General features: G+C 43.1%; 1 protein-coding gene and 1 long non-coding RNA gene across 5 annotated transcripts in view; one reads left to right on the top strand and one right to left on the bottom strand.

Moving 5' to 3' along the window:
* Window positions 1-30,154: 30,154 nt before the first annotated feature.
* LOC131202404 (uncharacterized) lies at window positions 30,155-62,679 on the top strand. 2 transcript variants are annotated; one of them, XR_009156143.1, is made up of 3 exons: window positions 30,155-30,453; window positions 45,974-46,082; window positions 62,306-62,679. It is a non-coding gene; the product is annotated as an uncharacterized LOC131202404 (long non-coding RNA). The 2 variants fall into 2 exon arrangements; XR_009156144.1 differs by lacking the exon at window positions 30,155-30,453 and adding an exon at window positions 30,765-30,779.
* A 5,614-nt stretch (window positions 62,680-68,293) lies between these two features.
* The window catches only part of WNT7B (Wnt family member 7B), a 170,679-nt gene continuing 166,883 nt past the window's right edge, over window positions 68,294-72,089 (bottom strand). For all 3 annotated transcript variants that reach the window (XM_058191351.1, XM_058191352.1, XM_058191349.1), the window contains exon 4: window positions 68,294-72,089. This exon is cut by the window's right edge and continues 1,048 nt beyond it. The gene's annotated coding sequence lies outside the window, so the exon portion shown is untranslated.

Genomic DNA, 72,089 nt, shown 5'->3' with positions numbered 1-72,089 from the left:
TAACCTTCTTATTCCCCTCCTCCTTCTCTACTCTTTCCTACCTACTTTCTTCCCTCCTTCTACTCCTCTCTCCTTTTCTTCCTGAAATGGCAGTCGAGCATCCCCAATATCATTTAAAATTTTTAATTTCATATCTTCAAAAATTACTGTACATTAATAATCAATCCATGTATCATTTCACCCCCCTTCCCCCCCTCCTCCCCCTTCCCCCCCCCAGACTTCCCAGAGCAAATACCGGGTATTATGAGTGTTGGTTACCACCTTTAAAGCGCTCCATGGCTTAGGACCGGGTTATTTACGGGACCGCCTGCTGCCACCTATAGCCTCCCATCGACCTGTGCGCTCCCATAGGGAGGGCCTCCTCAGGGTGCCGTCAGTCAAACAATGTCGACTGGCGACCCCCAGGGGGAGGGCCTTCTCTGTGGGGGCATCTGCCCTCTGGAATGAGCTTCCTCCAGGATTACGACAACTTCCTGACCTCCGGACCTTTCGTCGCGAGTTGAAAACGTTTTTATTCTACCGCGCAGGGCTGGCTTGAAATAATTAGTAATTTTAATTGGGGTTTGTCATCGTTTTATTCTTGTTTTTAAGCTTTAATTTGGCCAAATTGAATTAGTTTTTTAATATATTTTTTAAATTTTATAATATATGTATGATTATGTTTTATCTGGCTGGAAACCGCCCTGAGTCCTTCGGGAGAAGGGCGGTATAGAAATCAAGTTAATTAATAAATAAATATTAAATAAATAAATAAACACTGTGGATGGCTGACACCTTGAGGGTTTTTTTCCCCTGTCCCATATCATATTATTCCCTTTTGTAAGGGCTAAGCAACCTTGTGTAAAGTTGAAAAAGTGAGAGAAGTCAGGAATATAGTTCAGTAGAACAGGGGTCTCTAACTTGATTTCCCTGAGGGCCGCATCAGGGTTGTGTTTGACCTCAGGGGTTTGGGTGGGTGTGGCCAGGGTGGGCGTGGCCAGCTTGACATAACTCGTGTTGGGGGTTGTCTGGTGGCCCGAGTGTTCTGCCAATGAAAACGGGCTCCCGAGCTCCGTTTCCAGCCGTGACAGCCTCCTGCTGCCCACTCTCAGCAAAAATGGAGCTTGGATGTGTGTGTGCAGCTCCCCCGAGCTGCATTTTCTCTGGCAGAGGGCAGCAGGAGTCCATTGTGGCTGAAAACGGAGCCTGGGAGGGCCACGTGTGGCCTTCCCAAGCTCTGTTTTCACTGATAGAGGCACTACGGGCCAGTCCTTTGCTGTTTATGGAGTAGCCCCACAGGCCAGATATGGGCCTCCCCGGCCATGAGTTTGACACAGAGGTGAAATCTAAAAATTTTCCCTACCGGTTCTGTGGGCGTGGCTTAATTGGTGGGCATGGCTTGGTGGTCAGGTAACTGGATGGGCGTGGCCAATAACAATAAATAATAAAAATAATAACAAAGTACACAAAACAATAAGAGGTACCAAAAACCAACTTTCACACTTTACGTACAAACAACACAACACAACTGACTCACACACAATGTAAAAGCAGCTGCACCTCACCCAAAATGGCCCCTGCAACAAGCAGAAACCTCACACAGCCACAAAAAGCTCAAAAACCAACTTTCACACTTTACGCACAAACAACACAACACAACCGACTCACAATGTAAAAACAGCTGCATCTCACCCAAAATGGCCCCTGCAACAAGCAGGAACCTCACACAGCCACAAAAAGCTCAAAAACCAACTTTCACACTTTACACACACACAACACTACACAACACAACACAACTGACTCTCTCTCACACACACAATTGATTGCAGCAGCCAAAGCAAGGCGAGCCTGAAAGAAGCAGCAAGTTGCCAAATAGGCAAGTGGGGACCGGGGTGATTGGTGGGCATGGGTGGGGAGGGGCACAGATTTTTGCTCTCCGAACTACTCACCCCCATCGCTACCGGATTGCCTGATCCGGTCCGAACCGGGAGCATTTCACCCCTGGTTTGACACCCTTGCAGTAGAATATCCTTTACAAGTTTATAAGGAGAAAATTTTGACCTGTTCAGATACCCTTTAAAGAGTTTCAAAGTCAATAAAAATACAGTGGAAGGAAAAAAATGTTCTTGAATATTTGTGTGCTGCTTCATTCTCTGATACAAGCGAGACTTTGCTTTCCCAAATCCAGAGCTTAGTACTGCAACTTTTATTTACAACAGCCGTGGGTGACTGGTGGAAGCGTGCCCAGAAGGAAAGACGCAAGAGGAAGATTTTTACAGATCACAGCTTGCGGTTGCTAGTGTTCCCCTGCCACAAAACCCAACATCTCTTTGCAAGAACTCATTGTGGTGTATTATCTTTGGACAGCTGCCTCATTGTAGTAAGGGTGAAGCAGCTTCAGAAGCAGATCCTGAGTAGAACCAGGTGAAAACTGTCTTTGGTTTCCTGGCTTTCTTGGCAGCCAGCGAGGCGTAGGCACCTGAGGATCGAGGGACCAAATCTGACTTTTGTGTTGGCATTGGAAAGCGAGACATCAAAATGTCAGGATCTCTTCTGGAAATCCATTTTGAATCTTGACCACTCCACTCCTGCAAAGTGGAGAAACTGTAAAAACTGATAAGAGTTTGCTGTCCCCAGTATTTATCTCCACACCGATTCTATTCAGTGGTGGGATTCAATTTTTTTTACTCCCGGTTCTGTGGGCGTGGCTTGGTGGGCATGGCAGGGGAAGGATACTGTAAGATCACCATTCCCTCCCTCTCCAGGGGAAAGATACTGCAAAATCCCCATTCCCTCCTGATCAGCTGGGACTCGGGAGGCAGAGAATAGATGGGGGCAGGGACCAGCCAGAATTTTTACTACCGGTTCTCCGAACTACTCAAAATTTCTGCTACCGGTTCTTCAGAACCTGCTGAAACCCACCTCTGGTCCTATTTAAGAAATAACCAATGAGGGGGGTGGGGAAGCAAGAGTCGGTCACCTGCCTAGAGATTAATCATCAGCAGATGATTCAAGATGAAATATTCCTTTGTGCAATATGCTAATAGCTCCTGAAATCTGCTGTCTTCAAAAGGGCTGGCCAGACTGTTGGGCACAGGGATGTGTTCTGACCCAGCTCCCCAAACATGACAAACTCTCTGTATTTAAATCAATGATTTCTTTATTAGGAGCACCAGCAGCCCTGGCAAAAAAGTTTCTCTGTCAACGCAGGCTAACAAGTCTGTCTGGCTAGGAAATTAGTTGTCTGCCACATCTATTCATCTCCGCCCCACTGCCCTTTATCCCCAAAGCTAGGGTGGGGCTTCGCTAGCATCGGTGGCTCTTCCGTCCCAAGGACCAGCCCATAGATTTCCACTGCTCTCCTCTCCTCTGCCTTCTGCTCATCTACACATCAGGCACTGGACCCAGCTTTTCCTCCTCTTCCTTATCAGCCACCTCCAGACCTGGGGGCTGTTGCTTCTCCATCTGAGGACTGACAGATGGCCCAGGCTCCCCCTTCCTCCCTCCCTCCCTCCCTCCCTCCCTCTCTCTCTCTCTGCCAGCTCCATTCCCTTTTCCCCCTCGGAGCTCTCAGGTTGCCATGTTGTTGACCCTGACTTCCTCACCTCCTTCTCCTCTGATTCGGCTGCTGAAGGGGCCAGCAGCCGACAGGCCACCACAGGATGACTGGTGCAGATGCTGGAGGGTAACTCAGCTTCTTCCATTACTCCCAATCAATGCTAAAGAGTGTAAATTTACATTCTCTCTCTTGATTGTAAAACAGGAGGGGGTATCTTTTTCAGGGAGTGTTGCCACAGAAAACCGAAATCTTAGGATACACCTCTTTAGAGATATACATGTATGAAAACCATCCATTCAAATACATTTATTCCTTTGTTTTCCAAGACTTCTAAAAACTGAAGCTGGCACTTCATAACTCAGATGAGAAGAAATCAATTGCCTCAATATAAACTATCAAAGTTGACAAATAATAATAATAATAATAATAATCTAGGATATGCTTGTCCTTCTCCTGCTGTAACCATCTTAGCTGAAATAGCCTGAGCCCTGAAACTTGGTCTCTCTGCTTTGAGTACTTCTGGTAGTAAATGGCCATTTTTAATTTTAAATCCCAGCTGCTTTGAATGGGATCTGTGGGTTGTTTTTTTTTTTTTATTGTGGTTTTAGTATACATCCTGATTTTATATATCATCGGCAGCTGCAGTTTTATTTTTTCTGCCCATTTTATTGTGTAACTTGACTGATTATTTGGCTTCTAATATATTTGTAATGGCCAACGTAGTTATTATTTTTAACTAGAAAAAGCAGGGTACATTTTATAGATAAATATAATAGCATGCAGGCCAATATGTCCCAAAAGTACTTTTTCAAGAGGCAACTGAACTTCCGTTCTTTCTGTTTAAGACGTTTAGCTTTTCATCCAAGAAGCTTATTCAGCTCTGACTGGATGGTGGGGAATGGAAGGATTTATATTCCTTGAAGACAGCTGGTCATTTGCATCCTTTTAGAGAGTCGTTGAGGCCACTTAGGTTTATCTGTGTCCTCGGGTCACCTGAGTGGTGCATATGGGTCTGGAGCCTTCATGAGACAACCATGACTGGATGACTGAGGATCTCTATAGACATGGAGAGCAATATTTAGAGGTTGGAGAATATATGCAGCTGAGGATTGAATTGTTGAGGGTTTGATGTTTTCTGATTTGGGGTGTTTTCTTCCAGATGTTTTGTTCCCAGATTAAGGAATCTTCTAAGTTCAGAAGAGGATGGGGTGTGCTGGCTGTTTATACTATTCATTCATTCATTCATTCATTCATTCATTCATTCATTCATTCATTCACATTGCTTTAGTATTTTTACAAATAACTGAAGATGGTGAACGTATCCAACACATCTTCCTCCTCTTATTTTGCCCACAACAACCACCCTGGAAGGTAGGTTGGGATGAGAGAGAGGAACTGGCCCAAGATCACCGGCTTTCATAGCTAAGGTGGGATTTGAATTCAGTTTCCGGCCTCCAGAGGGCCTCTGGGGAGGTGGGAAAGGCTGTTTTCACCCTCCCCAGACTGATAGAGAGGCTATGGAGCCAGGTGAGAGAGAAAAACGGGCCTACCGGGCCATCACATGCCAGGAGTGGGGGTCTTGGGCATCGCGTGTGCATTCACGGGGGCAAGGCACATAGAATTATGGGTGTGGGCACACACGTGCACGACCCCCCCTCTGCCCCCTGCCTCCTGGCACACAATGGCAAAAAGGTTACCCATCACTGTGCTATAGTATACATCCCATCATCAATGCTTCCAGTCCCAGTTCTTCCATGCTCAAGTTTATGGAGTCCAAATTATGTCTCTACCTTGCTAAGCTTGAGATACTCCTATCCATAAATAATGTTTTAAGAGTAAAGCTTTCAAAGCATGATTAGTTGCCTGGAATGTTGGCTGGCTGTTGGGAGAAAAAAAAAACCCACATTTATTTGTTTATTTGCTTACTTGCTTACCTACAATGGTATGATGTTCACTTCCAAGTAGCTCTGAGAGCTTACATAAAGCAACTTACAACTTACATCATACTCAGCTTCCCAGTGGTGATAGGTTAACGGCAATGGTGTCATTGTCGTTAACCAATCGAATTCAAATAATTTAACAACCGGCTTGCCCAGGGTCAGGTTGGCTGTCGCGGGAGGCATGGCCCAACCTGACCCTGGGCAAACCAGTTGCTAAATTACTCCTCCCTTCCGCTATCAAAGTGGATCTTGGGCACTGCGTTGCGCTGCAATGGAGAAACGGGCAACAGAGCGGCTGGTATGAGGGAAGGAGGAGGAGCAGGGAGAAGAAAGAGGCAAAGCAACCTTCTCCTTCCCTCATGCCAGCTGCTCCGTTGCCCTTTTCTCTATTGCAGCGCAACGCAGCACCCAGGATCCACTTTGATAGCTGGGGGGGTGGGATTTAACAACCGGTTCACTCGAATTGGTGCGAACCAGCTGAATCCCACCACTGGTTAATGGCAACATCCACCAGGTAGGTTGGTCCTACTGTGTCCTTATATTTTCCTGGAGATCTATATCTTCAAGGATATTCAGAATCCCAACCAAGATGATGTGCGGTAGTGGCGAATATCTGTAGCTAAGGTGTAGAATGAGGGTGGAGGTTTGTTCTCTGAGCTTGTGGGTTGGTTTCTGAATGTTTAATTACCAGGCTGAGTAGCATCTTCAATGGAGTTTAGGAGGTGTCAGCTTATTAGGGCTTTGTGTGGTCCATGGAGATGGTACTAAACAGCCACAAAAAGAATAGAAGACTAGCTTGAGTCCCAAAAGTTTAGTTGAAAAAACACCATCACCAAATTGAGTTTTTGTTTTGGCCACATCCACTGCCTTCCCCCCCCCCCCCCCCGCTAAGTGTTTGTAAGCCAAACATTTTCCACCTGGAAAAAATCTGTTTCTTGTGTTTGGTTTAGCAATCCCACAATGTTGTGGTGTACACCATAGTTAAAGAAACTAGGCTTGGCTTGCAAAATGTGCAAACCAGGTTGCAGAGGTGACGTCATCCTGTTATATATATAATAATAATAATAACAACAGAGTTGGAAGGGACCTTGGAGGCCTTCTAGTCCAACCCCTGCCCAGGCAGGAAACCCTACATCATCTCAGATAGATGGTTATCCAACATTTTCTTAAAAATTTCCAGTGTTGGAGCATTCACAACTTCTGCAGGCAAGTCGTTCCACTTGTTAATTGTTCTAACTGTCAGGAAATTTCTCCTTAGTTCTCCTTAGATATCTATCTATCTATCTATCACCGAGCCGTTCAGTGACAGCAGTTAAGGCAGGAAGAAGGTTGGATAGAGTTAAGTCTTTTCCAGAAATGAGATCTGCTTGCTGAATTCAAAACTGGTAAATATTTACTGCATCCCTGATTGTAAGTCATAGTTTTATAAGAGCAAATTGCATTCTTTAACTGATCAGGGGGAAACGTCCTTAAGTGCATCTGTGAAGGAGATGTCAGAAGAGTTAAGATAATGGCTGTGACTGTCCGATTGAAGCCCTGCCCTCTTTGTGTATAATACATACATGCCCCAGATCTGCACATGCATTCATAACAGTTTAGCTGGACAAAATGACACTGCATCTTCTTTTTCAGCTGTTATAGTACAAACACATAAGAAAGGTGCGTGTAAGTTTATTTTTATGCCTGTGGAAAAGCTATCAGTAACTGCATTCAGATAGTCGTTGACTTACATCCATAATTACAGAATTATAATTATACATAAATACAGAAGAAGGGCCTTCTCTGTGGTGGCTCCCTCTCTCTGGAACATCATTCCTCCAGAGATTAGAATGGCCTCCACTCTCACACTCTTTCGGAAGGCGCTGAAGACCTGGTTCTGCCAGTGGGCCTGGGGAACCCAGAGCGGGATGGAGCCCATTAAATGGCTCGCGTGATCTGCTGTCACCAGGGTGGAGGGTTATTTTATTATTTTATTATATTAATTTATTCTCTGTTTTATTAGATTTATTGTTTTTATAAAGGTAAAGGTTCCCCTCGCACATATGTGCTAGTCATTCCCAACTCTAGGGGGCAGTGCTCATCTTCGTTTCAAAGCCGAAGAGCCAGCGCTGTCCGAAGACGTCTCCGTGGTCATGTGACCGGCATGACTAAATGCCAAAGGCGCACAGAATGCTGTTACCTTCCCACCAAAGGTGGCCCTTATTTTTCTACTTGCATTTTTTACATGCTTTCGAAACTGCTAGGTTGGCAGAAGCTGGGACAAGTAACAGGAGCTCACCCCATTACGCCGCACTAGAGATTCGAACCACTGAACTGCCAAAATTTTGATCGACAAGCTCAACGTCTTAGCCACTGAGCCACCGCATTCCTATTTTTTTATATATATATACAAGGTTTTTACACAAGATTTTATATAATTGTAAGCCGCCTTGAGTTGCCATGTGCGAAGAGGTGGCAATATAAATTTCCAAATAAATAAATAATTGAGCCTGGAATTTTGTTGCAAGTCATTGCAGTCATAAGTTGAAGCATCATGTGACTCATCCTGATTGTTTATTACATTTTGGTGGCAGTCATTTTTTTTTAATTTGAATTTATATCCCGCCCTTCTCCGAAGACTCAGGGCGGCTTACATTGTGTTAAGCAATAGTCTTCATCCATTTTGTATATTATATACAAAGTCAACTTTTATTGCCCCCAACAACCTGGGTCCTCATTTTACCTACCTTATAAAGGATGGAAGGCTGAGTCAACCTTGGGCCTGGTGGGACTTGAACTTGCAGTAATTGCAAGCAGCTGTGTTAATAGAATAGAATAGAATAGAATAGAATTTTATTGGCCAAGTGTGATTGGACACACAAGGAATTTGTCTTGGTGCATATGCTCTCAGTGTACATAAAAGAAAAGATACGTTCATCAAGGTACGACATTTACAACACAATTGATGGTCAATATATCAATATAAATCATAAGGATTGCCAGCAACAAGTTATAGTCATACAGTCATAAATGGAAAGAGATTGGTGATGGGAACGATGAGAAGATTAATAGTGCAGATTCAGTAAATAGTCTGACAGTGTTGATGGAATTATTTGTTTAGCAGAGTGATGGCCTTCGGGAAAAAACTGTTCTTGTGTCTAGTTGTTCTGATGTGCAGTGCTCTATAGCGTCGTTTTGAGGGTAGGGGTTGAAACAGTTTATGTCCAGGATGCGAGGGATCTGCAAATATTTTCACGGCCCTCTTCTTGATTCGTGCAGTATACAGGTCCTCAATGGAAGGCAGGTTGGTAGCAATTGTTTTTTCTGCAGTTCTAATTATCCTCTGAAGTCTGTGTTTTTCTTGTTGGGTTGCAGAACCGAACCAGACAGTTATAGAGGTGCAAATGACAGACTCAATAATTCCTCTGTAGAATTGGATCAGCAGCTCCTTGGGCAGTTTGAGCTTACTGAGTTGGCGCAGAAAGAACATTCTTTGTTGTTCTTTTTTAATGATGTTTTTGATATTAGCTGTCCATTTGAGATCTTGCGATATGATAGAACCTAGAAATTTGAAGGTTTCTACTGCTTTAGTCTGTTGAGCCACCAATGAAGTCATTGGGGAATCCATTTTCCCCAATGGGTGGGTTTTTTTTTTTGTCAGAAACAAGAAGTAAACACCAGAAACCAACAAAAAAGGAGCAAATTGCAATATATGACTGCAGGACACAGCAAACAGTTTAAGAAGCGAGGTGGTTGTCAAGAGCCCAAAATGTGATCCCTGACTTCAGTGTGCATGTGTCTGTGTGTCGGGTGTGGTCACTGTAGCTTTAAAAATTTTCATTAAGTAGCTTTGGGAAGTTCGTTGTAACTTTGCTTGTTAAGCGAGCAATCGTAAGTAGAGGACTATCTGTACTAAGTTTCGCCTTTCAATTTATGCACTCCAAAGTTCACCCAGACAAAAGCCATCTCTTAACTTACAATGTAAAATTTGTCCTTTGATGAACGCAGCAAGTTTCCAAGGCAAAAAAGAAAAAAGAAAAGAAAAGAAAAACCAAGGATTGACAGTTTTGTGGCATTCATCAGCAAATCTCTCAGATTGCTTTAGGAATTATGTTGAAAGAAATCCACTTAGAATCACCTAGGGTTATTTTATACCAATGCTTCCCAAACTTTCTATTTCATTAAATTTCACTTGATTAAGAGCCTTGGTAGCACAGGCTACCAAGTACTGCAGGACTAACTTACTGCTTCCTCCAGGAGTTCGATTCTGACCGGCTCAAGGTTGACTCAGACTACCATCCTTTTGAGAATGGTAAAATGAGGACCCAGATTGTTGGGGCAATATGCTGACTCTGTAAACCACTTAGAAAGGGCTGTAAAAGCACTGTGGAGCGGTATATAAGTATATAAGTTCAAGTGCTATTGCTATTACCCAAAATCGCTTATCAGAAACCCTTATCAAAATTCAAGGACCAGTTGCAAGTCCCTTCCTTTAGTATTATCTTAACTCTGATTGCTGAATGGTCATAACCTGAGGATCATTGAATGATTACAGAATAGAATAGAATAGAATAGAATAGAATAGAATAGAATAGAATAGAATAGAATAGAATAGAATAGAATAGAATAGGATTTTTTATTGGCCTAGTGTGATTGGACACACAAGCTGCGCACACAATATTTCACAAGAAGAGTCCTCCACTCCTCTGCTCGCAATAAAATACCTCATGCCACCAGACTCCAAATTTTGGTCTTAGACAACTTAGAACTTTGCCATCTTCAGTCTGACCTAAGCATAGTACATAAAATTATCTACCACAATGTCCTACATGTCAACGACTACTTCAGCTTCAACCACAACATTACACGAGCAAATAATAGATACAAACTCAAGGTAAACCGCTCCAAACTTGATTGCAGAAAATATGACTTCAGTTAACAGAGTGGTCAATGCCTGGAATGCACTACGTGACTCTGTGGTTTTTTCCCCAAACCCCCAAAACTTTAAGCTTAAACTGTCTACTGTTGACCTCACCCCATTCTTAGCAGGTCTGTAAGGGGCATGCATAAGAGCACCAGTGTGCCTACCGTTCCTGTCCTAATATTCCATTTTTACTTACTCTTTTCATGTATTCAAATTATGTTTATACTTTTACCTGTTATTTTTTTTACCTGTTTTTTTACCTGTTATATATATATATTATATATATATAAAACCTGTTATAATAAATAAATAAATAAACGTGCGCATCTTAGAAAATGTGGCTAAATAGAACAGCATAGCACTGGAGCGGGTGGCCAGGTTGCCACTACTTGTTCGCCCGAACCTGTCCGAACCAGCTTTGATTGTGACTCATTTGTGCAAAACTCATTTCTGATGGAGCCCACTCTTGGAGGCCACGAAGAACATAATCGAGTGGATGAGTTTGGCTTTGCTTTTTGACTCCTTGTGACTTTCTTGGGAGCCACCCCAGCTTCGTCTCCCCTTGATCCTATGATCCCGGACGACCTTTCCAGAGCACTGGCACGCTGGGACCAGAAGCAGAAATAAAACATTCCTTCTGCTTGTTTATTAAATGGGACGGTTGGAAGAAAAGGTCAGGGGTGTGGCTGGAGGCTCTGAAAAAACATTGGGAAAAATGGAGCACTCTTGCCTGAAATAGCCTCTGATTTTCAAGGTTGCCGGTCCTGGCCAATAAAAATACAAATCAGATCCAAAGCCAACAGGAAGATGTTGCATCTAAGACAGACAGGGGAAAACAGGGCGTAGAAGATGGAGGGGGGCAGGGGGGGAGAGACTGAGGGGAATAACAGCCAATGATGTCATCAGATGATCAGACAAGAGAAATGCCAGAGGACTGCGGGTGCTTCAGAAAGGGCCTGCGAGAAGACGTCTTTTAAATATTTCCATTCTTTTTTACAATTCAGTTTTCAAAAGCTTTGCAGCAGAGAAAAGGAAGAAACAAACGACTTGGCCTCAGTTATGCTTACAAGGTTGGGTTTCAAAAGGGCCGCTTGGATTGTGGAAAGGTAATTCAATTTCCCAGCCACTCTCTTAATTCTGTTTTTAAATACATTAATTTGATTTGAATTCAATTCCCATGCAGTCCTCTTGAGCTGGCTGAGAAATAGAAGAGACATCAAGCACAGCGGAGAATCTGTAAATGCTTGCAATTAATCGCCTCTCTCCAGATTATCTGAATGTAAATTTGATTAACGTTGCTTGACTAAATAATTAGAGGAGATACGATATTCAGAGTGTAAAGCTAGATCAGAGGAAACCCCTTCAATGTCCTATTGTAGAGCAACTGAATTCTGGACTCTGTACATTGCATGTTTAAAAATCTAAATTAGAAAAAGGAGAATTTTAGGCTACCTTAAACTGGGTTTTTATTTTCTGGGATTTCATCTTTTTATTTTATAAATTAAAGGAATCCCATTGATTCAAATTATATTTTCAGTTTTATTTAATGAAGGTCTAGCACAGGTTCAGATTATCTCTAGGCTTCCTAAAACTGAACACACCAAATTTCTATTAAATCATATTTATTTATTTATTTATTTAAATTTTTATACCGCCTATTCAACAACACCGCCCTTCTCCCGAAGGACTCAGGGCGGTGTACAGCCAGGATAAAAAACAGTAAATATACAAAGTTAAAAATATCAATTTAAAATACCTATTCAATAGTGGCCGAATTAAAACCGTCAGATTGACCAACCTAAAATACCCCATATAAAATTACAAAAGATTAAAAAATTTAAAATTTAAAATTTAAAAATTTAAAAAATCAGTCCAGTCCCGCTTGAACAAATAAATGAGTTTTTAATTCCCGGCAGAAGGTCCAAAGGTCAGATATTAAACGTAAACCGGGGGGAAGGTCGTTCCAGAGAGTAGGTGCTCCAACAGAGAAGGCCCTACCCCTGGGGGCCGCCAGCCGGCATTGCTTGGCGGACGGCACCCTGAGGAGACCCTCTCTGTGAGAGCGTACGGGTCGATGGGAGGCATACGGTAACAGCAGGCGGTCCCGTAAGTACCCGGGCCCTAAGCCATGGAGCGCTTTAAATATATTTAATATATATTTATATTAATTTATAGATGGATAGATGGATGGATGGATGGATGGATGGATGGATGGATGGATGGATGGATGGATAGATAGAGATAGAGATAGAGCGAGAGATGGATGGATAGATAGATGGATAGATAGATAGATGGATAGGGATAGGAATAGATATTTCATTTTGTTTTACCATGATATACATATTGCCTGAAGGAAACACTATATTCCACTTTGTGACATTTCACAAAAATCCTCATACATAAATCCTTTATTTTATTTATTGGAGCAGCCAAACTGTCATAAAAATTGGAAGTGCAAACTTTTGAACTCTTCAAAGCTTTTCATGACAAGATGATCTATAATTTGAGATGTGAAGGAACAGCCAGAAAAAAAAAACATCCAATGAGAACAATTATCTATCTTTTCAAAGGCTGTTTTCCCCCTTAATGATTTTGAGTATTTTCTGGAGTGAGCCAGTCACAATTGTGGCAAACTAACAGCAAGAAAGGCATGATCAGTTTGGTCTAATGGTTAAGACACCAGACTAGAAGCCAGAAGATCGTGAGTTCTAGTTCCGCCTTAGGCATGACAGCTGGGTGATCCTGGGCCAACCCCTCTCTCTCAGTCCAACCCACCTCACAAGGTTGTTGTCAGTGGTGGGATTCAAATAATTTAACAACCGGTTCTCTGCCCTAATGACTGGCTGGGTGGGCGTGGGCGTGGTGGGCGTGGACAAGGGGTGTGACAGGCAGGATTTGGCCTCCTGCACCCCCTTGGGAGCAAAAACGGGCCATGGGGGGCACACTGCGTTTTGAGCCCAATAGGCCTCTTTGTAGCTTTCTGGGAGCCAAAACGGGGAGTAGGGGGGCGCACCGTTTTGGGCCTAGTAGGCCTCCCTGCACTTACCTAGGAGACAAAATGCAGCGTGTGGGGACTCCTGGAAGGGATGGGGTGGGGTGGGGTGTGGCCAACTAGCAATTTAGCTACCAGTTTTCCCGAACTGGCCCAAACTGGCTGAATTCCACCACTGGTTGTTGTCAGGAAAATAGGAGGAACAAATAATAGGTATAGGTAATAGGTTCACTACCTTGAGTTATTTATAAAAATAATAAAGGTTGGATATAATTAATAAAATTAAATAAATCCCTTTACCAATTTACCAGTCTAGGATATGAGCCATGGTGGCACAGTAGTTAGAATGCAGTACTGCAGGCTACTTTTGCTAACTGCCGGCTGCCAGCAGTTCGGCAGTTCGATTCTGACTGGCTCAAGGTTGACTCAGACTTCCATCCTTTTGAAGTGGGTAAAATGAGGACCCAGATTGTTGGGGGCAAGAGGCTGACTCTGTAAACCGCTTAGAGAGGTCTGTAAAACACTGTGAAGCGGTATATAAGTCTAAGTGCTATTGTTATTGCTATCCTGAAAACACAGCTATAGCAAAACAAGTTGGGAATGATTGACCTTTGTGTCTTCAGAACATTTTCTTTTTATACAGAATATTGTATGGAAAGCTGGACTATAATGCTACTTGCATTTTTTTTCTTTATTACAGCCACTTTGTGATTGCAATTCGCACAGTCTACTTTGGAATGTCTAAATACAGACCCCCAATAAATGACTTGGAGGGTTTTGGTTATTGTTACCAATATTATTAAAACAGTAATATTTTACTATTACCAGACCTCTGGGAACTAAAATATTCTGAGTTCTTCTCTTGTTTTAATGTGAAAATTTTAAGGATTATGGTATTCATCATCAGAAGTTGACTTTATAGCATTTAAAGGAATAATTTAAAAGGTGACCAAATTATTTGCACAGCTTTTAAATACACTATGATGCGATTACAAATTTGCCAAGAACCCAGCCATCTGTCAGACGTGTTTATGGCAATCAAACATTTGAGTTGGACTTTTGAATTATGGAGAAGTCAGCCAGAGTGTCTAAAAACCTGGATCCTTTGAGCAGCAGCCAAAGCTTGGTTTGAAAAATTACACATGATATATACAAAAATCAGATCCTCAGTACAATAAAAGCAGAAAAACCAACAAAAAATAGAGTACTTTCCATTTTACTTTGAAAAATATATAAAAAATCAACTTTAAGAACATGACATTAAAATTTAATATTTAAAGTTTTATCAGGATGGATAGAAATGTATCCACTACTGCTTTCAGTACATGAATTTAGACTGTCTATAGCAGTGTTTCTCAATTTTGGCAGCTTTAAGATGGGTGGACTTCAACTCCCAGAATTCCCCAGCTGACTAGGGAATTCTAGGAATTAAAGTTCACCATCTTAAAGCTGCCAAGGTTGAGAAACCCTGGATATAAGAAGATATATCTGAATCAGAGGGTGGAAATTTTGTGTAGTTCAGAGAACCGGTAAATACCACCCCTGACTGGCCCCACCCCCATCTATTCTCTGCCTCCCGAGTCCCAGCTGATCAGGAGAGAATGGAGATTTTACAGTATCCTTCTCCTGGAGTGGGGTGGGAATGGAGATTTTACAGTATCCTTCCCCTGCCACGCCCACCAAGCCACACCCACCAAGCCATACCACGCCCACAAGCCACACCCTCAAAACCGGTAGTAAAATTTTTTGAAACCCACCACTGATCTGAATGTGGCGATGTATTAGAACTTTCTTTTTTGTAAACAGTTTAAAAAGAGGGCACACAATTTTCAATCATCCCAGCTGAACCCATCCTTTTCATCTGTTGCAAACACCTCTGAAACCACTTCTTAAAATGTGTGTAGACAAGGTCGATATAGGAAGAACATACCCTAAGCATATTTACCACGAACCTGAACTGAGCTCATGGCAACTTCTAGACCTCTTGAGACAACTGAAAGCATTAAAGCAGACACCTCCTTTGGAATGCTTGCTAGCATACTAGTCAACCCATGGGAATTCTTGAACTTGGAAATGGCAGCTTGGGTCTTTCAAAAGAGGCGGCTGCTTTAATGGGTCAAGGACAGGTGTCTCATCCTTCTTTCCAATATGTTTTGCTCAACCCTAGTATATAGACTATTCTGAATTGCTTTTGGAAAAGCTAAGTAGGGTAGGACAAGCTTGCATAGGTGGGAATCCCTGGGTGTTGTGGTCCGCCTGCAGCCTGTGGAGCTGGCAGCAGAGTTGGACAGTGAGGAGGCTGGGGAGGACAATGGGTCCTAGAGTCAGGGGAAGGCCCAGATGAAGGCTCTGCGTTGGAGGCAGAGATGGGGCCAGGGCCATCTGGGAGCAATGTGCGGATTCTGGAGCCTCCATAGGTGGACAGCAGAGAGGCAGAGGAATAGGAGGAGCCTGTTTCTAGTGCACACATGCAAAGAGCTTCCAGAAGGCAAGAGCAGCAAAAAGGACGACTCGGGAGTAAGGCCAGGAGATGATTGGCCTCTCCCATAAGGCTTAAAAGAGCAGCAACGTCTCTTGGGTTCTTTGTAGGAAAGCAATGTTGCTACAATTGTTTCTTGCCTCCTGTTTCTGAACTTTGTGGGGTTCTTGCCAAGAAAAGCCTTTGGCAGGGTGCCAAAGAAGACAAAGGTTTGTGATAAGGTCAAAGGACTTTTTATGAAGAACTTTGTTTTGGACTTAATTTAGACTAAGCTGAGAATGATGTAATTATCAGCTGTTCTAATAAAATATGTTTGTTTAGGACTGATTGTGTCTGGTAATAACAACTTGGGCCTAGGTCACAACACTGGGCTCTAGGAAACTCTCATGACTTTTTCATTCCATTCTCACAACAGTTTAGCCAAGTGTCAATGGGAAACCCATCAATAATGCCAATTTAATCCTGAAAGTTTAGGGCAATTCTTTTGGTGGTGGAGAAAATCTTCATAATGGTTTCACAGAGAATTATCTCCCCTTTGACCATCTCCAGTTTGACCATCTCCTAGCTCAATTACATGATTTTAAAAGCAGTGGTTTCACCCTGCTGTATGCAGTCCTCTAGTCTAAGAGTCTCCAACCTTGGCAACGCTAAGCTTGGTGGACTTCAACTCCCAGAACTCCCAGCAAAGCTGGCTGGGGAATTCTGGGAGTCTAAGTCTGCCAGGTTTAACGTTGCCGAAGTTGGAGACCCCTGCTTTAGTCTCTCTCCCTTGCAAGTCTGTCCTCTTATTCCTCCTCTTAATTGCGCCCCTTTCTAGACCGGGATGCCTTATGCACGGTCACTCATGCCCTCGTCACTTCTCGCCTGGACTACTGTAACGCTCTCTACATGGGGCTCCCCTTGAGGTGCACCCGGAGACTTCAGTTAGTTCAGAATGCAGCCGCGCGGGTGATAGAGTGGCTCCCATATAACACCGATCCTGCGCAGGCTGCACTGGCTACCTGTGGTTTTCCGAGTGCACTTCAAGGTGTTGGTTACCACCTTTAAAGTGCTCCATGGCATAGGACCGGGATATCTTCGGGACCGCCTTCTGTTACCACATGCCTCCCACCGACCGGTACGCTCTCATAGAGAGGGCCTCCTCAGGGTGCCGTCAGCCAGACAGTGCAGGCTGGCGACCCCCAGGGGGAGAGCCTTCTCTGTGGGGGCACCTACCCTCTGGAATGAGCTTCCCCCAGGACTTCGACAACTTCCAGACCTCCGGACTTTTCGCCGCGAGCTTAAAACATATCTATTCTTTCGAGCAGGACTGGCTTAATAGGGTTTTAAATATGGATTTTATTGGGGTTTATTTTATATTTCGTATTGTATTTTAAATTTAGGCTATTGGAATAAGTTTTTTAAAATATTGTTTTTATTGAATGTATTGTCTTTATTTTATCTGCCTTGTTCACCGCCCTGAGTCCTCCGGGAGAAGGGCGGTATACAAATTAAATTATTATTATTATTATTATTATTTTATTTCCCGGCCTGTAAGTGGACTTTTCATCTTATCCCACGGCTGCTACGTTTGTTCAGGAGTCTTTAGTGAGGGTCTTTGTTGAAAGCCTTTGAAAGCCCAAGTACACAATATCTTCCGGATCACTTCCATCGCGCATGCTTGTTGACGCTTTCAAAGAACTCAACCACATTAATGAGGCATAAAGGACCAAGTTGTGAAACCTGAAGCAGTAACTTTGCGGTTGAGACAAATTGGGTATGCAATCAGCATTTCAGGTTTTCTAGCCTCTCAAAAGTGGTCACAAGTGAGTTTGGATAGCTCTCTATTTATTCTACTTTATCTATGTAATGTACTTTTGAATTGCCCTTATCACTCAAGGAGTGCTTGAGACATTCTGGCCTCAAAAGTGCACACATCCCTCAGAGGTCTGTGTTTGTAGACACCTTTTAAGAATAAGATTACTAAGCAATGGTTGGAATTACTAAAGGAACATTAACTGATTTAATGAGCTTTTAGCAGTTTCACTGTCTGTAACCTGGTATTAAAGAAAAGTAGCAGGCACAACATAGTTCAGAGGGCCATCTGTCTTTAGATGGATCCCAAAATATTTATGGTTAAATTGTTAATAGAATCTCTGTCAGAAAAGGTATTTCCATGTCTAACAGATTGTATAAGGAGACCTGATACCATTTCAGATAAATGGCTTTCCAGACTCTTCTTAAAAACCTCCTGTGATGGAGCACCTACAATTTCTGAAAACGAACTGTTCCAACTGATTAATTGTTCAATATATGCTGGTTATCCTTTATTTATTTATTTTATTTTTATTTTTTTTATTTGCATTTATATCCCGCCCTTCTCCGAAGACTCAGGGCGGCTTACACTATGTTAGCAATAGTCTTCATCCATTTGTATATTATATACAAAGTCAACTTATTGCCCCCAACAATCTGGGTCCTCATTTTACCTACCTTATAAAGGATGGAAGGCTGAGTCAACCTTGGGCCTGGTGGGACTAGAACCTGCAGTAATTGCAGGCAGCTGTGTTAATAACAGACTGTCTTACCAGTCTGAGCCACAGAGGCCCTTATTTATTCACAGATATAACTTACTTACCCTTAATACCCTCAAAAGGCAGTTTAGGATTCCAGGAATTGTACTTATGTTCTTTTCCAGCTTAGAATCAAAAGAACCATCTAACACTGGATTGCATTTTTCCCCCCTTCCAGATGATTGACTACAAGTTAATTACTGTACCCTTTACCATTTGAGAAATCAGAACGTAAATTTGCTAGGAGCTGATTTGGTATAATTTCTTCTTGCCTAGATGCTCTATGAAGCCTTTGACCTCTGATGCTGGAGAAGACTCCTGCGAGTCCCTTGGACTGCAAGGAGAACAAACAAGTCAGTCCTAGAGGAGATTAACCCTGACTGCTCTTTAGAAGGCCAGATCCTGAAGATGAAACTCAAATACTTTGGCTACCTAATGAGAAGGAAGGACTCATTGGAGAAGAGCCTAATGTTGGGAAAGATTGAGGGCAAAAGAAGAAGGAGACGGCAGAGAATGAGGTGTCTGGATGGAGTCACTGAAGCAGTAGGCCTGAGCTTAAATGGACTCCAGAGGATGGTAGAGGACAGGAAGGCCTGGAGGAACGTTGTCCATGGGGTCAGAATGGGTCAGACATGACTTCACAACTAACAACAACAACAAGATGCTCTAAAAAGTCATGGTTGCAAAAATAGTGGGCCTAATCTCCAGTTAGGAATAACAACTGAGTTCTATGTAACACCAGCAGAAATTCATTGGTGTACAAGAGAAATTGAGGGACCTACATGCTGGAACAGGTTTCCATCTGTGGCTACTTCAACAGAGACCACAAACATCTTTTAATCCACCGATGACATATCCTGTTCATACCTGAAATACTGTTGAACACAGCACTAAGAGCATCCATTACAAAAAAAAAAAAAAAAGAACATCCAGTAGGTATAATTCCAGGAAATAATTGTGAATGGACAGAAAACCTGTTGAGTTTCTGCCTGATCAATCATGATGTTTGCTGGAATCCCAGTGCCAATAGGAAGATGTAGGCCTAAACAGGGATGGCACCAGGATTAATCACGGTCTCGTGAATTAAACTTGTTTGGTGGACTATTATATTTGGCAGATTGTTCTATTCTCTGCCTTGAGTTATTTGTCAGAAATAATAATGGCAGGATATGAGTAAACCATTCATTCATTCATTCATTCATTCATTCATTCCAAAAGTTGGCATACTATTCTATGCAACTCATCACAGTTATTTTTATTTCACCTTTGAGGTCAGTTAAAATGCTGAGTTATTATTTATTAAATTTTTATGCCACCCAAATCTCTGGCAAGCGGTTCTGGTATTGTAACTGGCATTGTGCAGAGTTTGGCCATTTCTCTAAAACAGGGGGTCTCCAAACTTGGCAAGTTGAAGACTTGTGGACTTCAACTCCCAGAATGCATCAGCCAGCACATGCAAATGACCAGCTTCCCATCCAGTCAGAGCTGAAGAAGCTTCTTGGATAAGAAGCGAAACATCTTTAAAAAAAACCCAAGAGAAGTTGCCTCTTGAACAGGCAACCATAACCTGGATGACTGAGAATCTCCATAGACTTCTAGTCTCAAAGTGGTTTCAGCCTCTACTTTCGCTTGCCTTGACTGTCATTTTACTTTCTTTGTTTTGGAGTACAGGTACTCCTTGGATCACAATCGGGGCCAGAATTTCTATGGCTGAGCCAGGTCGTTGGCAAGTGACTGATTTTATGACCTTTTTTTTTCCTTTGCCACAGCTCTTAAGTGAATCACCGTAGTTATTAAGTGAACCATGAGGTTGTTAAGCAAATCCAGTTTCCCCCACTGACTTGGCTTGTCGGAAGCTGTCTGGGAAGATCACAAACAGCATGGTTGCAACTTGAGAATTATCTGTATAGTCACTCTCTCTGAAAGGTCTACAAAAATCTCTACGAAAGGCATAAAAAGGTCAAAAGGGCTTCGTGCAATTGAAGCCTTACTCCCTTTTTACAGAATAGAATAGAATATTATAGAATAGAATTTTATTGGCCAAGTGTGATTGGACACACAAGGAATTTGTCTTGGTGCATATGCTCTCAGTGTACATAAAAGAAAAGATACCTTCATCAAGGTACAACATTTACAACACAAATGATGGTCAATATATCAATATAAATCATAAGGATTGCCAGCAACAAAGTTACAGTCATACAGTCATAAGTGGAAAGAGATTGGTGATGGGAACTATGAAACGATTAATAGTAGTGCAGATTCAGTAAATAGTCTGACAGTGTTGATGGAATTATTTGTTTAGCAGAGTGATGTGTATAGAATAGAATAGAATAGAATAGAATAGAATAGAATAGAATAGAATAGAATAACAGAGTTGGAAGGGACCTTGGAGGTCTTCTGGTCCAACCCCCTGCCCAACCAGGAGACCCTATACCACTTCAGACAAATGGTTGTCCAATCTCTTCTTAAAAACTTCCAGTGTTGGAGCATTCACAACTTCTGGAAGCAAATTGTTCCACTTATTGATTGTTCTCACTGTCAGGAAATTTCTCCTTAGTTCTAAGTTGCTTCTCTCCTTGATTAGTTTCCACCCGTTGCTTCTTGTCCTGCCCTCAGGTGCTTTGGAGAATAGTTTGACTCCATCTTCTTTGTGGCAGCCCCTGAGATATTGGAACACTGCTATCATGTCTCCCCTAGTCCTTCTTTTCATTAAACTAGACATACACAGTTCCTGCAACCGTTCTTCATATGTTTTAGCCTCCAGTCCCCTAATCATCTTTGTTGCTCTTCTTCTTTCTCCTTCTCTTATTCCTTTCTCGTATATTGTGACAAGGGTTACATTTAAGTTATGATACAAACCACAGACCAGAAGCCTGGATGTTTTTCCACAACTAGGTTTGCTTTACTGAATGCGGTATATGCAATTTACAATTTATGTGTATAATTTGCGCTATCATGTCTCCCCTAGTCCTTCTTTTCATTAAACTAGACATACCCAGTTCCTGCAACCATTCTTCATATGTTTTAGCCTCCAGTCCCCTAATCATCTTTGTTGCTCTTCTCTGCACTCTTTCTAGAGTCTCCACATCTTTTTTTACATGATGGTGACCAAAACTGGATGCAGTATTCCAAGGATGGCCTTACCGAGGCATTAACGCTTCATGTGATCTTGATTCTGTCCCTCTGTTTATGCAGCCTAGAACTGCGTTGGCTTTTTTGGCAGCTGCAGCACACAGCTGGCTCATCCTTTAAATGATTGCCCACTAGGATTCCAAGATCCCTCTCACATGAGTTGTGAATTGATGAGTTGTTGCTCATAAAAAAAAAAAAAGAGCTGCGGATTCAATTGCATAATTAGAGCTGATCTCTTGGCTTTTTTGACCTCGTTGGGCTTCCCCAAAGTCCACTATTTTCTCTTTATCCTTCTCTGCAAAACCTTCATGCTTCACTTTTCCAAAAAAACAAGGCCCTACTTCCCGTTACACTTCCTCTGGAGTTTGTCCGATTAAGCCGCGAGGGTCTTGGATTACGTCTCTTTTCAAAGAACAAGCTCTTGCTTAATCAAATCCAATTACCAAACTGCGTTTCTCCAGCCAACTTGTGCCTTCTGCCCAACTTCCTCTTTCCTATTATTTAATCTGTCGGATCAGAAACCGTAGTTTAATAATAGTTTGTTCCTACTGGACTACTAACCCTTAGAAAGAAGGAATGAGAGTGCCAGGAAAATGCTTCGGCCTCGTATGCTGAACATTCAATTAGGCAGTAAAACATGATAAAGTGGCAGCCACTGTAATTTCCAGCAGCGGGGAAATGTTTGTTATGTTATGTTTTCCTAGCCACAAAGTTTGGTGGGAAGGGTTGACAGTCTGGCTGGATGCCAAGAGCAACTATTTGCCAAATGGAAAGCATCCAGGTTTTCGCCCCTCTGCCTTGAGAGAAAGGAGCAGCCGCAGCTAAAATTATTGATTGATTCCAAACAAGTCAAAGTTGGCCTGGTACCCAGCTCTTGTGTTGCCTTAACTGTTGTGCAATTCTGAAGATTATGGCAGGATTAACAGATATTGTCAACACACAAAGGTGGTTTTTTACAGTGAGTATCCATCTAGATGCTACAATAATACTTGATCCATTAGATCTGAGTTTAATCCACTGCTCTATGCAAGAATCTGAACGAAATCGTCCTAGACAGGTGGCTGTATAGAGGGAAAAATCTCCTTTCTCTTGGAAAGACCTCCATTGTCTGATGTTTATGGAGCCTTTTCACGTAATAATAACTTAATACAAATTAAACAGAACCAAAAATAAAGGAAAAGAGAAAAGGAGAAAAGAAAGCTAGAAGTGCAAAAAGAAGGATAGAAGGAAAAGAGAAGGAAGAAGGATATAAAGGAAGATGGGAAGAAGTAGTTCCTAATCTCTTTTGCAGCAGTAATTATATTTTAACCTCTCTCTTCGTGACTCCCTTCCTTCTATAATCTATCCTATAGCTAATCATGAAATAGGTTTTTTAATGCCACTTAGAGTCACTTCTTGTGAGATGTGTAGCCGTATATATATGATGATAGATAGATAGATAGATAGATAGATAGATAGATAGATAGATAGATAGATAGATAGATAGATAGATAGATAGATATAGCGGCAGGATGCTGCCGGTTTAACAACTGGTTCAGTGATCGCACACTTCGCGCGTGCAATTTTACAAATACTAACCTTCTGTGTTACCACTTGGGAGTGACACAGCTTAGGCGTGACAATCTGCTCTGCTGCGCCAATCAGCTGAGAAGATAAATGTAAGTATAGCGCAGGGCTGGGTAGGTGGGGCAACCTGATCATAGAAGCGAACAGGTTGTCTCCCAGTTGATCGTCAGAGCTACCAGTTCGTCCGAACCGGTCTGAACCACTAGAATCCCACTCCTGGATAGATAGATAGTAAATAAATAGCAAGTTCTGTTCCATCAAAAAAAGTCCACCAAAAATATTGATACTGTCTCTTATTGAACAATTCAGTTGAGCTATTTCAACAAGTTCTGCCATCATATTGGAAAAAAAGAACCTAAACACTAAGTACAAGCTTGATGGACATTATCTTACAGATGACCCCCACCCTGTTAAAGACCTTGGAGTTTTCATATCAAATGATCTAAGTGCCAAAGCCCACTGTAACTACATTGCAAAAAAGGTCTTAAGAGTTGTAAACCTAATCTTGCATAGCTTCTTCTCCAAAAACACTACACTACTAACCAGAGCATATAAAACATTTGCTAGATCAATTCTTGAATACAGCTCGACTGTTTGGAACACATACCACATTTCTGACATCAATACATGTCCAGAAATATTTTATAAGAAGAGTTCTCCACTCCTCTGAATACAACAAAATACTATATGCCACCAGACTTGAAATCCTGGATTTAGAAAATTTAGAACTACGCCGCCTTCAACATGACCTGTGCTTAACTCATAAAATCATCTATTACAATGTCCTTCCTGTCAAAGACTACTTCAGCTTCAATTGCAACAATACGCGAGCAAACAATAGATTTAAGCTTAATGTGAACCGCTCCAATCTTGATTGCAGAAAATATGACTTCTGTAACAGAGTTGTTAATGCTTGGAATATACTACCTGACTCTGTGGTCTCTTCCCAAAAGCTTCAACCAAAAACTGTGTACTATTGACCTCACCTCATTCCTAAGAGATCTGTAAGGGGCGTCCATAAGAGCACAAGCATGCCTACCGTTCCTGTCCTATTGTTTCCTTTCGTTATATCCAATTAATATAGTTATTACATACTCATACTTATATATATGCTTATATATTGTATAGTTATTTCATGCTTATGCTTATATATACTGTGTGACAAAATAAATAAATAAATAAAATAAAATCTTCACCAACCAGTCTTCCGTTGTAGTTATTGGGGACATGTTAATGAGATCGCCGAGAGTTGAGCTCAGCTGGAAGATTTCACTTTCTCCTTTTCCTATAACTTACGTTTGTTATTCTGTGACTTAGACTTTGGAACAATGGTGGGAATGTGAGCTATGTTTGCCTGGACAATGATTTAGGAATCCTTTGGATCTCATGCAAACTCTCAGAGCCCAGCTTCAACGTTTCATGCAAGCTTGAGAAGAGATGCAGTTGCTTTAAAAGTCACATTGCCTTTAATGAACCAACCCTTCTCGATCATTCAACCTACAATAATTTGGTTAGTGACAGTTCACAGTTATAATGTCTGTCTGGTTCGGTTCTGCAACCCAACAAGAAAAACACAGACTTCAGAGGATAATTGCTACCAACCTGCCTTCCATTGAGGACCTGTATACTGCACGAATCAAGAAGAGGGCCGTGAAAATATTTGCAGATCACTCGCATCCTGGACATAAACTGTTTCAACTCCTACCCTCAAAACGACGCTATAGAGCACTGCACACCAGAACAACTAGACACAAGAACAGTTTTTTCCCGAAGGCCATCACTCTGCTAAACAAATAATTCCCTCAACACTGTCAGACTATTTACTGAATCTGCACTACTATTAATCATTTCATAGTTCCCATCGCCAATCTCTTTCCACTTATGACTGTATGACTATAACTTGTTGCTGGCAATCCTTATGATTTATATTGATATATTGACCATCAATTGTGTTGTAAATGTTGTACCTTGATGAACCTATCTTTTCTTTTATGTACACTGAGAGCATATGCACCAAGACAAATTCCTTGTGTGTCCAATCACGCTTGGCCAATAAAAAATTCTATTCTATTCTATTCTATTCTATTCTATTCTATTCTATTCTATTCTATTCTATTCTATTCTATAACAGCACTGAAAGCAGTGACTTATGACTGTTTTTCATGCTTACCACCGTTACAGCATCTCCATCGTCATGTGAGCAAAATTCAGACACTTGACAACTGGCATGTATTTATGACAGTTGCAGTGTTCCAGGGTCATGGGATCACCTTTTGCGACGTCAAGCAAAGTCAATGGGGAAGTCAGATATGAGCCGCTGTGGCACAGTGGTCAGAATGCAGTACTGCAGGCTACTTCAGCTGACAGAATTGGGCAGTTCGATTCTCACCGGCTCAAGATTGACGCAGCCTTCCATCCTTCCGAGGTCGGTAAAATGAAAAGCTAGATTGTTGGGGGGCAATAGGCTGACTCCGTAAACCATTTAAAGAGGGCTGTAAAGCACTGTGAAAGCACAGTAAAGCATGGTATATAAGTTTAAGGCTATTGCTATTGCTGTTGCTATCCACTTAGCAATCGTGGTACTAACTTAACAATCGCATTGAATCATTTAACAACAAGAAGGGTCATAAAACGGGCCAAAACTCACTTAATGGCTGTCTTGTTTAGCAACAGAAATTTTGAGCTCAATTGTGGTCATAAGTCTAGAACTACCTGTACATATAATGCTGTCACCTGTGTGCCTTTTTATGGAGGGAATAAGAAATCACAGGACTTGAAACATCTTTAGCTTCTTACCTGCTTTCCTGGTAGCCATTTTTTTTTGTTTATACATATCTTGCCTTTTTTCCCCCCCGAACTATACTCTGTGGACTTTCCTGTCTTCTTAGAATCTTTAGCTAAAGCCATAACTCTGGGGAGGCACCTGTGCATTGCAAGACATCTTGTGTGCTAGAAGCCTGGAAACTTCTGTGCCTGTTATGGTAAAATAGCAATTAAAATTGTAAATCTGTGATGTCAGTGCTTCAGAGTCAAATATAGGCTAGAAAGAGGAGTCCATACATTTCTCTGCAAAGATGTCTATTGAGGCTCTTTCTCTCTTTTTATATATATTTTTTATTTTATAAACAAACAAACATACAATACATAATCAATCATAACATAACATAACATAACATAACATAACATAACATAACATAACATAACATAACATAACATAACATAACATAACATAACATAACATAACATAACATAACATAACATAACATAACATAACATCAGAGTTGGAAGGGACCTTGGAGGCCTTCTAGTCCAACCCCCTGCCCAGGCAGGAAACCCTACACCATCTCAGTCAGATGGTTATCCAACATTTTCTTAAAAATTTCCAGTGTTGGAGCATTCACAACTTCTGAAGGCAAGTCGTTCCACTTATTAATTGTTCTAACTGTCAGGAAATTTCTCCTTAGTTCTAAGTTGCTTCTTTCTTTGATCAGTTTCCACCCATTGCTTCTTGTTCTACCCTCAGGTGCTTTGGTGAACAGTCTGACTCCCTCTTCTTTGTGGCAGCCCCTAAGATATTGGAACACAGCTATCATGTCTCCCCTAGTCCTTCTTTTTGTTAAACTAGACATACCCAGTTCCTGCAACCGTTCTTCATATGTTTTATCCTCCAGTCCCCTAATCATCTTTGTTGCTCTTCTCTGCATTCTTTCTAGAGTCTCAACATCTTTTTTACATCGTGGCAACCAAAACTGGATGCAATATTCCAAGTGTGGCCTTACCATGTATCAACTTGGTCAGGGGTCTCCAACCTTGGCAACTTTAAGACTTGTGGACTTCAACTCCTTTCCTTTTTTTGTATCCAATTAACATAGTTATTACATACTCATGCTTATATATATATATTTTACATTTATATCCCGCCCTTCTCCGAAGACTCAGGGCGGCTTACAGTGTGTAAGGCAATAGTCTCATTCTATTTGTATATTTACAAAGTCAACTTATTGCCCCCCCAACAATTTGGGTCCTCATTTTACCTACCTTATAAAGGATGGAAGGCTGAGTCAACCTTGGACCTGGTGGGACTAGAACCTGCAGTAATTGCAGGCAGCTGTGTTTTAATAACAGGCTTCTTACAGCCTGAGCCAATGCTTATATATTGTATAGTTATTTCATGCTTATACTTATATATACTATGTGACAACAATAAATAAATTTTAAAAAATGCACTTGCCTGAAATGCAATTTTGGCGCGCGGGCGAGCAAAACGAGCTCGTGTGTGGCGATCGCGTGCAAAGCGCGTGCGCAAGGCGAACCGGTGGTAAAACCGGTTAGAACCCACCACTGTACCACCTGCTGGCTGCTGCTCTATATCTGATCGGGGCAAATCTTGTTGTCAAGAGCTGGGACTTGCAGGAATATTTCCTGAGCGAAGAGCTGATGGACTCGCAAGCCAGTCTGGGCCTCTTCGTCAGAAGGGAGAGCCGAGACTCCCATGTCAATTCGCGGTGCAGAAGGTCCCAAACTCTTTAGGGTGGAATAATCAGTTTGGTACAAAACCAGAAACCATGTGAATCATACTTGGTTTGGCGAATGCGCTTCTAAAGTCAGAAAACAACGAGATTCTTCATCCAGAGGGATTTGTAGACGTCTTTCGGCTGACCTTGGGAAGTGTTTCAGCATGCATCGGGGTGATTTATAGAGCTGTGGTGAACGTTATGTGGTTTCCACATTGTGCTGCTGTCTTCAACCAAGTAAATATCAACACTTTCTATCTGAAGTTTTAGCTTCGTCTGGACAGGGTGTTTTTTTTTCTGAAGGAGATCAGCCTTCATGAAAGACCAGAGCAGACTCAAAGATCAATGGCCATGGTGGTTTTTTGGGGTTTTGGTTTTTTTTGCCAGATCTCTTTCGAAAGGAAGGGACTTCATTTAGTGGTGGAATTCAATTTTTTAAACAACTGGTTCTGTGGGTGTGGCTTATTTTGGGGCGTGGCTTGGTGGTCATGATTGGGTGGGTGTGGCCATGTGCGTAGGGACTACTCAGAGGGATTAACCCTGTAAAGTGGGAAAAAAACAAAAGGAAATTTTTTCTAACAACCAGTTGTCCGAACTGCTTAACTACTTAACAACCGGTTCTATCGAACCGGTGTGAACCGGTAGAATCCCACCACTGACTACATTCATGTTTTTGGAGTGATTGGACAGTTAATCTAAATATTAGGGCATCGATGGAGAAGAGGCACAATTCAGTAGGAACTTGTAATACTTACCTTTTGCTGCATGGAACTGGATTGAAGAGGGTGATTCAGAAATCTGTAATTTTCAATACAGTCCCGTGCTTCTTTCTTGGCCATTGCGCTCAGCTGTTCTGGGTTATATGTGCAGGGTAAAAAAAAAATAAAGGTTCTTAGTTTTAGACTGTAGATTGTGGACTAGAGATGAAAAGCAGCATATTCAGAAGGGTCCTCTAGAGAGCTAAAAGTCCAAAAATGGAAGCCAGGAGCATGCCAACAAAGCCCCGCTCTTCATTTTTGTGATTTGATGTGTGACGTGTGGAAAAAGGAGATGTGCTTTGATCATGGCCGCCATCTTGGCTTCTTTGAGCTCTTTCTGAAATTGGTTCTGAATGCTGTGCTGGTGGTTTTGGTGGAGCGTTTCTAATATGGGGAGGTACAAAACAGAGCTCCAGGCTGTGAAAATATCTACAGACCCCTCACATCCTGGACATAAACTGTTTCAACTCCTACCCTCAAAACGACACTACAGAGCACTGCACACCAGAACAACTAGACGCAAGGACAGTTTTTTCCCAAACACCATCACTCTGCTAAACAAATAATTCCCTCAACACTGTCAAACTATTCACTAAGGCTGCATCACTATTACTCTTCTTATCGTTCCTATCACCCATCTCCTCCCACTTATGACTGCATGACAGTAACTTTGTTGCTTGTATCCTTATGGTTTATATTGTTTCCTAGTATGATTTGATTGCTTATTTGTACCCTATGACTATCATTAAGTGTTGTACCTTAATGAATGTATCTTGTCTTTTTATGTACACTGAGAGCATAGGCACCAAAGACAAATTCCTTGTGTGTCCAATCACACTTGGCCAATAAAGAATGCTATCTTCTATCTATAAAGGCCCAAAGCAGGGGTGAAATCCTCCCAGTTCGAACTGGATCTGTCAATCCGGTAGCGATGGCGGCAGGTGGTTCAAAGAACCGGTAGCAAAATCCCTGTCCCCGCCCCACATGCCCACCCAATGCCCTGTCGCCCAATTCCCACTTGCCGCTTCTTTTAAAAAATGCTTTTAAAAGGTAAAACAAGAGGTTCTGATGATCACAGCTGAGCCGTGCGATCGTCAGAGCCTTTTTTTTACTTTTAAAAGCATTTTTTACAACCTATTTGGCCGAATAGGTTTGTCGTGTCCCACTCCTCCGCTGACGGCCGGGTCAGGGAAATCCGAATCAGGCGTGCCTCTGCAGCTCTGCCAAAGTCCTAGCAAAGTTCTCAAGGCAGGTGGGAGACCAGAAAGTCATTTCAGCAAGATATGTTTAGACTTTGCCTGATTCAGAGAATGCCAGAAAGCAGATCCTTTATATAGGCCATGGGGTGTGGCTCCATGACTCAGCACTTATCCAGGCCTGCCCCTCCCTTCCTTCTGTTGACGCCGCTTATCAATTCTCCTGAAGCGAGGGTCACTCCAGTCTGCAGCTGTTGGTAATTGACCTTCCTCAGGCTCACATGCTGTGGGGGAGGGGGAGGGGTCTAGTTGCTCCGTTTGCCTGGGCATGGAGCCAGGGCTGGGGGCTGGAGGCGCTTCTTCTTCCTCAGCCTATCTGGGCATGGAGCCAGGGCTGGGGCTGGGAGGCATGTTAGGACATTCCTCAGCGTTCGGAAGCAGATAAGAAGGCCCCGGCTGCGGGGAAAGCGGACGAGGCACAACGAGGTTGTAAAAAAAATGCTTTTAAAAGTAAAAAAAAAAGTTCGCGCGCCACAGCTGATCACCCCCCTCTTCCTGTGTGCTGTTCTACTTACCCCTTGCCTCTTTTTGGTGTGTACTGTGCATGCATACACACACCTTACATTTGGTGCGAGGTGCGCACTGAACATAAGTGCGCGCAGCGCGCATGCACAGCCAGAAAACCCGTAGTAAACCGGTTCAGATTTCACCACTGGCCCAAAGGCAGCAGAGGCGGAGAACCAAGGTGGCTAAAATGTCTGGAGAAAGCGGGCACGGATAAAGCCTTGAAAATCCAGAAGACTTCGTGAACATCAGACCTTGTCCTGCTTTCTCGTTCACCTCCAGAAAGTTGGGAGAATTTTGTACCTCTTGCCTGAAGGTGGGGAATGAGTCTTTCTTCGGCGAGTCGACACTGTTCCTCTTGCTTCCTTTTTCTTTTTTGACCCTGGAAATTATTGCACATAAATTTCTTTTTTAAAAAAGAGAGAGAGAGAGAAAAAATGTTCATTTTTGAAAAGGTGTCCAATCTGCACTCAGAAGCGGGAATGCCCAGAATTCTAATCACTTTTTTTTAAAAAAAAAATTCTGTCTAAGAGGTATAGAAGAGCTCTTACTGTAAAGGTATGTATTGCAACCACACCCAAAGAATGTCTAAGGGCATTTTAAACACTCCCACATCTCTCTGGGTACATTGGATTAGAATAGGTATGTATTTTTCTTTCCTTTCCCCCCCCCCAACTCTTTTTGCTTGTATCAGTCATCATATTTCATCGGTAAATTCTTGGTCCCAAACGCCACTGAGCTCGTCGCAGCCACTGCTGTGGTGATGCTTTCACCACCCCACTTTCTTCAGCCTGGTTGCCCCCTCCCCTTTTTTAAAGGCAGACACGTTGTCCCCAGGGAGAATTAACGGAGAAGCATTAGCTTGCGAAATATATGCCAAATGAGCTAATGATTCTGACACTTCCACAATGCGAGCTTTGCAAGAAGGCCATGCAGACAGCCAGGGCTGTTTTTACTCCCTTGCTTTTCCACCCTTTTCTTTTCCCTTTTCTTTCTTTCTGGCTAAATGTTTGTAGGGAAACAAAATGGATTTATTTTTGCTCAATCCAGGCATAATATCAGGACTTATCCGGTTCCGGACCCCAGGGCTTCAAACAACTAACAAAACCCCTCTTACTTCTGCTCTGCTGCTCACCTGCTATGTTTTTCACATGCAGGAAGTGGAAAAGCCCAGCTGCCAATCAGAGAGCTTGGCTGGCCATTCTTTTCTGCCGGGAAAGCCTGGAATGGCCTCCCTAGGCACAAACCTAGTCCTTGCTCTTGTATATGTCCTGGGAGAAGGAAGGAAGGGAGGGAGAGAGGGAGGGAGAGAGAGAAGGAGAGAGAAAGGAAGGAAGGAAGGAAATAAGGAAGGGAGGGAGGGAGGGAGAGAAGGAGAGAGGAAGGAAGGAAAGAAGGGAGGGAGAGGGAGGGAGGGAGGGAGGGAGAAAGGAGAGAGGAGAGAGGGAGGAGAGGAAGGAAGGAGGGAGGAGAGGAAGGAGGGAGGAGAGAAGGAGAGAGGAGGGAAGGAAAGAAGGGAGGGAGGGAGAGAAGGAGAGAGGAAGGAAGGAAGGAGGGAAGGGAGGGAGGGAGAGAAGGAGAGAGGAAGGAAAGGAGGGAGGGAGGGAGAGAAGGAGAGGAAGGAAGGAAGGAGGAAAGGGAGGGAGGGAGGGAGGGAGAGAAGGAGAGAGGAAGGAAAGATGGAAGGAAGGGAGGGAGAGAGGGAGGGAGAGAAGGAGAGAGGAAAGAAGGAAAGAAGGGAGGGAGGGAGGGAGAGAAGGAGAGAGGAAGGAAGGAAGGAAGGAAGGAAGGAAGGAAGGAAGGAAGGAAGGAAGGAAGGAAGGAAGGAAGGAAGTTTTGACACCAAGACACATAGTTCTAGATGCTTCAAGCTAAACTTCGGCTTCTATTCCCATGTTCTTCTTTCTCTGCTACTAACAATAATCTTCCAGTTTTTTCCCCAAGTTCCAGACATAAGCAAAGGGAGGTGAATCCCAAACCCCAAGGCTTCCTGAAGGTTCTTTATGGGATCTGGCTCTGCAAAATGGGTGATCTGAAAAATAACTGAGGGATATTATTATGCCCTTGGTGTGGGTTAGCTACCTACCCATTTAGATGCAAGGTGCTTTCTATCAAGTTTGGGATGCGGTGACACAGTGGCTTAATGACGCTCTAACTGCAGGCCAGAAATTAGCTGCACTCTGGCAGTTTGAGCCCAGTTCCATGAGATGGAGTGAGCTCCCATCACTCAATCCCTAGCGCTTGCCCACCCAGCAGTTCAAACGCATGCAATATTGCAAGTAGGTAATTGGGTACCACTTTGATGGGAAAGATTTAGCTACGTGTGTGTGAAAGAATGGAAGCTGCCGCTGGACCTGGCCAGATATGGAGCAAAGCAACTTGAGGTGAGGTAAGGTGAGACCAGTGAAGGAGCCCGAAAGAGCCAGCAACATGAATGCCGCTAGTCAGCTGGTGTAAACTAGTTTACCCTCAATGGTCCACCAAGGACTGCATTATGATTTCCCTGACATTGTATGCCACATGCTAAGTAAATAAATCTATCAAGCTATCTATCTGAGGCAGATTCAAAAACTCCTCCTTAAGTCAAGATTTTGAGGCAAAGCAAAAAGTGCTTGAATCAAGCTAACGGCGTTTCCCAATGAAATGTAATTCTCTCCTAAACCGGTGCAAGTCATTTTGGGTGAAACCTCGCTGCCTCTATGGTTTTTCTGAGTTAATGATGGCGATGAGGTCTTCCCTCCCGTTTCATAATTTTACTTTTAAGGAATCTGCTCTATCCCAGTTCACAGGATTGGGTGAATCATGGTAAGATGGTTGCCTACCTGAGTTTTGCCCTTGTCCTGGTCTCCCCCAGCCAGTCTCCACCAGCCAGTGGTGGGATTCAGCCGGTTCAGGCCGGTTCAGGCGAACTGATTGTTAAATCAGCTGATGATACTCAGCTGTACTTTTCCACCCCGGACCACCCCAACGAAGCGGTCGAAGTGCTGTCCCGGTGCCTGGAAGCCGTACGGGTCTGGATGGGGAGAAACAGACTCAAGCTCAATCCCTCCAAGACAGAGTGGCTGTAGATGCCGGCACCCCGGTACAGTCAGCTGCACCTGCAGCTGACTGTTGGGGGCGAGTTAGTGGCCCCAAAGGAGGTGGTTCGCAACTTGGGCGTCCTCCTGGATGGTCGGCTGTCCTTTGATGAACATCTGGCGGCCGTCACCAGGAGGGCCTTTTACCAAGTTCGCTTGGTTCGCCAGTTGCGTCCCTTCCTTGACCGGGATGCCTTATGCACGGTCACTCATGCTCTGGTTACGTCTCGGCTGGATTATTGCAATGCTCTCTACATGGGGCTGCCCTTGAGGTGCACCCAGAGGCTGCAGTTAGTCCAGAATGCAGCTGCGCGAGTGGTAACGGGAGCCGCTCGTGGCTCCCACGTAACACCACTGCTCCGTAGTCTGCACTGGCTTCCTGTAGTCTTTCGGGTGCGCTTCAAGATCCTGGTTACCACCTTTAAAGCGCTCCATGGCTTAGGACCTTACTTACGAGACCGCCTACTGTTACTTATGCCTCCCATCGACCCGTACGCTCTCACAGAGAGGGCCTTCTCAGGGTGCCGTCCGCCAAACAATGTCGGCTGGCGGCCCCCAGGAGTAGGGCCTTCTCTGTGGGAGCACCGACGCTCTGGAACGAACTCCTCCCTGGCTTACGTCAAGTGCCTGATCTTCGGATCTTTCGTCGTGAGCTAAAAACATATTTATTCATTCAAGCAGGACTGGCATAAATAGTTGATTTTAAATTGGGGTTTTAGTAATATTTTAAATTTTTAATTTTTTTAAATTATCGGCCGTTTAGTAATAGTTCATTTTAAATTCTTTTAATTGTATATATTCTGTATTTTATTTTGGCTGTACACCGCCCTGAGTCCTTCGGGAGAAGGGCGGTATAAAAATTTAATAAAATAAATAAATAAATAAATAAATAAATAAATAAATAAATTGCTGGCTGGCCCCTCCCCTCCTCTCCCCTTCCAGGAGTCACCATGTGCCCCATTTTGGGTCTCAAGTAAGTGCATGGAGGCCTCCGAGTCCCAAAATAGGGCACAGGGGGGTGCAGCGCACCCCCCTATGGCCCATTTTTGCTCCTAGGAGGCTGCAGGGAGGCCTACTAGGCCCAAAATGGGGCACACGGGGATGCAGCGCATCCCTCCCGCAGCCCGTTTTTGCTCCCAGGGGGGTGCAGGAGGCCGAGTGCTGCCTGTCACACACCATGGCCACGCCCACCATGGCCACGCCCACCATGGCCACGCCCACCCAACCGGTCATTAGGGCAGAGAACCGGTTGTTAAATTATTTGAATCTCACCACTGCCACTAGCTACGCTTAAAGGTCTCTGCAGCTTACAAAGGGTTGAAACCCCTGGGATTCCAGGCAGAGGGACTTCTAAAATGTGAGGTCACTGCCACACCCTCACACAATTCTGATCCCTCTCTTTGTGCTGAAGCAGGAGTTGCATGCTATAGGAGAGTGGCATTGGCTAAGACTTCATCAAATTGTTTTGGTGAAGGACATGCTCGTTTCAGTCAGAGGTCCAAAGTCTGAAATTTCCCGGAGATACATCTTGTAAGGATATTGAAATTTTCACTTGGACGTTCAGGAGGAAGGAAAGAAGAAAGGAAGATAATTGAGAAGAGGAAAGAGGAGAGGAAGGGAAAGGAAGAGGAAGGAAGTAAAATAAGGGGAAGGGAAAAGGGGGAAGGTAGGAAGGAAGGAAGGAAGGAAGGAAGGAAGGAAGGAAGGAAGGAAGGAAGGAGCTCAAATGTGCTTTTTCAAGAGGCAGCTTGACTTTCTGGTTTTTCTTTGAAGATGTTTCGCTCAGAGCTGAAGAAGCTTCTTGGATGAGAAGCAAAACGTCTTCAAAGAAAAAACAGAAAGTCCAGTTGCCTCTTGAAAAAGCACCTTTGGGACAACCATGGCCTGGATGACTGATAATCTCCATAGAAGGAAGGAGCTGATCAATGTAAAAAAAACCAAAGAAAATTAGATACCCTACAAGGGCTACACAGAGTTGATGAGAGACAGGAATAAGAGTATATTTGGATGGATGGTATATATTTATATATTTATTTATTGGAAGTGTTTCTAGGCCACTCTTAAGATTGGTAACTCTCCCATAGTCACTTACAGCAATTACATTTTATTTTAAAAATTGGGTCATAAAGTGTCCGTGAAATCTAGAGGATAAATATGCTTTAAAAGGCATTATAAAAATTAGTGAAATGAGACCCATTAAACATTAAGTATTAGCTTTCTATTTTTTTTAAAAAAATTGAATTATAATATTCAAAAGAAAAACCAAAGACCAAAAAGGAGACAAGTAAAACATGTACAAATATCTACAGGAGGCAATCAGTGAACATACAGCATCGGTTAAAAAGCATTTCAGTAAGCAAAGAAAAATAATATTGTGAGAGAGTGACCTTATGCTGCTAAGTCATAATTTTCAAAGATGGAGGACAAAGGTTTAATTGTACTCTATTGGAACTCTAGCATTACTCATGAGGAAACCCTCATAAATTGTTTGCTTTGCTGATATTTGGATTTTCCAGAATAAGGCAAAAGAAAAGATGAGATTGGCTCATTGTTACCAAAAAAAAAAAAAAAAAGCAATGAGAGCTTCAGATGGAATGAGCTCCAATTCCTGGAATAGTGAGATCAATGAAACGGGAATGTGGTCGGATGTGCAACCTTGATTTTGAGGAAAGCTGATTTCGACGGGATGGAAAAAGCAGTGCTCATAGAGAAGAGATAAAATGGATGGAGAGATGTTGAGAGTGAGATATGGACAGGGGTGGGATTCAGCCGGTTCGAACCAGTTCGGGTGAACCGGATGCTAATTTTACAATTACAAGCTTTCTGTCTACAGACGTTTAGCTATACAATTTGGGATAAACACCCTTTGAATGGTGTGGGAATAGGAATGGATTTCCAGAGGGGGAAAAATGCAGATTACATGAACTAGGAGCATTAACAGGTGATCCTGGGGACACAGATAAACATCCAAGGGCTTCAGGGATGCTCAAAAAGGATGCAAATGACCAGCTTCTCTGCAGGAATATAAATCCTTCCATTCCCCACTGTTCTGTCAGAATTGAAGAAGCTTCTTGAATGAGAAGCAAAACATCTTCAAAAGGAAAAAACAAGAAAATCCAGTTGCCTCTTGAAAAAAACACCTTTGGGACAGTCCAAGAGGCTGTTATGCAAAGAGCAATGGTCAAGATAACCATGCTTATGAATTAAGAGTTTCATGGATATGTCCTTCTTTTGTGCACACTATTTATTTATTATTTATTATTCGAATTTATATACCGCCCTATCTCCCAAAGGACTCAGGGCGGTTTACAGGCATATAAAACATCAATATCAATATACAAATTAAAATAATCCTTAAAAAACTTATTCTAGCGCCCGAATTATTAAAAATAGAAATATAAATATCAAATATAAATATTAAAATCAATTTAAAACCCCTCTAAATTTAAAAATCTAAGCCAGTCCTGCACAGATGAATAAATGTGTCTTGAGCTCGCGACGGAAGGTTCGAAGGTCAGGAAGTTGACGGAGTCCTGGGGGGAGTTCGTTCCAGAGGGTGGGAGCCCCCACAGAGAAGGCCCTTCCCCTGGGCGTCGCCAACCGACACTGCCTAGCTGACGGCACCCTGAGGAGTCCCTCTCTGTGAGAGCGCACGGGTCGGTGAGAGGTATCCGGTCGCAGTAGGCGGTCCCGTAGATAACCCGGCCCTATGCCATGGAGCGCTTTAAAGGTGGTCACCAAAACCTTGAAGCGCACCCGGAAGGCCACAGGTAGCCAGTGCAGCCTGCGCAGGATGGGTGTTATGCGGGAGCCACGAGGGGCCCCCCCTATCACCCGCGCAGCCGCATTCTGAACTAACTGCAGCCTCCGGATGCCCTTCAAGGGAAGCCCCATGTAGAGAGCGTTGCAGTAATCCAGGCGAGACGTCACAAGGGCGTGAGTGACCGTGCAAAGGGCCTCCCGGTCCAGAAAGGCGCAACTGGCGCACCAGGCGAACCTGGTAGAACGCCTCCTGGAGACGGCCGTCAAGTGATCTTCTAGAGACAGCCGCTCATCCAGGAGGACGCTGTTGCGCACCCTCTCCATCGGGGCCAATGACTCGCCACCGATGGTCAGCCGCGATTTAGCTGACTGTACCGGGATGCCGCATCCACAGCCACTCTGTCTTGGAGGATTGAGCTTGAGCCTGTTTCTCCCCATCCAGACCCGACGGCCTCCAGGCACCGGGACAGCACTTCGACAGCTTCGTTGGGGTGGTCCAGCTGAAAAGTACAGCTGGGTGTCATCCGCGTACAGCTGGTACCTCACACCGAACCCACTGATGATCTCACCCAGCGGCTTCATGTAGATGTTGAACAGAAGGGGCGAGAGGATCGATCCCCGCGGCACCCCACAAGTGAGGGGCCCGGGCCGACCTCTGCCCCCTGTCAACATCGACTGCGACCGGTCGGAGAGATAGGAGGAGAACCACCGCAAACGGTGCCTCCCACTCCCAATCCTCCAACCGCGCAGCAGGATACCATGGTCGATGGTATCGAAAGCCGCTGAGAGGTCTAATAGGACCAGGGCAGAGGAACAACCTCATCCCTGGCCCTCCAGAGATCATCCACCAACGCGACCAAAGCCGTCTCCGTGCTGTAACCGGGCCGGAAACCGGACTGGAACGGGTCTAGATAGACAGTTTCATCCAGGTGTAAGGAAACTGATATGCCACCATACTCTCAACAACCTTCGCCATGAGCGGGTTGGAGACCGGACGATAATTACCTAAAACAGCCGGGTCCAGGGAAGGCTTGAGGAGGGCCTCACCACCGCCTCTTTCAAGGCGGCCGGAAAGACACCTCCACCAAAGAAGCGCCAGAATCGCCTGGAGCCAGCCTCGGGTCACCTCCTGCGTGGCCAGCACCAACCAGGAGGGGCACGGGTCCAGTAAACATGTGGTGGCATTCAGCCTCCCCAACAACCTGTCCATGTCCTCGGGAGCAACAGGGTCAAACTCATCCCATAAAATGTCACCAAGACCACCCTCAGCCGTCTCACCCGTATCACCGCAATCTTGGTCCAAACCATCCCGAAGCTGAACGATTTTATCGTATAGATAACCGTTAAACTCCTCAGCACTATCAACACATGGGATATTTATCCAGTTAATATATTATAATACCTTATTATATTATGGTTCGTTGCCCAGCCAGCCAGATGCTTAGGATGGATTTGGCATTTTTCTCTAACTATTGAGTCCTTCTCAAGGATCTTGGATAGGCAGGTGGTGTTATAGGTGTCTACCAGTAGTGGATTTCAATTTAGTTTGCTACCGGTTTGCTCGTGTGTCCACGCGCGCGTGCGCAGAAGCGTCCGGGCGGGTAGGCGAAGCCCTCCCGTTGCCACCGCTATCAGTTTGCCCGAACTGGGGCGAACTAACTGGTAGAAACCTACCACTGGTATTTTACACAGGATGTAAGCTGTTCTGAATAAAGCTGCCTTTTGCAATTGACCAATGGTGATTTTGTCAATGGCAATTAGTATGTTCAAGTTGTTTTGGGATTGCACCAAGGCGCTTAGTACAATAATGATATATGATTACTGCCATATTATTGTTGTTGTTGTTGTTTTGCACTGCGAATTGGAAAAGCTTTCTAAAATTGTAGATTGCAATTTCTAGATTGCCTACTTCACATCTAGAGGTATCTTAATCAGGCACGCCCCATTAAAAGTGCATAACATCTATTCATGAAATATAGTGAAATATTCTCACACTAGTGTTGTGGATCCCAAATATTTTTTTCTTTTCCTTTTGTGAAAATGTGGGCAATGTTCTCCAGCTTGCAACCTGTTTGTGACAATGCAATACGGGTAGTACTCAATTTATGAGCGCAATTTGGGATCAGAATTTCCGTTGATACGCAAGGTGATTGTTAAACGAGTCGCACTTAATTTTTGCAAACTTTCCCCCCCCTTTTTGCCAAGGACAGATTGTTAAATGAAGCACTGCGGTTGTTAAGGGGACCCTATGACACTAAACGAATCTGGTTTCCCCCATTGACTCGTTTGTTGGAAGTCAGGTGACAAAGTCACAAATGGTGATCACATGACTGCAGGACACAGCTACCGTCCTAAATACATGCCGGTTGGCTGAATTTTGACCACATGACCATGGCGATGCTGCAACAGTCGTCATACAGTAGTGGCCAAAATTGGTGAAACCTTTTGGGAAAAGTGTATTTTTGAGGTTTGATGGCTAATAACCACTTTTTTTTTTGGGGGGGGAGTTTCAAGATAATCATATTCCAATGCTGAAATAGCTTGGGAATAGCCGAGACCAGGGGTCTCCAACCTTGGCAACTTTAAGCCTGGAGGACTTCAACTCCCAGAATTCCCCAGCCAGCTTTGAATTGAAGTCTTCCAGGCTTAAAGTTGCCAAGATTGGAGACCCCGGCCCAGACCTTCACTCAATTGAAAATCTATGGAACCGACTAAAGAAACTTGTTAGTCAGAAGTGTCCCAGCAATAAAACCCAGTTAATAGAAGCAATCATTCAATCTTGGTTTTACATTATAACAGCTGCAGAACTAAAAGACTTGGTTCACTCCATGGGAAGCTGTTGTAAGGCCGTAATTCATGCTAAAGGTTACCCAACTAAGTATTAACTGACATGGGATACTTTTTGTATATCTCGTTTTTTCTATGGTGATAATTTTTCTATATCTCCTTTTTTCTACGTGTTTCATTTTTCTTGTTTATACTGTAACTGCTATTCTAATAGCAAATTCTTCATAAACGTTATTGCATTACATTTTGATTAAATTATCTTTCCATTGATATATAATTTTATGGTACTCCTCCCCCAAAAAAGTGTTGTTATTAGCTAGTTTTAGAAAATACACTTTTCCCAAAAGGTTTCACCAATTTTGCCCACTACTGTAAGTAGGAGGAGCGGTCATAAGTCACTCTTTTTCGGTGCTGTAGTAACTTCACATGGTCACTAAACGAATGATTGAAAGTCGAGAACTACCTGTATTCATTATGAAATGTTATATCCTGAAAAAGAGAAATTATGGTCAGTTTATCAGCTTCGTTATATTCTAGGAAAAATATTATGCTTTCCCATCTGAAGAAAAGGAGTTGGTTATTCATGACATAGTTATTATTTTTGCCCTGTGCAGTGGTGTGTGTGTGGGGGGAGTGGTCTTTTTCTTTTTATCTTACAAAAAGAGACCCCTGGAAGATTATTCCCTTGAAGAGTTCCATTCAGAGCTGAAATGGATTTGAAGTACTTTAAAGGATATTTAACTCCAGGTATTCTTTGTTTCTGCCTTTTTTCTTTTTTGAGACTGATGCACGTTATTCATTAAACTAACAGTTTCCCTTTCGCCTGTCTTTTTTAAGTGTGACTTGTGCCCTTGCTCTGTGTGTGTGTGTGTGTGTGTGTGTGTATGTGTGTTTGTCATCACAACATGTTTCCATGGAGCCGGATCTGATGTTACATGAATAAGGGCATTGTTTCTTTATTTTTTTCCTTTCTTCCCGAGTTCCCAAGCATATTTGCGACACAGGTTGGGAAGCAAAAAAAAAAAAAAATGACTTCACAAGTTAAATATTGCTAGCTGCTAGGGTGTATTGAAGCTAAGCATCCTTGCACGCCATAATTCTCTCTGCTGTTGAGTTGAGGGTTAAGCATTTCAAAGCAGATACACAGCAGGACCCCAAAGATGAAATTTCACCCCACTGAACCTTAATGGGTTCTGAATCATAGTGATGCAAGCCTTAAAGCCATGGGATTCTCTTGCACAAGCTCTAGAGAAGACACATGCAGAAATTGTCTTGCACGAGGGCCACACAAAATCTGATCAAATAATAGATGTAGGGCTCCGACTGATTTCTTAAAAGCAAGTCTCACTGAAATCGGAGCGCCTTATTCTGCTATGTTTTTTCTGTATTATTCCTGAGGACTAGAATGTTAATTTCAAATGGAAGTTACTCTGGCAGGGTTTTTACCAAGCTCATTATTGATCATCTCCATTTCCCTGATTTCCCTATACATTTAAATCTTTTCCTTTGTTCTGCACAGCACAGAGTTTACTCTGCAACCAATTCTAAGATAGATAGATAGATAGATAGATAGATAGATAGATAGATAGATAGATAGATAGATATAGAGAGAAAGAGAGAGAAAGAGATAGATGGTAGATGATAGACAGAGAGAGGGAGAAAGAGATATATATATATAGATGATAGATAGAGATATAGAGATAGATAGATAGATAGATAGATAGATACAAAGAGAGAGAGAGAGAGATATAGAGAGAGATGATAGAGATAGATAGGTAGATAGATAGATAGATAGATAGATAGATAGATAGATAGATAGATGAGAGAGACACAGAGAGAGAGAGATAGAAAGATACAGTTAGATAGATGATAGATATAGAGAAATAGATGATAGATAGATAGATAGATAGATAGATAGATAGATAGATAGATAGATAGATAGATAGATAGATATGATAGACAGACAGACAGATGGATGATATATAGATAGATAGATAGATAGATATGATAGACAGACAGACAGATGGATGATAGATAGATAGATAGATATGATAGACAGACAGACAGATGGATGATGATGATAGATAGATAGATAGATAGATAGATAGATAGATAGATAGATAGATATGATAGACAGACAGACAGATGGATGATAGATAGATAGATAGATAGATAGATAGATAGATAGATAGATAGATAGATAGATAGATAGATAGATAGATATGATAGACAGACAGACAGATGGATGATAGATAGATAGATAGATAGATAGATAGATAGATAGATAGATAGATAGATAGATAGATAGATAGATAGATAGATATGATAGACAGACAGACAGATGGATGATGATGATAGATAGATAGATAGATAGATAGATAGATAGATAGATAGATAGATAGATAGATAGACAGACAGACAGACGGATGATGATGATAGATAGATAGATAGATAGATAGATAGATAGATAGATAGATAGATAGATAGATAGATAGATAGATAGATAGATAGATAGATAGATAGATAGATAGATAGATAGATAGATCGGTCTTTGGTTATTTGGGTTTTCTCCCGTGTAAAATTGGAAGTGTCTTGGCGAAAACCTCAGAAAACAAATAGATAGATAGATAGATATAGATATAGTTAGATATAGATAGATAGATAGATATGATCAGATATGATCAGATAAATAGATATGATCAGATAGACAGACAGACAGATAGATGATAGATAGATAGATAATTTGGAAGAATCGTCATGAAATCAAAACGTTTTTTCATTAAAAGGACATTTTGTTTTGCAGTAAAAGCATGCTTTGGCAATCCTTATCTAGCCCTACCGGCTTCAAATCGAGGAAAAGATGGAAATGCATTTATCAAACTACACTGGAGTAAGGGAGAGGGGGGTTTGTACCTCCGAGTTCACGGAAGTCTGAAAGAGTCTATTTTGGCTTGGTGACTTCTGCACTGACATTTGACAAAGATGGAGTTAAGAAGTCCCTTCGGATGCTCTTCCCTAGCGTGGCTCATTCATCACCACGAAAACGAAACGGCTGAGAAGGTTCCTTCAGTAAAGTCTGAATAGCTTTACAAAGAGAGCGAGGGAAGCGTAGTGAATGGAAAATGCTAACTTAACAAGGACGCCCGGTTTCATTGCTAAGCATTTTGATGCGCTAGGATTTGTATGTGGTTACATCAGACCTGAAAAAAGAGTGATTCTTGCTCCCACTATTGAGTAGCATTTCCTCAATTATTTCTAGAGAAGGTTTTAGTCACCTCTTGGGAATTCTCAGTTTTAAAATGGGGAAGGGATTAGGATTGGGCAAAACATACTTAAGCATAAGAGCTTAATGAGGCTCTTTGAGATACAATCATCCCATCACATTCGCATCACAATAAGAATAAGAAAGAAGTGCTCTGTACAAGTTCTTAGAACTAACCCAGTTTTGGCTGAAAAAGTGCTTTTGGGACAACCACGACCTGGATGGCTGAGCATCTCCATAGACAAATGGATAGAATTAATTACTTGCCTGTCAAATAAATATTTCATCTGTAAAACTGATTTTTTTTTCTTGAAAAGCTAAGCAGAGTTAAACCTTGTTGACACTTGACTAGGGCACTCATCATCTGGAAATTTAAGTTCTGACATCTGGAAACAATACAGATGTAACATAGATTACGAAGTAATAAAAAACTTAAAAGAAGAAGAAAACAATCTGGTTAAATTTGGGTTGGACGTTTCTAGTCTAGTGCCCTAGTTTTGGTTTGCTTTGGTCTTTTTAAAAAACAATTAACCTGTGGAACAATTTGCCTCCAGAAGTTGTGAATGCTCCAACACTGGATGTTTTTTTAAGAAAAGATTACACAACCATTTGTCTGAAATGGTATAGGGTTTTCTGCCTGAGCAGAGGGTTGGATTAGAAGACCTCCAAGGTCCTTTCCAATTCTATTATTCTGTTATTCAAAAATCCACTTTTTTAAAAAAAACCCATACAATTTAATATTGCATCAAATAAATATGGATTCCCGTTGTAATATGCATTGTTTTTAACTCTGAAATGTTTCGAATGCATCATGCATTGTTTTAAATAAATGCATATTTGTTTTCTGTAGTGAAAAAAAGTGGAGTGATGTAATATTACAGGAAGATCTGGAAAATTTGAAGTGAAACAAAAAGTGGGTAGTTATTTGTTTGTTTGTTTTTGCAGAGGTGTCTGGGGCACTGTTAAAATCTGCATGGGCTGTATGCAGTTAGACAAGTGACTCTTAACAGGAATGAATTAATTTTTATAGTGAAAATGAATGGAACAAATTACACAAACATGTATTTAACGTATTTGCTTACGGTGAATATTTGAAAGAGAAGGAAGGAAAAGATAACATAGGTTTATCTTTGGGTGCTAAGATTTTATTGTGGTTTCTGTATTAGAACAACAGAACAGAAGCATCAACCATTTCTGAATTTCTCAAAAAAGGTGAAAGCTACTATAATATCTCCTAGTCTGGTTCCTCTAATGTGCTCAGAGCAAGATCATTAAAAATTAAGCCAACAGAAGCCTACAACTCTTTTACTCAAAAACGCTGAACTTGATAAACTTCTGTGGAACTTTTTATGGCCTGGAATTCCTTTGAAACCTATTCCTCCAAAATCTTCAAGACCACAATAGTTAATCAAGGACATGCAATCTTTAAAATTACAGCACATTAATAGCAACCTTTCTAAGTTTCTTTCCTAATGGTTTAGAAGAAGCAGCACCACTTATTTTCATCCTGGGTGGCAATGCCCCATTAGCCAACATTTTCAGTTCAACAGTTTGGATAAAAGTGTGTGTGTGAGAGAGAAAAAAAATCACTCAAGTCTTTTTAAAATGAATCCTTGCAGTAGTATTGTTTTCTGTGATTCCTACAACATGTACCATGTTTCCCTGAAAATAAGACCCTGAAAATATTTCGGGGTCTTTTTTGAACCCCGAAATAAGCGCTTGGCCTTTTTTTCGGGGAGGTCTTATTATTTTGGGGTGCATGGAGCAAGGCAGGGATCCTCTTACCTGATTTCCAATTCTGACTCCCTAACGCTAACCAGAGGAAATGGTGGGGACCGGCTGCGCATGCACTTAAATATTTTCAGGAAGGCCTTATTTTCGGGGAGGTCTTATTTTTGGGGAAACACAGTATAAAAAGGTATCTAAAAATGTGCTCTGTTTTTTATCATTAGATTAAAAAAAACCAAACTGTTGGATTTGTCATGGGAAACAGAAGCAGAGCCGTTCGTGGGTCCATGGTATTCTAAATTGAAGGAAGATGTATTGGCTGAGAAATTCACTTAGAATAGGGGGGGAAAAATGAGCGCCTCACTCCCAGATTCTTCAGCTTTCTCACACGACTTCATAGTCCAAAACAATGTAGCTGCTCTTGTCAATATCATTCGTCCGATCAAATATGCATGGAAAGAAGAATTATTCAGTGCATTGATGACTCTTATGAGAGGATCTGTCCAGTGGTGGGTTTCAAATAATTTCATCACTGTGGGTGGAAGCTCTGGGGCAAGGCCGGAGTGGGAAAATGGCATGTTCCTTGTCCCAGCCAAGGTGAATGGTGAGCAGGTGGAGGCTCTGGGGCAAGGTCGGAGCCAGGGAATGGCCCAGTCCCCGACCTGGCCAAGGTGGGCAGAGGCTCCGGGGCAAGGCTGGAGTGGGGGAATGGCATATTCCTTGACCTGGCCGAGGTGAATGGCGAGTGGGTGGAGGCTCTGGGGGCAAGGCTGGAGCCGGGGAATGGCCTAGTCCCCGACCTGGCCAAGGTGGGCAGAGGCTCTGGGTCAAGGCTGGAGCCAGGGAATGGCGCATCCCTGGGCCCTGACCTAAGGCAAAGGGTGAGTGGGCTTACCTTTGGTGAGCAGAACGTGCAAGGCATGGAGGTGAGTCTCAGAGATTAGCTGGACCGTGTGGTGAAGGAAAGATATATAGGGTGGAGTGGGGCGGGGCAGGGTGGGTGGGGCCAGCCGGTGGTGTGACTTGCCGGTTCTCCGAACTGCGCAGAATCATTACTACCAGTTCGGTAGAACCGGTCCAAACCGGCTGGGTACCACTTCTGGATCTGTCGCACCCCTGATCTCAGAAGACTGCACACCTCTTAGCCGGGAGACCCGCACATTAATCTTATTCTTGGTTTGTCGAGAATCCCTGCTACAATTTTTCTTCCTCTTCTGCAGTTGCATCCTTCTGCTCTTCTCCGCTATTTGACGTCGTTAACCATTAAGTAAATTTCACCTGGGCTGACTGCGGGAAACTGATCACCCTTCAAGCAAAAACACCCAAGCGGTAAGAAATTCCCTCTCTCTCTCTCTCTCTCTCTCTCTCTCTCTCTTATTTTGTTCAAATAGCTGAAATGTTCCTTGGTAATAATTATGTATTGGATAGCAAAGGCAGTGAAAATGGGCGACCACAAAGACATTTCCTCATTCTTTCCTTTTCAAGTATTCAATCCGAAACGCCCAAAACGGCATATTTTCTTTCCCCTTTCATAGATTTACGTTTAAAGGTATGGATGATATCTCTGTTTCTCTTTGCTTTTAATTGACCAGGAATATTTTTAAAGAAATCTGTGGAGCGACTTTCCCTAAGAGGTGCCCCTCAGGGCTGTTGGTGTGGGGGGGGCAGTTTCCATCAACTCCACACAACCCAGGCAGAAGAAGGAGAAGAGCTCCACAAAAGCCGAATGGCTGGAAACATATAATTATTAAATTTATTCATTAGACACACTTCTACCCCTGCTTGAATCCAAATGACTCTTGGTGGCTTACATAAGAATATAAATAGAAACAATTTAAAACATCCACAGTCATGTGTTTAATACCGTAACAGGAATGTTAGAAATCACAGCAAGAAAAACAGCGATCCATCAGAATTCTAAAAATAAAGGATGGAGTCATCTAGGAGCGCCAACCAACACCCCCCCCCCCAAACAACGTTGTTTTTAACAAATTCCCCAAAAAATCCGCAGAGGGAGGAGGCTGGTCTGGTGTCCACCGGAGACTGTGCCACAGCATTGGCACTGCCACAGAAAAGGGGTGTCTTCTCATTTCAGCTCCCCCCACCTCTTGAAAACATGGGATTTTCAGCAGGGTTTTTTTTTTCTTCTTCTTCTTCTTCTTCTCCCCCTAGTTATTTCAACAAGCGGGCCTCTACTGGTTGGAGTAGGTCAGTGATGGTGAACCTTTTAGAGGCCGAGTGGCCAAACTGCAACCCAAAACCCACTTATTTATCGCAAAGTGCCCACACGGCAATTTAACCTGAATCGTGAGGTTTGACTACCTAAAATAATGATAAACAAGGCAGCGTTCAGCTAATTGTTCTAAGAAAAATGGGATGAATGCACTTTTAGGCCCCTTCATTTTGCTTCCTGCTTTTGAAATAGCAACAATATCATTTCCCTTTTTCCTTCCTTCCCTCTCTCTCTTTCTCTCTCGCTCTCTTTCCATCCCTCCTTCTTTCTCTCCCCGCTGCGGGAGAAATGCAATGGAGCTGGGCTGGGGCGATGGTGCACGTGCCCATGGAGAGAGCTCTGAGTGCCACACACGTGCCAAAGGTTCGCCACCACCGGAGTAGGTGATTCTGCATATAACCAGGGCTTTAGGGATCAAAACCAGGACCTCAAATTGTACCTGGACCAGTGCTATATATTCCTGCCATTGGAAACGGGAGAGGTATGTGGACTGCTTCATTCTGCACTAATTACAATTGAAGAATAATTTTTCAAGGCAGCCTCATGTAGACACATTACAGTAGTCTTACTGGGGGTAAGAGAGCGCGAAGGCTCAGCAGTTAAAGACCCTGAGCTTGTCAGCTGAAAAATTGACAGCCTGAGTTCAAGACCCGAGCGCTGTGGGATGGGATGAGCTCCCGTTGTTTACCTCAGCTCCAGCCCACTTAGCAGTTACAAAGCAAGCAAATGAAAATAGATTGATAGGTACAATCCTGCTGACCACATGACCATGGGAAAGGTCTTTGGACAACATTGGGACCCTCAAGTAAGGAACAGAGATGAGCATTGCCCCCTAGAATCAGACACGACTGGACACGACTCTACCTTTACCCTGGAGTAATGAGGGCCTGATTTGCTGTAATTTTCTGCTCCTAGGAAGGTCACAACTGGCCTTGGACCTTCCGGCCATGACTTCTGTGTGCTGTCCAAGCAGGAGCCTTGAGTCCAGCGGGCCCCCAAGTGCCAGTGGCGGGATTCAAATTTTTTTATTATCGGTTCTGTGGGCGTGGCTTGATGGGCATGGTGTGGCTTGGTGGGCGTGGCAGGGGAAGGATACTGTAAAATCTCCATTCCCCCCCCCCACTCCAGGGGAAGGAGACTGTAAAATCTCCACTTCCATCTCACTCCAGGGGGAAGGAGACTGTAAAAACTCCATTTCCTCTCCACCCCGCTAATCAGCTCTCCAGCTCCATGTACAGGACCACAAAGGAAGACCCAATCGATCAGCTGGGACTCAGGAGGCAGCGAATAGATGGGGGTGGGGCCAGTGAGAGGCGGAATTTGCCGGTTCTCCAAGCTCACTCAAAATTTCCCCTACCGGTTCTCCAGAACCGGTCAGAACTGGCTGAATACCATCTTTTATTATTTATTTATTTATTTTGTCATAACATTATATACAGGAACATATATTGAAAAGAAACAATAGGACAGGAACGGTAGGCACTTTTGTGCACTTATGCACGCCCCTTACAGACCTCTTAGGAATGGGGTGAGGTCAATGGTAGACAGTTTTTGGTTAAAGCATTTAGGAGTTGGAGAGGAGACCACAGAGTCAGGTAGTGTATTCCAAGCATTAACAACTCTGTTACTGAAGTCATATTTTCTGCAATCAAGATTGAAGCGGTTGACATTAAGTTTGAATCTATTGTTTGCTCTTGTATTATTGCTATTGAAGCGGAATAAGTCTTTAACAGAAAGGACATTGTAATAGATGATTCTGTGTGTTAAACACAGGTCTTGTCGGAGTCGGCGGAGTTCTAAGTTTTCTAATCCCAGGATTTCAAGTCTGGTGGAATAAGGTATTTTGTTGTTTACAGAGGAGCGGAGAACTCTTCTTGTAAAATATTTCTGGACTCGTTCAATTGTATTAATGTCAGAGATGTGGTATGGGTTCCAGACAGATGAGCTGTATTCAAGAATGGGTCTGGCAAATGTTTTGAATGCTCTGGTTAGTAGTGTAGAGTTTTTGGAAAAGAAGCTACACAGAATTAGGTTTACAACTCTTAGAGCCTTTTTTGCTATATAGTTGCAGTGGGCTTTGGCATTTAGATCATTTGATATGAAAACTCCAAGGTCCTTAACAGGGTGGGGGTCATCTGTAAGATAATGTCCATTAAGCTTGTACTTAGTGTTTGGGTTCTTTTTTCCAATATGTAAGACTGAGCATTTGCTGGTTGAGATTTGGAGTTGCCAAGTTTTAGACCAATCGGATACAAAGTCAAGGTCTTTTTGAAGGATAATAGTATTGTTGGTGGTGTTAAATAGTTTGAGATCATCAGCAAAGAGAACGCAATAACTTGAGACATGGTCACAGAGATCATTTATGTATAGTATCTTTGTCCCAAGTCACAAAGCTGTTGCCTGGCAGGAGGACTTGTCCATCCAGCAACAGCTCCTGAAAGATCTCCTGAAAAGGGGTGTCCTAAATCATGTGTTGAACTCATGACTCAGTCACCACTTGAGGGAAGCAAGAGTGACTTGAGGACAGGCTAAGAGCAGTGAGTCAAAGAGAGAGAAGAAAAGTCTGCAGGGCCCAGCAGGAGGGCTGCCCAAGGAAACAATGATGCCGTACCGAGTGCAGTTCCCAACTTCATTTCCCACCAAGACTGAAAAGCTGCTTCTTACATTTTTCTGCTCTTCCCCGTGTGAATTCTTTTCACATTTAAGAAGCTGTGTTATAAAGGTGCAGCCTCAGCTTTGGTGTGAGAGGGGTCTCTGCTGATCAAGGGATGTTGGGACCAGACTTACAATTGTGTGAAATTGTGATGCATCCAATTGTTTCCATGGTGGGGAACTTGTTTTCCTAGGCACTCTTCTTTGAAATGCATTCACACCCACAGGCCCCAACCGAAACCTAGCAGGTTGGCTGTTGTTGTTAGTTGCGAAGTCTTGTCCGATCCATCGCAACCCCATGGACAGCATTCCTCCAGGCCTTCCTGTCCTCTACCATCCTTTGGAGTCCATTTAAGCTCACACCGACTGCTTCAGTGACTCCATCCAGCCACCTCGTTCTCTGACGTCCTCTTCTTCTTTTGCCCTCAATCGTTCCCAGCATTAGGCTCTTCTCCAGGGAGTCCATCCTTCTCATTAGGTGGCCAAAGTATTTGAGTTTCCTCTTCAGAATCTGGCCTTCTAAAGAGCAGTCAGGGTTGATCTTTAGGACTGACCGGTTGGATTGCCTTGCAGTCTAAGGGACTCGCAGGAGTCTTCTCCAGCACCAGAGTTCAAAGGCCTCAATTCTTTGGCGCTCAGCCTTTCTTATGGTCCAACTTTCACAGCCATACATTGCAACTGGGAAAACCATAGCCTTGACTATACGCACTTTTGTTGGCAGGGTGATGTCTCTGCTTTTTAGGCTGGCTATTGCTACCCAAATGGAAATTCCTCTTGCTTTGCTCATTTGGCCTGGATTATTAGTTTTAACCAGACCCTGTGTGAGTTTCTGGAGACAGATATAGCAATAGCACTTAGACTTATATACTGCTTTACAGTGCTTTATAGCCTCTATAAGCAATTTACAGAATCAGCCTATTGCCCCCCAACAATCTGGTGGCTCAGCAGACTAAATCTGTCTGTTATTAACACAGCTGCAATTACTGCAAGTTCAAGTCCCACCAGGCCCAAGGTTGACTCAGCCTTCCATCCTTTATAAGGTAGGTAAAATGAGGATCCAGATTGTTGTGGGCAATAAGTTGACTTTGTATATAATATAAAAATGGATGAAGACTATTGCTTAACACTGTGTAAGCCGCCCTGAGTCTTCGGAGAAGGGCGGGATATAAATTCAAATTAAAAAAAAAAATCTGAGTCCTCATTTTTACCGACCTCGGAAGGATGGAAGGCTGAGTCAACCTAGAGCCTGGTGAGATTTGAACTGCCAAATTGCAGGCTCTGCAGCCTGCAGTATTGCACTCTAACCACTGCGCCACCTCGGCTCAGTATATGGAGATGATAGGCCGAGTGTGCAATTCATGGCTGTTCTGTGACAATCAACAAGGGAAGCACGTACAAAAATAGGGGGGCTTCAGTTACAAGAAAAAACTTACCATTTTGCAGATTTTTGACACCATCCCCCATGGACCCCACCTGGAATAAAGACATACAGGTAGTCTTCTAATTACAAGAGTTCATTTAGTGAGCATTCAAAGTTACGACGACGCTGAAAAAAGGGACTTAAGACCGTTTTTCACACTTCTGACCATTGCAGCATCCCTGGGGTCACATGAGCCATACTCCAGACACTTGGCAACGGACTCACACTTACGACGGTTGCCGTGTCCTGAGGTTATGTGATCAACTTTTGTAACCTGATGAGCAAAGTCAGTAGGGAAGCCAGATTCACTCAACATCTGTGTTGCTCACTTAACAACTGCCGTGATTCTTTTTAAAACTGTGATAAACTGACTTAACAAATGTCTCACTTAGCAACAGAGATATTGGGCTTAGTTGTGGTTGTAAGTCGAGGACTACCCATATCACACGATATTATGCTGCAGACAGGCTCCAGAATGCTTAACATCCATATGTCTAATCCAGTGGTGGGATTCAGCCAGTTCGCACCTATTCGGGAGAACCGGTTGTTAACTTTCTAATCAGTTCGGAGAACCGGTTGTTGGAAGAAATCTTATTTTGTTTTTTTTCCCACTTTACAGGGCTAATCCTGTAAGGAAGGCAGGAAGGAAACATTCTGGTATTGTTTCTAACCTCATCTTTATTGCCCTGCTTACAGAAACTGCCTCTCTGGTTAACCCTTATTACATTGTAACTATAGCTAAGGCAAAGCACCCATCAATGTGAGTGACATTGAGTTGGCCACACCCACACGGTCACATGACCCCCGAGCCATGCCTACCCAGCTGGTCATTAGAGCAGAGAACCGGTTGTTAAATTATTTGAATCCCACCACTGGTCTAATCCCCCAGTCAACCATATTCACACATGCACAGGTATATGCGCATCTGCATGTTTGTTACGTGATAGTTTGTGAACCAACTTTTTTGGAAACGAGGATTGAATTGCAGAGGTGGCTTTTGGCCAGATCGTTTGGAACAAACGTAGAGAGCAAACCTGTCTTTCTGCATTGCTGCCATTTTTTTCTTCATCTTTTTTTTTTAAAAAATTATATTCAAGCAGAAGGATTTTATCCAGTAATTTCCATTACAGTGTTTTCTCTAACGAGCCTCAGGCCTTTCTGCATGCTTGAGCAATATAGAATGAGCACGACTTTAATATTATATTCATATTACTGAGAATCAGGATAGGTTTCATGTAATTTAGGTTTAATACATTTTGCACTCCTACTTAGACTTTGCCGTGCAAAACCCCCGACTCCCTTTGGTGCAATAGGATAATAACAGCAAACCTCAACTTTTTAACTTTTACATAATTGTATAAACTAGCCATTTCTATAACAACAAACCTATCTAATCAGTAAAACCCAAAATCAAAGTTTCATTTTTTTCCACCTCAAGCACAAAGTCCAGAAGCGGTTTCCAAGAGGAATGAAAATAATTGTGTTTTTTTTTTTAAATCAAAGCAGCCAATTTAGCCATCTCTCCTAACTCCATCAATTTTTGCAGCCATTTGTTCATCGTGGCGATCAAAGTGTCCTTCCATTTTTGTGCGTAAAGTAGTCTTACTGCCAACAACATATGTAACATCAAAGTTCTATTTTCATATACCCCAAGCGTTTTTCTGTTAAAACCAAAAGAAAAGTTTCTGGTTTTATCTTTATATTCACTTTAAGAATCCTCTGAATTAGGATGTGAATCCTACTCCAATATTTATTTGCTTTATCATAAGTGATAAAAAAGTCCCTTCTTTACATTTGCATTTCCAACATTCATTTGAAAATTTCTTGTAGAAATTTTCTTTTAAATTATAATTCAGTGTAAATTTTAAACCTATCCTGTTCTACTGCATCAAAGAAAGTTGAAGTCAATGCCTTTTCTTTCTTTCTCCCCTCTTTTCTCCCCTTTTCCTCCCCCATCTTTCCTATTATTTTCTTTTGTATTTTTGTATCTTATATTATAAGGGATGCGGTGGCTCAGGGGCTAAGACAGCTGAGCTTGTTGATCAAAAGGTTGGCAGTTCGGCGGTTCGAATCCCTAGTGCTGCCGTGTAATGGGGTGAGCTCCCGTTACTAGTCCCAGCTTCTGCCAACCTAGCAGTTTCAAAAGCACGTAAAAATGCAAGTAGAAAAAATAGGGAACACCTTTGGTGGGAAGGTAACAGCGTTCCGTGAGCCTTTGGCGTTGAGTCATGCCGGCCACATGACCACGGAGACGTCTTCGGACAGCGCTGGCTCTTCGGCTTTGAAACGGAGATGAGCTCTGCCCCCTAGAGTCGGCAACGACTAGCACGTATGTACGAGGGGAACCTTTACCTTACTTTATCTTATATTATAAACTAATAAAAATAATTTTTAAAAAAATTGCAATGCAAAATCCCATTCTGTGTGCTGTGTCAAAGACAAGGCAATTACTTGTGGTAAATCAAGCCAAGTGTTCACCCAGCATAGAGCAGCTGTAGAAAAGTAAAAAGAGAAACTAGGAATGAAATTAAATGGATTTTTAACTACTAGTAGAGAGATTTATCTACTCGCATTAACATCAGAGGTGATATTCAGCAGGCTCTGACCAGTTCTGGAGAACCGGTAGCGGAAATTTTGAATAGGTTGGATAACTGGTAAATACCACCTCTGACTGGCCCCGCCCCCATCTATTCTCTGCCTCCCGAGTCCCAGCTGATCGGGAAGAAATGGGGATTTTGCAGTAACCTTCCCTTGGAGTGGGGCGGGAATGGAGATTTTACAGTATCCTTCCCCTGCCACACCCACCAAACCACACCACACCCACCAAGCCACACCCACAGAACCGGTAGTAAAAAATGTTGAATCCCACCACTGATTAGCATGCTTCTGAACTGCTAGATGGGCAGGAGCTAGGAGAACACAGGCTCTCATCCAGTCACGGGATGCTCTGGTGTCGAACTCAGACTGTCAGCTTTCCAAGCTGACACGCCTAACATCTTAACTGCTGAGCCATACAGGCCTCCTTTGATGCTCAGCTGTCACTAACATCACAAGTAAACGTGATGGCATGGAAATGTTGCTGTCGGCGCAATTATGCCTAGTGCACCGCCCATCACCTTCCCCTCCACCTTCCCCTCCAGCCAGATGGATGTGGCAGCAGTTACAACAGTATACAGTAGAAGACACCATGATGTAGCAGTAACAGAGTTGGAAGGGACCTTGGAGGTTATCTAGTCCAACCCTCTGCAGGAGACCTATACTAGGGACTTGAACCGCCAAACTCCCAACCTTTCTGATCTACAGGTTCAGTGTCTTAGCCACTGAGTCACCTAGTCAGGCTGTGTGCTTTGTGTGTCATGCCATCATGCACACTTACCCAAATGTTTTGGGTCATGCTCTTTGGTATCATGAGATATCCCCGATGGAGAGGGTGCGCAACTTAGGCGTCCTCCTGGATGAACGGCTGTCTCTAGAAGATCATTTGACAGCCGTCTCCAGGAGAGCGTTCTACCAGATTCGCCTGGTGCGCCAGTTGCGCCCCTTTCTGGACCGGGAGGCCCTATGCACGGTCACTCACGCTCTCGTGACGTCTCGCCTGGATTACTGCAACGCTCTCTACATGGGGCTTCCCTTGAAGGGCATCCGGAGGCTACAGTTAGTCCAGAATGCGGCTGCGCGGGTGATAGATGGAGCCCCTCGTGGCTCCCGCATAACACCCATCCTGCGCAGGCTGCACTGGCTACCTGTGGCCTTCCGGGTGCGCTTCAAGGTTTTGGTGACCACCTTTAAAGCGCTCCATGGCATAGGGCCGGGTTATCTACGGGACCGCCTACTGCGACCAGATCCCTCTCACCGACCCGTGCGCCCCCACAGAGGGGGCCCCCCCAGGGTGCCGTCAGCTAGGCAGTGTCGTCTGGCGACGCCCAGGGGAAGGGCCTTCTCTGTGGGGGCTCCCGCCCTCTGGAACGAACTCCCCCCAGGACTCCGTCAACTTCCAGATCTTCGAACCTTCCGTCGCGAGCTCAAGACTCATTTATTCATCTGTGCAGGACTGGCTTAGATTTTTAAATTTAGAGGGGTTTTAAATTGATTTTAATATTTATATTTCTATTTTTAATAATTGGTATTATTAATTATTGGCATTAGAATAAGTCTTTTAATGATTATTTTAATTTGTATATTGATGTTTTTATATGCCTGTAAACCGCCCTGAGTCCTTTGGGAGATAGGGTGGTATATAAGTTTAAATAATAAATAAATTAATTAATTAATGTGCGGTGCCATTTTCCTGCCCCTCACCCTTCCCTACAGACACAAGTCCATCTTTGGGTGATATTCACAGCAGTGTGCTTAACGTTGAGTTAGCCTTGTTGACCGAGTGGCAAATTTCAATTGCCGCAACCTGCATCAGCTACAGTGACAAGCGCTAAACAGTTCTGGGGTCGCATCAAAAGGACCTGCCACAGTGTTTCAACATTTTTTACTACCAGTACTGTGGGAGTGGCTTGGTGGGCGTGGCATGGCTTGGTGGGTGTGGCTTGGTTTATTTATTTATTTATTTAATTTGGATTTATATCCCGCCCTTCTCCGAAGACTCAGGGCGGCTTACACTATGTCAAGCAATATTCTTCATCCATTTGTATATTATATACAAAAGTCAACTTATTGCCCCCAACAATCTGGGTCCTCATTTTACCTACCTTATAAAGGATGGAAGGCTGAGTCAACCTTGGGCCTGGTGGGGCTTGAACCTGCAGTAATTGCAAGCAGCTGCTGTTAATAACAGACTGTCTTAGCAGTCTGAGCCACTCAAGGACCCTTGAGTGGGCGTGGCATGGGAAGGATACTGCAAAATCCCCATTTCCTCCTGATCAGCTGGGACTCGGGAGGCAGAGAATAGATGGGGGAGAGACCAGTCAGAATTTTTACTACCGGTTCTCCGAACTACTCAAAATTTCCACTACCGGTTCTACAGAACCTGTTGGAACCCACCTCTTATCTGCCAATATTTTGCTTTGGTTGCCAAATATTTTACATGGACCAATTTGGCCTTCATAGGGTCATCTGTATTTGGGACATAGTTAGAAACAGTTCTCAGACGTGAACTGCAAAGATGCCCTGATTGTATAAGAGAAATCCTGTTTCTGTAATTCCTTAAAAACTTCGGAGTGTTTTTATGTTTGCTCCCACCTTTTCATCTCCAGAAAAGGAATTCAAAGCTTCCTTTTAATCTTGGAATGTTTAAAGATGATTTATGCAGCATTTCCCAAATCACTGTTTTAATCATCTCTCAGTGGAGTCACTTTTTTTGTAATGCTGATATCTTTACTTTCAAAAATACAGGCAGCCAAGAAATCAGAGGAATAAAACACAGCAGCATCAGTTTAACTTCCTGACTATGGGAAGTTTAGAAAATATTTCATCGGGGACATCAGATGGAAGGGGGAAGGAGAGGTCATCATCTGCCAGTTGGCAGGTATGGCATCAGGTTCAAAGTTCTGCCTCTTTTGTACCTGTGTGGTGCCTGGCATGTAGAAACTACACCTGCTATCTTGCCGATTTGACATCTTGCTGAAGCTCCTACTTTTCACCATTGTTTATTTAACAGGATAATAGAGTGGGAAGGGACCTTGGAGATCTTCTAGTCCAACCCCCTGCTAAAGCAGGAGACCCTATACTATTTCAGACAAATGGTTGTCCAATCTCTTCTTAAAAACTTCCAGTGTTGGATCATTCACAACTTCTGGAGGCAAGTTGTTCCACTGATTAATTGTTCTCACTGCCAAGAAATTTATCCTTCGTTCTAGGTTGCTTCTCTCCTTGGTTAGTTTCCATCCATTGTTTCTTGTCTTGCTTTCTGGCGCTTTGGAAAATAGGTTGACCCAGTGATGAAATTCAAAATTTTTCCCTACTGGTTCTGTGGGCATGGCTTGGTGGGGGGTGTCATGTGACTGGGTAGGTGTGGCCAACTTTTTTTAATCTTTTTTAGCATTTTTAACTAAAAAAAGTTTTTAAAAAGTTCCAAGGACAATCAGCTGTGCCCATAATCGTAGGAATCCTTTTTTCCCTACTTTTTAATAGCATTTTTTTACTACCTATTCACCCGAACTGGTAGTAAAAAAAATGCTTTAAAAAAGTAAAAAAAAAAAAAGGTAAAAAAAAATTTTTTACTACCGGTTTGGGCGAACCAGCCCGAACCGGTAGCATTTCACCCCTGGGTTGACCCCTCTTTCTTTATTGATTCTTAATTTTGAGTAAGTCACCAATCCTTCTGCACTTTCAGTTGTGTCCTGAAGAAACAGGACATAGGTTGCACAGTGATCTAAAAATTTTTTCCCGCTTGTTGTTCTTTGCAGCTGTTGGATACTTTCAGTAAGAACCTCTTTGAAACTAAAGAAGAACCCAAGTTTCAGAAAGTAAAAATATAACTTGTTCTCGAGGACGTGAAAAGTAATGGCAGGTTTTATATTATGCATTCTGTTTTAGATTTATTGGAAGAAAGGCTCAAAGGCTCAAAACTGCTTATGGCGAGCAACCATTTCATAGCGAATGCCTTCTGTGGTTTCGGCACAGTGGCCTAGATTTGACAAGAGTTAAATACAGGTTTAGATTTGAGGGGGGTGGGAAAAAAAAAAAGAATCCGCATTTGAAGTTCCATGTGGTTTGTTCGGCGTTCAAGTAAATGTCCTATCAAATCAAATTCACGAACTCCGCTATGGAATCACAGACATTCACCAACAACGGAACACAAATCTCTAATATGTTGATTCTTGGAAGCCCTGGAGTGGTATGTCTTAATAGTTACCACACCCTCCACTGCAGCAAATCCCAGCAGGCGATTTTGCTGAGGTTCTGTTTGTGTTCATATGAAGTCGAGTTCACTGGAGGATATGACAAGTTTCTTTATGTCCGAGGAAGAAACAGCAACACGAAGCGGACATAAATACATGGCACTTTTGAACAAACCCTTTGGGCCCTCAAGCCACCACCAAAATGTCTCCTAACAGAGAGGAAACATTTGCAAAATGTCAAAGAGTCAACAATGACAACCGCAGTGAGAAGTTTAAAAAAATGCAAGATGGCACCCAGGGCCACCATCTTGGCATTGTCGAGCCACGCAGCTCAACCACAGGTGCTTCTGCTAATACAGGGATAGATCATTCAGGACCCCGGTCAACATCTGAAGGACTTTCTCCAGAGGGAAAAGATTAAGCATAGCTGAAATGTGCCGAGTACATTAGGGTGGGGAGGCTGTCATCTGGGGGTGTCACATTTTGGATATAGCTAGTAGATTAAGAGAAGACCCCATCTACAACCCATTGACGCCTTGGTACTTTTTATCCGTGGTGGCGCAGTGGTTAGAGTGCAGTACTGCAGGCTACTTCTGCTGCCTGCCGGCTGCCTGCAATTTGGCAGTTCAAATCTCACCAGGCTCAAGGTTGACTCAGCCTTCCATCCTTCTGAGGTTGGTAAAATGAAGACCCAGATTTGGGGGGGCAATAGATTGACTCTGTAAACTGTTTAGAGAGGGCCATAAAGTATAGTGACCAGAAAATTCTGAAAATGGGAGGCGGCAACGCAAGAGGAGGAGGCAGAGAAGGGGAGTGGCGGAGAAGGGGGCGCGAGAGGGAGGAGAGATGCCGCTTGACTTCACACGAGAGGAAGAGAAGAGCGGAGAGGAGAGCCGAGGAGAGCCGAGCCTGCCTGGAAGAGCCGAGAGGAGAGCTGAGCCTGCCTGGAAGAGCGGAGAAGCAGCAGCCGCTCCTCCTCCTTCAGGCAGGTGGCAAGACTCAGTGCGCATGCGCAACCCCCGCCCCCGGTCAATGGTGTCCCGCTTTGCCATCGCTGAAATCTGGTCACTTTACCGTAAAGCACTATGAAGCGGTATATAAGTCTAAGTGCTATTACTATCCAATTTGTTGTTCATTTTAACATCTTAACTTTTAATGCCCAATATTTTAATGTTTTTTTTTAAATCATCTAATTGTTTTATCCTGCTATTTACGACTTTGCAAGCCACCCAGAGTCACTTGATAGTGAGATGGGAGGCATATAAATTTAACAAATAAAAAATAAGTAATGTGAAAAATCAATTGCTTGCTCTTCACATTTCTACCCCAAAAAATGTGGCGATATAATAAGGTATGATGAAGATTTGTGGTTTTATGAAGGTAATTCCTTATCCTCTTTGCTTAATTATCATGGTGTTCTTTTCAATGATGGCTATCAGGAAGATTTATTGGCATGGCATTGCTGTGCTGTCCAATGGCTGCTGGTATGCCTGGAAAAAAAATTAGAGTAAAAGACTTTAAATACACAGGGTCCTGAGGGGCCACTAGGTTTCTCATCTTTTCCACAAACTTCCTTGGGGGATGACCAGTTTTCCATAGAGGGATGCCTGCGAAGTGTGTGATCAACTGTTGTGTCTGCGCCCCCCGAGCTGGGCTGCTGCCAGAAAGTGACTTGGACAGTGAGGGGGAAGGGCCGTCAGGACTTACTTCGGGAGCACTGGCTTCCCTGGCTCAGCTCCAGGAGCCAGAAGCAGGCCAGGTGGAGGAGATAACGAGGCCTCCGTCCCCTGACTCTTTCCCCCCCAGGCCATGCCTCCAGGCCTAGCTGATGGCAATCAGGCTTGGTTGGACCCTAGGTTTCATAGGCAGGAGAGGAGGGAACAACAGAAGCAGGGGTGGGGCAAGCCCAGGAAGTGCTGAGTCATGGAGCCACACCCCATAGGATATAAAAGACAGCGAGAGCTGCTGTGTCTCTTTGTAACAGGCAAATCCACTGATTAAGAGCTGAAGTTTGTTTCTGAGTGACTCAGCAGCGTCGTGGAAGATAACGGAGGCTCTTGGCAGATGCTGGCTATTCTGCTGCCAGAGCTGATAGTGACGGCTAATTAAGCCATCACTCAGATGGAGGCGAGGGAGGACACAACATCAACAAAGGTCAAAGCCCTTATTGTCATTGTACATCATGTATACAACGAAATTGTTTTAGCCTCTACTGGTGCAATCTATACAAGAATACAAGGCAGCATGAATAATGTAAAGAATAATCCTCATGCAAGTAGTTAGGGGAAAAAACCCTAATCATCCATTTCCATATGTACGTGGTATTCTTGCAACATGTAAATTACTCTGGTGTAGGATCTTATATCATGGTATACCAGGGGAGGTATTCACTTACTGTCGTGTCCCATTCCTCCGCTGACAGCTGGGTCAGGGAAATCCGAATCAGGCTTGCCTCTGCAGCTCTGCCCAAAGTCCTAGCAAAGTCCTCAGAGCAGGCAGGAGACCAGTAAGTGACTTCAGCAAGATAAGTTTGACTTTTGCCTGACTCAGAGACTGCCAGAAAGTAGATCCTTTATATAGGCCATGGGGTATGGCTCCATGACTCAGCACTCATTAAGGCCTGCCCCTCCCTTCCTTCTGTTGCCTCCGCCTATCCAATCTTCTGATGCGAGGGTCACTCCAATCAGCAGCTGTTGGGAGTAAACCCTCCTCAGGCTCACCTGCTGTGGAGGAGGGGGAGGGGTCTAGCTCCTCCGTTTGCCTGGGCATGGAGTCAGGGCTGGGGCAGGGAGATGCTCCTTCTTCTGCAGTTTGTGTGGGCATGGAGCCAGGACTTGGGCCGGGAGGCATACATTCCTCCGTGTTCGGGAGCAGATAAGAAGGCCCCGGCTGCTCTGAGGGCGGGCAAGACACAACACTTACCTTCGCTACTGGTTCGCAAATTTGAGCACGCGGACTCATGCGCAGAGCCTTCCGTGCATGTGCAGAGCATCAAAAACAGGATGTGATGATGTCTGGGAGGGTGGGTGGAGCCTCCAGCAGCTGCCGCTACCAGTTCACCCGAACCACATAGAATCGGCTGAATACTATCATTGGTATATACATATTACACACTACACTGGCACCAGTGAAATTCGTCATATTAATCTATTTGTGCTGCTATATTGTGTTTAGGAGTCTGACAGCCCATAGGTAGAAACTGTTTTTAAACCTGTTTGTCCAGCTGGCTATACTTCTGTGTCTTTTTCCCGATGGTGAAAGTGAAAAGAGACACTGGCCGGGGTGTGAATCATCCCTAAGTATCTTCCTTACTCTGCTGAAACAGCGAGACCTGGTAATGTCATCCGGTGATGTTAGGGGGCAACCAATTGTTTCTTGCGAAATTAATCACTCTCTGTAGTGCCTTCCTGTCCGCAGCTGTTAAACCTGTCTACCATACTGCTATATAGTATGTGAGGATACTTTGGTTTGGTTTGGTTCTGCAACCCAGCAAGACAGACACAGACTTCAGAGGATAATTAGAACTGCAGAAAAAACAATGGTTACCAATAGTGGTGGGATTCAAGTAATTTAACAACCGGTTCTCTGCCCTAATGATTTCTTCCAACAACCAGTTTGCCAAACTGCTCAGAAAGTTAACAACCAGTTCTCCCGAAGTGGTGCAAACTGGCTGAATCCCACCACTGGTTACCAACCTGCCTTCCATTGAGGACCTGTATACTGCACAAGTCAAAAAGAGGGCTGGGAAAATATTTACAGACCCCTCACATCCTGGACATAAATTGTTTCAACTCCTACCCTCAAAACAACGCTATAGAGCACTGCACATCAGAACAACTAGACACAAGAACAGTTTTTTCCCGAACGCCATCACTCTGCTAAACAAATAATTCCCTCAACACTGTCAAACTATTCACTAAGTCTGCACTACTATTAATCTTCTCATCATTCCCATCACCCATCTCCTTCCACTTATGACTGTATGACTGTAACTTTGTTGCTGGTAATCCTTATGATTTATATTGATATTGATTATTTCCTGATTGCTTATTTGTACCCTAGACCATCATTAAGTGTTGTACCTTGATGAAGGTAGCTTTTCTTTTATGTACACTGAGAGCGTAGGCACCAAGACAAATTCCTTGTGTGTCCAATCACACTTGGCCAATAAAAATTCTATTCTATTCTATTCTACTTTCTATTGTGGACCGATAGAAAGAAATAATTAGCCGTTGTTCCACCTGATTTTTCAGCAGGACTCTAAAGAAATGAAGTCTCTGTTGAGCCTTACTAACAACCAGGGACGTGTTGTTTTTCCAGGTGAGGTCTTGACTAATGAGCACTCCCAAGAATTTAAAAGAGGAAACCCTCTCCACACAGCCCCCCTTGATATACAGTGGGGCAGGTTCCTCTCTTTGCTTCCGGAAATCCAGCACCATCTCCTTTGTCTTGCTAGTGTTTAGATATAGGTTGTTGTTTGAACACCATGTGGAGACCTTCTGGACTTCCTCCTTGTATGCTGATTCGTCCCCTCCAGTTATAAGACCCAGCACGGTTGTGTCATCTGCAAACTTTATTATGGTGTTGGATGGATCAGAGGATATGCAGTCATGTGTATACAGCAAGTACAGGTAGGCGCCAAGATGGCAGCAGCAAAGGGGTGCTAGGTGACACATATTTTTTTAAAAATGGTAGAGCTTCCATCACACTGTGATGGTTCCCCTCTTGACTTTTCTGATATGCCTTAAGGACACCCCCTATTCCCATAAATCACCTCAACTTCTTTTGAGAGTCCAAAGAGTTTCTGAACTTGCACTTGTGTAGTGGTGTAGAATGAAACTAATCCCGTCACTCTCTATAAGGGGAGGAAGAAAAGTGGCAAATCCATGGGAAGCAAATGAGAAATTTCTGCAGCCCAGTTGTAAATAGCTCATGGAGCACTAATGGGTCCAGACGTTGAGGATCTCTGCACTAGGATACTGCTGTTGAGACAGGTGCTGCCTATTATATAGCCATGCATTTGATTTCTCCTGCCTAGATGCAGGACCCTAAATTTCTCACCACTGAATTGCTTCTTGTTTGATAAGACCCCTGAAAATCACTGGGCCCAAGAAAGAAACTTGAGGTACCCCGCTGCATGCTTCCCTCCATGTAGATGTAGCTCCTTTGAGATCTACACACTGAGTGCAGTTGGTTAGCCAGCTGTGAATCTATCTGGTGGTAATGCTGTCTATTCCACATTGTTCTGTCTTACCAATAAGTAGGCTGTGATCTACTTTGTCGAATCCCTTTCTGTTGTGTAACTAAACTATGCATCTTTCTCTCTCTTGACATCTACATCTACTGTGTTTCCCTGAAAATAAGACCCTGTCTTATATTTTTTGAACCCTGAAATAAGCGCTTGGCCTTATTTTCGGGGAGGTCTTATTATTTTGGGTCACGTGGAGCAAGATGGGGCTCCTCTTGCCATCTTACTGATTTCCAGCTTGTTGGAGGGCTTATTTTAGTGCGTGCACTCAAAAGCCCAATTGGTCTTATTATCTGGGGAGGTCTTATTTTCAGGAAAACATGGTATCTCTCTATTTTTGTCCGCTAATGCTATGCATATTTTGTGCATGTGTTTTGAAACTTGAAAAGGCATGGATAGCCCAAACAAAGGCCACTTTTGACAAATATTTGTCCCAAATATTTACATACACCTATGATCTCCCAGCTTCTACTTCATCCCTGTTGGAGGCGGTTGGATTATCAACCAGCTCCAATAGTTGACTTCCCCAAAATTTGGGACCCAACATGAGACCGCCCCTTGGTGCTTACTCTTGACGTGATATAAAAACATCTTTAAAAATCGTTTCTCATATTAATATTCCCTGTCCCAAGAAACAAGCATAGTTGAGATGTATTTGTTTTTGAAATTCTTTAATGTACAGTGTTTTGAGCTCTGTCATCATTAATTCTTGTAAATCACAGTGTGACATTGGAAACACTTGACATTTCCTGGGCTTTCTCCCACTCCCACTTCCACTCCCACCCCCTTTTGATTCCCTCTCCAAGCTTTTTGGTACACAATTGGCATGGTTTCCTATTGTTTTGTCATCAATACACATTCCTTTTGATGTGCTTTTATCACTCATCGGCCCACCGGGCATCAATTGATTCTAGAAAAGCCTTTGCTAAAATCTCCTATCTATATGAGCAGATTTCAGAACCTACTGAAAATCCATGTCAATGTGTAAAAAGAAACTTCAGTTGGGTGAACCCGTGAAATAAAGTTAGGGGAGAAGAAAACTTGAGGTACCCGCTGCATGCTTCCCTCCATGTAGATGTAGCTCCTTTGAGATCTACACACTGAGTGCAGTTGGTTAGCCAGCTGTGAATCTATCTGGTGGTAATGCTGTCTATTCCACATTGTTCTGTCTTACCAATAAGTAGGCTGTGATCTACTTTGTCGAATCCCTTTCTGTTGTGTAACTAAACTATGCATCTTTCTCTCTCTTGACATCTACATCTACTGTGTTTCCCTGAAAATAAGACCCTGTCTTATATTTTTTGAACCCTGAAATAAGCGCTTGGCCTTATTTTCGGGGAGGTCTTATTATTTTGGGTCACGTGGAGCAAGATGGGGCTCCTCTTGCCATCTTACTGATTTCCAGCTTGTTGGAGGGCTTATTTTAGTGCATGCACTCAAAAGCCCAATTGATCTTATTATCTGGAGAGGTCTTATTTTCGGGAAAACATGGTATCTCTCTATTTTTGTCCGCTAATGCTATGCATATTTTGTGCATGTGTTTTGAAACTTGAAAAGGCATGGATAGCCCAAACAAAGGCCACTTTTGACAAATATTTGTCCCAAATATTTACATACACCTATGATCTCCCAGCTTCTACTTGATCCCTGTTGGAGGCGGTTGGATTATCAACCAGCTCCAATAGTTGACTTCCCCAAAATTTGGGACCCAACATGAGACCGCCCCTTGGTGCTTACTCTTGGCGTGATATAAAAACATCTTTAAAAATCGTTTCTCATATTAATATTCCCTGTCCCAAGAAACAAGCATAGTTGAGATGTATTTGTTTTTGAAATTCTTTAATGTACAGTGTTTTGAGCTCTGTCATCATTAATTCTTGTAAATCACAGTGTGACATTGGAAACACTTGACATTTCCTGGGCTTTCTCCCACTCCCACTTCCACTCCCACCCCCTTTTGATTCCCTCTCCAAGCTTTTTGGTACACAATTGGCATGGTTTCCTATTGTTTTGTCATCAATACACATTCCTTTTGATGTGCTTTTATCACTCATCGGCCCACCGGGCATCAATTGATTCTAGAGAAGCCTTTGCTAAAATCTCCTATCTATATGAGCAGATTTCAGAACCTACTGAAAATCCATGTCGATGTGTAAAAAGAAACTTCAGTTGGGTGAACCCTTGAAATAAAGTTAGGGGAGAAGAAAACTTGATCAAATTCTTGGTACGACAATAATGTTTAGATCATGGCTGTTTCATGTTTAATGCAACATACTATGAATTTGGGAATACGTTATGTAACATATATGATATGTGTGTCCTGACATGGTGACAAGAGGCCATGGTGTTCATTGAGTGGGATAGCATCATTTTTATTCCCTCTCTCTCTCTTACATTTAAAATTTGCGCACACGCAAAATCCCACTTTGCATGCATTAGAGTGCAAGTGAAGCTCTGCAGCAAGGTGAATTAATTTGACAGGCAGGAAAGTTACATAAGTTGGAGATGTTCAACTTTAGTGAATGCTGTGTAAAAATATTCACACATACATACACACAACTTTGTTCAGTGTTGCTCACAATAATTTAAAATAATTTTTTTTGTAGACATTTAAATGCTATAGCATAATATAACTTAAGTGAATACCCACCCTCCACAAATATTACTGGCATATTTACAATATTTTGTGCCATAGGACTGTGTTTGGAAGTAGGAAGTACCACAACTGATGTGAGCTGAAAAAATCGGTTCTCCTGATCGAAAGGAAGGATGCAGCCTTCTTGAGGGCTCAGCTTAACTGTAGCGGTGATTAATCCTTTTCAGACATCAGTTTTGTTTTTGTTTTTTTGATGGGGGAGAGGAAGAAGGAAAGAAAAGCCCACCTATGATGATGGGGAAAGATGCTTATGTCGGTTGATTGGAAATATCTGCAGTGAAGATGTAACCATGCTATCTGACTATAGTTACAGTCTTAGACCAGAATGGAAGTATATTTGCCCTCATAACAAACTGTTCATTGAGGTCTTAAGAGCAGTGCTTCCCTTCTGGGCAACAGGGACTGGTTCTGTGGAGAGAAGTTTTTCCACAGTCTGGAGGGGATGTGGTTTCGCATGCTGCCTGGATCCCGTGGATGGGGTTTCACTTGTTCACTAGTTTCTGTCATGCCGTGGACAAGTACCGGTCATCAAACAAAGGATTGGGGACCCCTATTTTAAGAGGATTTGGGATTGAACCTGCGAATGAGCTGTAGACAGTAGAGTCAATAGAGTGAGGCCGAAAGAGTCAAGAAATGCATGATTGTAGCTCCTCCCAGCTCCTCCTCCTACCAGCCTTTTAAAAAAAAATGTTTGGGGGCTCTTGGGAACTCTTTCCTGCAAGTACCCCTGACTGTTGGCACCGATTCATAAGTGGAATTTTCCAGAATGTGATATGGAAGATCAGAGAGAGACCGTATCTCTACAAATGGAGCTGCCATTTTTATGCATAAGCTCTTTTGAATCTAGAATTAAAATTGCTATGACAATTTTCACCGAAACTGAGCAACCACACTGCCTAAAAAAAAAGAAAGAAAGAAAGAAAGAAAGAAAGAAAGAAAGAAAGAAAGAAAGAAAGAAAGAAAATATATTTCTATCAACTGAAGTGACTTTGCTCCCCATGTGAGAATTTGGTGAATTTTGTAATTGGGTGATCTGCCTCACAAAATTATCACTTAGCAGTGAAATGTTTTCTAAATGTGTTGAGATCAGCTTTTTTGTGTGATTTTGGTCGGTGTATCTGATGTTTGAATAATTTTGTTAAGATGCTAATAAAAAATAAATATTTTGGAACAGAGAGACTATGAAGTTTAATATTTGATGAGTGCCAAAATCGTTAACTTGTTCTAACGTTCATAATTGCATCTGGGGGCACCACATGGCTTCATAGTTTATCTTTAAAGTGTTGTTGTTGTTTTTAAAAAAAATTGGTTGAATTATGAGCCGAGAATGCTAAAATTCCATTGTCCTGTTCTGCTACACAGCAGTGACATAATAAATGGCATGAAATCAAGGCTAGCAAATGATGATTTGATCTAAGTCAGGGATCTCCAACCTTGGCAACTTTAAGACTTGTGGACCAACTCCCAGAATTCCTCAGCCAGCTTTGGGAGCTGGGAGTTGAAGTCCACAAGTTGCCAAGGTTGGAGACCCCTGATCTAAGTGATATTTATCAACAGGCATAGATGTGTTCCAGGAAAATGTACAATATCTTCCTTTCTGTGATGTCACTACATAAATGCTGCTCTTATGGACTTGCTTCTCAACAAATGTGCAGCATCTGTGTGATGATATCGCACTTATATTATCATTTACTCCTCTAGATCTGCTATTGATCCCCAAGGATTGTTACATCATACAGTCACTAATGATCATGATTAAGCTTCCCATTCTGGTCCCCATAGACCAGGGGTCTCCAACCTTGGTCCCTTTAAGACTTGTGGACTTCAACTCCCAGAGTTCCTCAGCCAGCTTTGCTGGCTGAGGGACTCTGGGAGTTGAAGTCCACAAGTCTTAAAGGGACCAAGGTTGGCGATCCCTGCCATAGAAAACTCACTAAATCATGGCCACTCACAGTCATGCGCTAAATGTTTCCTCACTAATGTTATATTGTAGTCTCCATTTACTCTTTGAGACTATGGATTGAAGCCCAGCATGTTGGCTGGGGAATTCTGGGAGTCCATGCATCTTAAAGTTGCCAAGTTTGAAAACACTCAGCTGGATGGCTCAAGGGCCCCCTCCAATTCTAAAATTCTAAGACTTGTAAAATTTGGTAACTGGTAGCCATCTAACTCAAGGTGGCAATAATGGTGTTGAATGAAATAGCGGGTGCTGCACTCCAGCAAAAATTGCCCTATTTTCTATTGCATTTATATGCAATTAAAATGAATTACAATTGGTATGATTGTTTTCCGGTTCCACAATTTCATCCTCAAACTGGAATAATATTAAGTTTGATAAAAACTTTGGGAGGATTCAGGGCATCACAGATAAGGACTTGAGGAAAATTTGACCCCAAGGCAGGTCTCCTTGTTCTAGAACAGGGGTCTCCAACCTTGGACCCTTTAAGACTTGTGGACTTCAACTCCCAGAGTCCCTCAGCCAGCAAAGTGGCTGAGGAACTCTGGGGGTTGAAGTCCACAAGTCTTAAAGGGACCAAGGTTGGAGACCCCTGTTCTAGAAACACATTTGCTGTTGGTGTATGGTGTATACACATATGGTGTATGACATCCTACCAGATGCCCCCTCTGATCCATACATTCCATCAATCTGGGGACAGAAAGTATCAAAATTATCCTGATCAAATAGATACGGTCGGCTTATCTAACTGTACATTCACAAAGAACTAAATGAATTGTTGGAAAGCACTGATCTGTGCCTATCAACTCTGGAAGATGAAAACCAAAACCACACATCATCTTTGAAGCCACAAGGTTTTATATTGAGTGATCCCAACCACAACTTCCTGAACTTATTCCCGGGGTGCATCTGACAAATAAGTCAAGATGGAGGCTGCAACTGGATGATTGAGGTTCCCCTCCTGCTTCCCCCCCACACATGGCTCAGTGGCTAAGACGCTGAGCTTGTCGATCGGACAGGTAGGCAGTTTGGTGGTTCAAATCCCTAGCACCGCCTAACGGGGTGAGCTCCCGTGACTTGTCCCAGCTGGTGTTCCGTGCGCCTTTGGCGTTTAGTCATGCTGGCCACATGACCACGGACACATCTTCATACAGCCTTGGCTCTTCAGCTTTGAAATGGGAGATGAGCACCATGACACCCACGCCAGGCAGGAAGTTTCGGTAGCAGCTACTTGCTTAAGACTTAAACAATGTGATTTAATGTCACACTTTCAAGTTTGCTGAGGCTTGACTACCAGTTCCATCCCTTGCTTAGGAGAACATACGTGTTTACAAGCACACCCTTTTTGTATCGCCTGCCGTATTGTTTTAAGAATATGCCTTAAAACAAAAAAGAAAGCAATATACAAAGAGGTCTGTTAGGAAGCAAAAGGATGGTTTAATGCTGTCAACGTTTGTTAGATTAATTGTGTCACTAAAAATAACTCAGACGAATACACCAGCCTTGTATTAGCTTGTTCTAGTGTGCGACTGAGTCATCGGCAGCTGCAACATGTGCTTCAACCACTGTTGTTTACACTACTTTCCTGGCATGGGGTTAGCATGTTAATCTCTTCCAAAGAGCCAATAAAAAGCCTGTCTAAACCTGGAAATTATGAAACAATAAGAAAAGGCCATTGCCGAATAATGCTAACACTGCGAAAAATGCCCCTTCCTCTGAGTTACTGGCAATTCAGCCATGCTTACACACAATGGATGAGTCGCGACTGAATGTCGAATTGGGGTTTATATGCTAGGAGAGAAAAATACCAGGCGTTTTTCGGTAAGAAATTTGTAGTGAACTGAGCGGGACAGTGTTTCTCAACCACGTCAATTTGACAATGGGTGGACTTCAACTCCCAGAATTCCCCAGAATAGCTGAGTGGGGAATTCTGGGGGTTGAAATCCACCCATTTTCAAATTGCCGAAGTTGAGAAACGTTGGCGTAGGAGAACGGATGAGACGGGTTGTTTTTTTTTCATGCATCCTCAGCACTGCAGTAGATTCGACACCACAATTCGAGGATATTGTAATGCCATTGTGCGTGCGTGTGTGTGTGAAACTGCTCTGCATCCTTGTTCATACCAACTGTGATTGCCGGCAGGGGCTGAAAAAGGGAATAATTAGAATCACGAGGCATGTGAGGGCAGAAAGACCCCAGAGAACCAGTTACATTAAGGGAGTAGCTGTCCATCAAACAGTCCAAACTGGATTGGCATTTAGTGAGAAGAGTTGAAGCAAATAGTCTGGGGTGTATCTTGCACCAGACCAGGGGTGGTATTCACTTATCATTCCTACCGGTTCGCAAATGTGAGCGCATGCATGTGCCCGGCCTTCCGCGCATCCACTTTGCTGGCAAACGCGCCTTCATGCATGCGCCCAGCCTCAAAAACGTACCTAAATAGGATAGCATAGAGCTGGGGCAGATAGGCGGGGCCACCATGATTTCTGCTACCGGTTCAGATAAACCGGTCCGAACCAGCTGAATACCACCTCTGCACCAGACCCTATTTTCAAAATGGAGAGTTGGAAATCTCTCTCTATATATGTTTGTTAGGGAACCTGAATGGGTCAATAGGTCACGCTTGTGGCTGCCATGACGCAATGGAAGCTTGGACTCTTTTTTACGTGAAATGTATCCCATATCAAAAAGGGGCAGGAGTTCAATCGTGCAGTTGTAATGCCATTTTGATGTTTCTGATCATCCTCATAACATAATGTTCAATGGAGGTCATTCCTCATCTCCAGAAGTCACCAAATTTGGTGACTCATGGCCCACAAACAAAAGGAAGCTCTTTCCCCTCCCCCACCACTGAAGTCTCATCAATTGTTGGATAAACTGTAGATTTGTTTCCGGTATTAAGCAACTGTTATACAAAGATCTTCCTCCCTAATACATCTCCATAATCTACGAGGACCCTCAGTGCTTTGCAGAAGATTGGAAGAGAAATTTGAGCGCCATGTAACAGTTTTGTACAAAGTCCCATTCAACTGAGATGGGTCACACAGACCTAGAAAAATGACATAAACAGTGAAAGGTACCTTCAGGAAAGGAATCCTCCAAATACACCTCCCCATAAAGCAATAAATTTGTGTAAGGCTTAATTTATCCTCAGGAAAATCAAGATGACACAGGACCATGGTTGCCATCTTGCTTGCTGTTTGACTTTTTTGAAGCCCCCTCCCCTATGTGGATATATCCCTGCTCATCTTCGTCTAGCATCAGCAAGGGAGGGGTCTATGACAATTCGCCATGGTCAACTCGCCATAGCCAACTCACCATGGCCAATTTGCTGTAGCCAACACGCTTCAGGACAACTAGCCATGACCAGTGATGGGATTCAGCCAGTTCGGGCAAACTGGTAGTTAAATTGCTGGCTGGCCCCACATACCCCATTTTGATTCCCAGGAGGCTTCAGGGAAGCCTCCTAGACTCAAAACGGGGCACAGGGGGGCATATCCCCTCCCTTGTCCCATTTTTGCTCCTAGGTGGTTTCAGGAGGCCGAGTGCTGCCTGTCACACCCCCTGGCCACGCCCACCAAGCCATGCCCACAGAACCGGGTAGTAAAAAAAAAAAAATTGAATCCCACCACTGGCCATGACCAACCCATCACAGGACAACTCGCTGCAGGACAAGAGTTACACTAATATCACAGAAATGGTGGAACAGAACCATTCAAGGAAGTATGCAAAAGGAGGGACGAAATGAAATGCGAATGACAAAAATTTAAAAAAAAGAAATCATTTATTTATTTTAAATAATTAAATCGAATTGCTAAATTGTCCTGCAGCGATTTGTCCTAAGGAGACTTGGCTGTAGTGACTTGGCCACCGCGAGTTGTTGAGCCCATTCCGTGACGCGATTGCTATTTGGCCCCAGCGGTCGATAGCGAAACAAGTGAGAAGCCAAGCCACCCACCCGCTTTTTCAATCACCATTTTACACTGTCAGGTTGTTTTTCCTCCCTCCTGAAGGATCCTCTGGTCCAAGGACAGAACTCTGGTTAACAGTGGAGTGCCGTGAAATCAGTAGCATTGAAAAACGTCGGGGAGCACCAAGTTCCCAAAATTCAAAATCAAAGAAGTCAGAGCTCCAGTAATTTTACATTTAGTTCAAAGTAAAGGCATGGCTACCCGTTAGTGCTTAGAGAGTTTTGATAATATTAAAAACATAAATAAGAGGAAAAAAATTTTTTCCTGCTGAAATGTCCATTCAAAAGGTTCCAGTGTTACTGGGAGCTGTCAGAATTTCCTCTTTTATTTTATCTATGAATCCATCCCCGAAGTTCCTCCCAACCCCGTATTTCATTTGTCTTAGATGCTACCCTTTCCCCCTATTTT

Source organism: Ahaetulla prasina, chromosome 7 (genome assembly GCF_028640845.1).
Source record: "Ahaetulla prasina isolate Xishuangbanna chromosome 7, ASM2864084v1, whole genome shotgun sequence".
NCBI lineage: Eukaryota > Metazoa > Chordata > Lepidosauria > Squamata > Colubridae > Ahaetulla > Ahaetulla prasina.
This window is presented reverse-complemented; position numbering and strand designations above follow the sequence as displayed.